This window comes from Lampris incognitus, chromosome 2 (genome assembly GCF_029633865.1).
Source record: "Lampris incognitus isolate fLamInc1 chromosome 2, fLamInc1.hap2, whole genome shotgun sequence".
NCBI lineage: Eukaryota > Metazoa > Chordata > Actinopteri > Lampriformes > Lampridae > Lampris > Lampris incognitus.
Window position 1 is genome coordinate 37,282,333 of NC_079212.1, and position 72,089 is coordinate 37,354,421.

The following is a 72,089-nucleotide window of genomic DNA, read 5'->3' on the forward strand; positions in this document are numbered from 1 at the left end:
GCAAACAGATTCAAGAAATAAGGGAATACATATGCACTTAACATGTTTATTAAACACCTTTAACAGTCTGTGTTAACAAAAAACTTTGTTGACTCTTTTTCAAAACAAACATTTATCCACATTAATGTGGCGCTGTTACTCTTTTTTCAGCCATCTACTAATACAGACTAACTTGTTGACATTGTCCGAGAGGAGACTGACCGGTTCTTATTTACAATGTTGCCTGCAACTGAGAACAGTCTCTCACACGGAACAGGGTGAGACAAGTTCCGTGAGGCTGGTTTGCACAATACTTTATGTTGGTCGACTGTTCCGTCTTGGTTTTTTTTGTATTCAATTTCCCACCGAGAGGGCCAACGTGCTGTTTAGTGTCTTCCATACTTCCTTATCGAGTTGGTTGGTTCTGTCACTACCGGATCAACTGCCCATTTGTGCATGCGCGGCGGCATGTGTGACGGTAACTACTTGGACAAACTGCCCGAAATGCGTTGCCGGAGACGTTTCAGGGATTTTGAGTCATTCTGCGGCGCAAATGGGTAAATTGCGTTATAATTTTTAATCAGATTAATCATGATGATGGATTAATCTGCGTTAACGCATCAATTTTGACAGCCCTAGTTGAAACTGAAGACATCAGCAAAGATCAGACAGTGGGCAGTTAAAAAAATCTATTCTCATGATATGCAGCTGTGCTTCTTAGGATTTGGGGCCATGGAATCACTGTTCTCACATCACTGCAGCAACTGTCTGAAGTTGAAAGTTCACCAAACAACCCACTGTGGGAATATGATGTTGACACATTTTTATGTGGGTATGGTAAAGAACATTTCCATTTCCACCTTTGGGACCAAGCAAGTCATGCTCACATACTTGGCAATTGTGGTTTGGATTTCTTTCAGTTCAAACCAAAACTTATTTGGTCAAAATTGTAGACCTCAGCAAAGATTAAAAAGCGGGCAATTGCAAAATCTATCCTCATGAAATGCAGCTGTGCTTTTTAAGATTTGAGGCCACAGAATCTCTGTACTAATATCACCGCAGCAACTCTTAAGTTGAAAATTTTCCCCAAACCAACCATTGTGGGAATATGTCTTTGACACATTTTTAATGTGGGCATAGTAGAGAGGTCTCCATCGAATTCTGTAACATATTCATGTTAGAGACAATGCACTGTGCTGGAAAGCAAAATCTCAGGCTTAATCCTGAGATTTTGCTTTCCATTGTACAAAACCAGGATTTATACATTACTGTGAGTTAAAGACGCAATAGACCCATCCAGTCTGAAACTAGGATCACTGGACTGAAGTGAATTAAAATTCCTCTTGTGGAAAGCTTTTTTTTACGAGATCACTTAAAATGAGCATGATGGTATCCTATTAAAAAATGTGTGCAGACATTCATACGTTCAGGATAACATCTCAATGGTTTCACACTTCTTTGACCATAGTCATGCCCATATAGAACTTTATTGGAATTCGCCATAGCTGAGATTTGTAGGCACTGTGACATAAAATTGCAAATACTTACCAAAACGTAAACAAGTATCACTTGATCCAAAGTCCTGAAAGTTGATCATTACACCATGTAACCAAAAAAAAGCACGTGTGTTGACTGGAAGCTCTGGCAGTAACGTTTGAGTCGACCTAAACCCCTACTGGGGAGAGCTCAACAATGCAGCAGTGTTAGTGGTCATGCTGTTTACAGTTTTCAAAACAGGCCTTGTCGTCTTGCATTGGTGGTATATTGGTGAGCATAGCTGCCTTCCAAGCAGTTGACCTGGGTTCGATTCCCGGCCAATGCAGTGAGCCTCTGTTTGTTGAAATCAGTCAAGAGGTTTGATTTAGAGTAAATGGAGCTTATTTCAAAAAGCAAAATCTTAGGTTGCAGTGCCCACCGGGACATCTGTCTTGATAGCCCCAAAATTGGACAAAAACGAGGATCACTGTATTGAAGTTACCAACTTTGTCAAGTGGAAAGTGATATTTGTGACATCTCTTAACATAAGCAACATCAACTTCTATTTAACATGTGCAGATACGTACTTAGGTTAAACGATAACATCACATGGACTCCATACCATTTTAACAAGCTCAGTATTTGGAATTTGATTGGCATTGAACACAACTGTACTGTAAATCAAAGCTGTAAAGGTCCCACTGAGCATTGAAATGGGATCACTGAATTCAAAAGCACTGACTATTATATCATGAAACTGAAATGTCAGCGATGAGTGGACGATCTTGGAATAACTTTTGAGTAGATTGGAAAAACTACTTGAAGCAGCAGTCACGAGGATGTCCCATTTAGCGAATAAATTAAATTTGTTTCATCAGCTAAGTACATCAGTTGGAACACTCAAAGACAGCAACTCCTTAGGTCATAGAGAAAACCTATCGCAACAAGGATGGTATCTGAACACTTGTGTACAACAAAATGGATCAGCAGTCCATCACCTTAACCACTCCATAACTATGTCTTCAGAAGCAGGATTTTTGCAACATGCTGTATACTTAACCCTTATGAACCTGACATCAAGTATTATTGCTGGCTTACGTCACAATAAAAAAAATAATTTTCGTACTGCCAAATAGAGACTCATATCATTGTCCTGACTTTGCCAAAGGTGATTTTATCTCCATACTTCATTAACTTCATCCAAGCCACTGCCTCACTAGTCTCTCACTCTACTTAAAACCTGCAAAAGGGGCTCTATTGAGCAGATAGCGACTACAGACATTCCACGTTGATGTCAACATTCAATGGAGACCATTTGCACCAAGCAAGTCATGCTTACATACTTGGCAATTGCGGTATAAATTTCTTTCAGTTCAAACCAAAAATTATTTGGTCGAAATTGAAGACCACAGCAAAGATCAAACGGCGGCAATTGCAAAATCTATCCTCATGATATGCAGCTGTGCTTTTTAAGATTTGGGGCCATGGAATCAATGAGCTAACATCACTGAAGCAACTATCTTACGCTGAAAGTTTTCCCCAAACCAACCATTGTTGGGAATATGTCTTTGAACCTTTTTATTGTGGGCATGGTGAAGGTCTCCATTGATTCTGTAATACATTTATGTTAGGGACAATGCATTGTGTTTTTATGTCATTAAAAAAAAATCTAATTGTTCCCTTTTTCTCCCATTTTAGTGGCGAATCGCTCCCTATTCTAGTTCAAACACCCACCCTCGTACTGTATGTGTTCGCCAACTGCATCGCTTCGGCCGGCAGTCTCAAAGGAGACTCCTTGCCACTTCTGTGACAAGGGGAATCCAGGACGAACCACTGCTTTTCCCGACACACACAGAGAGATGCATTCATGTGACGAACACAAGCCGACTCCGTCCCCCTCCCGAAGACAGTGTTGCCAATTATTGCTGCTTCATCAAATCCAGCCATAGTCGGATCTGATGAGACCGAGGCGCAAACCCCGATCTCCATTGGGCAACTGCATCGACACAAAGCAGATGCTTAGACCACAACACCAACGCGGACCCCATTTTTACGTCATTCTACAGTCTGGCTTAATTCTCATATCTTGCCTTCCATTTTACATAACCAGGATTTAACAATTACTGTCAGTTAAAGATGCAATAGACCCATCCAACCTGAAACTAGGATCACTGGATTGAAGTGACCTGCAATTACTCTTATGGAATGCTTTTTTTATGACATCACTTAAAATGCAAGATGGTTTTCTATTAAAACATGTGTGGAGACATAGATACGGTCAGGATAACGTCTCAATGGTTTCGCACTTTGACCATAGTCATGCCCATATAGAACTTTATTGGAATTCGCCATAGCTGAGATTTGTAGGTACTGTAACTTAAAATTGCAAATACTTACCAAAACTTGAACTCGGATCACTGGATCCCAAGTCCCGAAAGCTGATCATTACACCATGTAACGAAATAAAAACACGAGTGTTCACTGGAAGCACTGGCAGTAACTTCTGAGTTGACCGAAACTGCGACTGGGGAGAGCTCAATAATGCAGCAGTGTTAGTGATCATGTTGTTTGCAGTTTTCAAAAGAAGCCATGTCGTGTTGCATTGGTAGTATAGTGGTGAGCATAGCTGCCTTCCAAGCAGTTGACCCGCGTTCGATTCCCGGCCAATGCAGTTGGCCTCCGTTTCTTGAAATCAGTCATGAAGAGGTTTGATTTAGGGAGTAAATGAAACTTATTTCAAATGGCAAAATCTGGCCGCTCTGGTAGCCGAACGGAATAAACCGCCGTTCTTGCAATCCGCTCGTCACGTGGCTGGGAGGTTCGTATCCCAGACTCGCCATAACCGGTCACGGCCAGAGCGTCCACGGGGTAAGACATTCATTAAGCCACCCTTACCCGAGGGATAGTGGGTGTAGATCGGTGTAGTGTTGGGGGACTCGTCGTTCTCCAGCGACCCCACTGGCCCACCCGGGCGCCTGCAGCCAAGCAACTGAAAGCATTCTCCCTACGCCTCCTTCGCGGCTTGAAGGTGATGCAATCCATGCGAGGCTTCAGTGTGTAAAATAGCGAGAGTAGCCGACACGAGTTTGAAGGAAGCTGGTGTTACGCCTATCTCCTTCCTGTGGAAACGTGAGCCAGGGGAGTTATTCGACAAGAGTTCCGGCCATATGCCATTGGGTTAATCGGGTGGGATAAGGGGAAAAAACTAGAAATAAATAATAAAAAAGGCAAAATCTTAGGTTGCAGTGCCCACCGTAACAGCCCCAAAAGAGAACAAAAACGAGAATCCCTGGATTGAAGTGACCAGCAACTTCATCATGTCGAAAGTGATATTTGTGATATCTCTTAACTTAAACAACATCTACTTCTATTTAACATGAGCAGACCAGTACTTAGTTTAAACGATAACATCACAGGGACTCCATAACATTTTAACACGCTAAGTATTTGGAACTTGATTGGCATCGTCCACAATCGAGACTACTACTGGAAATTAAGTCTATAAAGGTCCCACTGAGTCTTGAAATGTGATCATTGGACTCAAAATCACTGACCACTATATCATGTAACTGAAATGTCAGCGATGAGTGGAAGATCTTGGAGTAACTTTTGGGTAGATTGGAAAAACTACTCGAAACAGCAGTTACGAGGATGTCCCATTTAGGGTATGAATTAAATTTGTGTCATCAACTAAGTACATCGGTTAGAATATCCAAATTAATGTCTTTAAATGCTCGCTGAAAGACAGCAACTCCTTAAGTCATAGAAAAAGCCTATGGCAACAAGGATGGTATCTGAACACAAAGGATCAGCAGTCCATCACCTTAACCACTCCATCACCATGTCTTCAGCAGCGGGAGTTTTGCAACATGCTGTAAACATAACGCTTATGAACCTGACATTAAGTATTATTGATGGGTTATGTCACAATACAAAAATAATTTTCTTACTTCCAAATAGAGACTCATAACATTGTCCTGACTCCTGACTTTTCCCAGAGTGATTTTATCTCCATACTTCATTAACTTCATGCAAGCCACTGCCCCACTAGTCTCCTACTCTACTTAAAATTGGCACAGGGGGTTCTATTGAGACACTAGTGACTAAGGACGTTCCACGTAGATGTCAACATTCAATGGAGACCTTTGGGACGAAGCAAGGCATGCTTACATACTTGGCAATTGTGGTTTGGATTTCTTTAAATTCAAACCAAAACTGATTTGGTCGAAACTGAAGACCTCAGCAAAGATCAAACCGCGGGCAATTGCAAAATCTATCCTCATGATATGCAGCTGTGCTTTTTAAGATTTAGGGCCGCGGAATCACAGTACAAGCATGACTGCAGCAACTATCTTAAGTTGAAAGGTTTCCCCAAACTAATCATTGTGGGAACATGTCTTTGACACATTTTTAATGTGGGCATGGTGAAGAAGGTCTCCATTGAATTCCGTAAAATATTAATGTTAGAGACAAAGCACTGTGTTTTTACGTGATTTAAAAAAAAAATTATTTCCGATTTTTCACTTTCCCCCCAATTTAGTGGCCAATCGCTCCCTATTCTAGTTCAAACACCCACCCTCATACTGTATGCGTTCGCCAACTGCATCTCTTCAGCCAGCAGTCTCAAAGGAGACGTCTCGCCACTTCCGTGACAAGGCGAATCAGGCCGAACTATTGCTTTTTCCGACACACACAGAGATGAATTCATGTGACAAATACAAGCCGACTCCTCCCGAAGAAAGCGGTGCCAATTATAGCTGCTTCATCAAACCTGGTCATAGTCAGATCTGACAAGACAAAGGCGCGAACCCAGTCCCCAAGTGCATCAACACAAACCAGACGCTTAGACCGCAACACCACCGCGGACCGCGTGTTCATATTCCTCTAAAGTCAGTCTGGCTTAATTCTCATATCTTACCTTCCATTTTACACAACCAGGATTTAACAATTACTGTCAGTTAAAGATGCAATAGACCCATCCAGCCTGAAACTAGGATCACTGGATTGAAGTGACTTGCAATTGCTCTTGTGGAAGCTTTTTTTACAACATCACTTAAAATGCAAGATGATTTTCTATTAAAACACGTGTGCAGACATATATACGTTCATAATAAAGTCTCAATGCTTTCACACTTTGAACATAGTCATGCCCATATAGAACTTTATAGGAATTCTCCATAGCTGAGATTTGTAGGTACTTTGAATTAAAATTGCAAATACTTACCAAAACTTGAACTCGGCTCACTGGATCCAAAGTCCCAAAAGCTGATCATTACACCATGTGACCAAATAAAAACACGAGTGTTCACTGGAAGCACTGGCAGTAACTTTTCAGTCGATCGAAACCCCTACTGGGAAGAGCTCAACAATGCAGCAGTGTTAGTGGTCATGTTGTTTGCAGTTTTCAAAAGAGCACATGTTGTCTTGCATCGGTGGTATAGTGGTGAGCATAGCTGCCTTCCAAGCAGTTGACCCGGGTTCGATTCCCGGCCAATGCAGTAGGCGTCTGTTTCTTGAAATCAGTCATGAAAAGGTTTGGTTTAGGGAGTAAATGGAACTTATTTCAAAAAGCAAAATCGAAAGTTGCAGTGCCCGCTGGAACATCTGTCTTGATAGCCCCAACACAAGGATCACTGTATTGAAGTGACCAGCAACTTCGTCATGCGGAAAGTGATATTTGAGACATCTCTTAACATAAGCAACATCAACTTCTATTTAACATGTACAGATACACACTTAGGTTAAACAACAACATCACATGGACTCCATACCATTTTAACAAGCTAAGTATTTGGAACTTGATTGGCATTGTCCACAACTGAGTCTACTACTGTAAATCAAAGCTGTATAGGTCCCACTGAGTCTTGAAATGGGATTAATGGATTCAAAAAAAGCTAACCATTATATTATGAAACTGAAATGTCAGCGATGAGTGGAAGATCTTGGGAGTAATTTTTGGGTAGATTGGAAAAATTACTCGAAGCAGCAGTCATGACGATGTCCCTTTTAGAAAATAAATTAAAAATTGTTTCATCAACTAAGTACATTGGTTTGAATAGCCAACATAATGTTTTGTTAAATGCTCACTCAAAGACAGCAACTCCTTAGGTCATAAAGAAAACCTATAGCAACAAGGATGGTATCTGAACACACTTGTGTAGAGGACAATGGATCAGCAGTCCATCAGCTTAACCACTCCATCACCATGTCTTCAGAAACAGGATTTTTGCAACATGCTGTATACATAACGCTTATCAACCTGACGTAAAGTATTATTGATGGCTTACATCACAATACAAAAAATAATTTTCTTACTGCCAAATAGACTCATAACATTGTCCTGACTTTGCCAAAAGTGACATTAGCTCCAAACTTCATTAACTTCATCCAAAGCCACTGCCCCACTAGTCTCTCACTCTACTTACAACCTGTAAAAGTGGCTCTATTGAGCAGATAGCAACTAAGGACATTCCACGTTCATGTCAACATTCAATGGAGACTCTTTGCACCAAGCAAGTCATGCTTACATACTTGGCAATTGTGGTTTAGATTTCTTTCAGTTTAAACCAAAAATTAGTTGGTCAAAATTGAAGACCTCAGCAAAGACCAAACAACAGGCAATTGCAAAATCTATCCTCATGATATGCAGCTGTGCTTTTTAAGATTTAGGGCCATGGAATCACTGAACTAATATCACTGCAGCAACTGTCTTAAATTGAAAGTTTTCCCCAAACCAATAATTGTGGGAACACGTAGTTGACAAATTTTTAATGTGGGCATGGTGAAGAAGGTCTCCATTGAATTCTGAAACAAATTCATGTTAGAGACAATTCATTGTTTTCACGTCATTTAAAAAAAATCTAATTGTTCCCCTTTTCTCCCAATTTAGTGGCCAATCGCCCTATTTTAGTTCAAACACCCACCCTCGTACTGAATGCGTTTGCCAACTGCATCTCTTCAGCTAGCAGTCTCAAAGGAGACGCCTCGCCACTTCCGTGACGAGGCAAATCAGGCCGAATCACTGCTTTTATCCGACACACAGAGATGAATTCCTGCGACAAACACAAGCCGACTCCTCCCACCTCCCGAAGAAGGCATTGGCAATTATAGCTGCTTCATCAAATCCGGCAACAGTCGAATCTGACGAGACCGAAGCGCTAACCCCGTTCCCCAGTGTGCAACTGTATCGACACAAACCAGATGCTTAGACCACAACACCACCGCGGACCACGTACTCACGTCCTTCTAAAGTCACGTCTGTCTTCATCCTCACATCTTACCTTCCATTTTACACAACCAGGATTTAACAATTACTGTCAGTAAAAGACACAATAGACCCATCCAGCCTGAAACCAGGATCACTGGATTGAAGTGACTTGCAATTCCTCGTGTGGAAAGCTGTTTTTACGACATCACTTAAAATGCAAAATGGTTTTCTATTAAAACACGTGTGCAGACGTACATACTTTCATGATAACGTCTCAATGCTTTCAGACTTTGAACATAGTCACGCCCATATAGAACTTTATTGGAATTCTCCATAGCTGAGATTTGTAGGTACTTTAACTTAAAATTGCAAATACTTACCAAAACTTGAACTCAGATCACTGGATCCCAAGTTCTTAAAGCTGATCATTACAACATGTAACCAAATAAAAACACGAGTGTTCACTAGAAGCACTGGCAGTAATTTTTGAGTCGACCGGAACCCCTACTGGGGAGAGCTCAACAATGCAGCAGTGTTAGTGGTCATGTTGTTTGCAGTTTTCAAAAGAGGTTATGTCGTGTTGCATTGGTGGTATAGTGGTGAGCATAGCTGCCTTCCAAGCAGTTGACCCGGGTTCGATTCCCGGCCAATGCAGTAGGCGTTTCTTTCTTGAAATCAGTCATGAAGAGCTTTGATTTAGGGAGAAAATTGAACTTATTTCAAAAAGCAAAATCTTAGGTTGCAGTGCCCGCCGGAACATCTGTCTTGATAGCCCCAAAACTGGAGAAAAACGAGGACCACTGTATTGAAGTGACCAGTAACTTCGTCATGCGGAAAATGATATTTGAGACATCTCTTAACGTAAGCAACATCAACTTCTATCCAACATGTACAGATACACACTTAGGTTAAACAATAACATCACATGGACTCCATACCATTTTATCAAGCTAATTATTTGGAACTTTATTGGCATTTTCCACAACTGAGTCTACTACTGTAAATCAAAGCTGTATAGGTCACAGAGTCTTGAAATGGGATTACTGGATTCAAAAGCAATAACCATTATATCATGAAACTGAAATGTCAGCGATGGGTGGAAGGTCTTGAGTAATTTTTGGGTAGATTGGAAAAATTACTCGAAGCAGCAGTCATGAGGATGTCCCTTTTAGAAAATAAATTAAAATGTGTTTCATCAACTAAGTACATCGGTTGGAATAGCCAACATAATGTCTTTTTAAATGCTCACTCAAAGACAGCAACTCCTTAGGTCATAGAGAAAACCTGTAGCAACAAGGATGGTATCTGAACACACTTGTGTAGAACACAATGGATCAGCAGTCCATCAGCTTAACCACTCCATCACCATGTCTTGAGAAGCAGGATTTTTGCAACATGCTGTATACATAACGCATATGAACCTGAACTTAAGTATTATTGATAGTTCACATCACAATACAAAAAATAATTTTCTTACTGCCAAATAGAGACTCATAACTCTTGATAGCCCCAAAACTGGACAAAAACGAGGATCACTGTATTGAAGTGACCAGCAACTTCATCAAGTGGAAAGTGATATTTGAGACATCTCTTAACCTAAGCAACATCAACTTCTATTTAACATGTGCAGATATGTACTTAGGTTAAATGATAACATCATATGGACTCCATACCATTTTAACAAGCTCAGTATTTGGAACTTGATTGGCATTGTCCACAATTGAGACTACTGCTGTAAATCAAAGCTCTACAGGTGCCACTGAGTCTTGAAATGGGATCACTGGATTCAAAAGCACTGACCATTATATCATGAAACTGAAATGTCAGCGATAAGTGAAAGATCTTTGAGTAACTTTTGGGTAGATTGGAAAAACGACTCGAAGCAGCAGTCATGAGGATGTCCCATTTAGCAAAAAAAAATAAATTTGTTTCACCAACTAAGTACATCGTTTGGAATATATAACATAATGTCTTTTTAAATGCTCACTCAAAGACAGCAACTCCTTAGGTCATAGAGAAAACCCGTAACAACAAGGATGGTATCTGAGCACACTTGTGTAGAACACAATGGATCAGCAGTCCATCAGCTTAACCACTCCATCACCATGTCTTCAGAAGCGGGATTTTTGCAACATGCTGTATACATAACGCATATGAACCTGAAGTTAAGTATTGATGGCTTACGTCACAATACAAAAAATAATTTTCTTACTGCCAAATAGAGACTCATAACATTGTCCTGACATTGCCAAAAGTGACTTTATCTCCAAACCTCATTAACTTCCTCCAAGCAACTGCCCCACTAGTCTCTCACTCTACTTAAAACCTGTAAAAGTGGCTCTATTGAGCAGATAGCAACTAAGGACATTCCACGTAGATATCAACATTCAATGGAGACTCTTTGCACCAAGCAAGTCATGCTTACATACTTGGCAATTGTGGTTTAGATTTCTTTCAGTTCAAACCAAAAATTATTTGGTCAAAATTGAAGACCTCAGCAAAGACCAAACAGCGGGCAATTGCAAAATCTATCCTCATGATATGCAGCTGTGCTTTTTAAGATTTAGGGTCATGGAATCTCGGAAACTAATATCACTGCAGCAACTGTCTTAAATTGAAAGTTTTCCCCAAACCAACCATTGTGGGAATATATCTTTGACACATTTTTAATGTGGGAATGGTGAAGAAGGTGTCCATTGAATTCTGTAACAAATTCATGTTATAGAAAATTCATTATGTTTTTACGTCATTCTAATGTCAGTTCGGCTTAATCCTGAGATCTTGCTTTCCATTATATACAACCAGGACTTATCCATTACTGTGAGTTAGAGATGCAATAGACCCATCCAGCCTGAAACTAGGATCACTGGATTGAAATGACTTGCAATTCCTCTTGTGGAAAGCTTTTTTTTTTTTACAATATCACTTAACATGATCAAGATGGTTTCCTTTTAAAACATGTGTGCCGACATACATACGTTCACAATAACATCTCAGTGCTTTCACACTTCGACCATAGTCATGCCCATATAGAACTTTATTGGAATTCTCCATAGCTGAGATTTGTAGGTACTGTGACTTAAAATTGCAAATACTTACCAAAACTTGAAGTTGGATCACTGGATCCAAAGTCCCGAAAGCTGATCATTACACCATGTAACGAAATAAAAACACGAGTGTTCAGTGGAAGCACTGGCAGTAACTTTTGAGTTGACCGAAACCCCTACTGGGGAGAGCTCAACAATGCAGCAGTGTTACTGGTCATGTTGTTTGCAGTTTTCAAAAGAGGCCACGTTGTGTTACATTGGTGGTATAGTGGTGAGCATAGCTGCCTTTCAAGCAGTTGACCCGGGTTCGATTCCTGGCCAATGCAGTGGGCCTCTATTTCTTGAAATCAGTACTTAAGAAGTTTGATTTAGGGAGTAAATGGAACTTATTTCAAATGGCAAAATCTTAGGTTGCATTGCCCACCGTAATAGCCCCAAAACAGGACAAAAACGAGAATCACCGGATTGAAGTGACTAGCAACTTCGTCATGTGGAAAGCGATATTTGTGACATCTCTTAACATATGCAACATCTACTTCTGTTTAACATGTGCAGACATGTACTTAGGTTAAATGGTAACATCACAGGACTCCATACCATTTTAACAAGCTCAGTATTTGGAAATTGATTGGCATTATCCACAACTAAGACTACGACTGTAAATTAAGTCTATAAAGGCCCCACTGAGTCTTGAAATGAGATCATTGGAGTCCAAAGCACTTACCAAGTTATCATGTAATTGAAATGTCAGCGATGAGTGGAAGATCTTGGAGTAACTTTTGGGTAGATTGGAAAAAGTACTTGAAACACCAGTTATGAGGAAGACCCATTTAGGGAAAGAATTAAATTGGTTTCATCAACTAAGTACATCAGTTGGAATAGCCAACATAATGTGTTTTTAAATGCTCACTCAAAGACAACAAATCCTTAAGTCCTTGAGAAAGCCTATAGCAAAAAAGATGGTATCTGAACACAATTGTGTAGAACACAATGGATCAGCAGTCCATCACCTTAACCACTCCATCACCATGTCTTCAGCAGCAGGATTTCTGCAACATGCTGTACACATAACACTTATGAACCTGACATCAAGTATTATTGATGGCTTACATCACAATAAAAAATATATTTTTCTTACTGCCAAAAATCGAGACTCATAACATTGTCCTGACTTTGACAAAAGTGATTTTATCTCCCTACTCATTAACTTCCTCCAAGCCACTGCCCCACTAGTCTCTCACTCTACTTAAAACCAGCACAGGGGGTTATATTGAGCAGATAGCGACTAATGACGTTCCATGTAGATGTCAACATTCAATGGAGACCTTTGGGACCAAGTAAGTCATGCTTACATAATTGGCAGTTGTGCTTTGAATTTCTTTCAGTTCGAACCAAAACTTATTTTGTTGAAATTGAAGACCTCAGAGAAGATTAAACAGTGGTCAATTGCAAAATCTATCCTCATGAAATGCAGCTGTGCTTTTTAAGATTTGAGGGCCACAGAATCTCTGTACAAATATCACTGCAGCAACTCTTAAGTTGAAAGTTTTCCCCAAACCAACCATTGTGGGAATATGTCTTGACACATTTTTAATGAGGGCATGGTGGAGAATTCTGTAACATATTCATGTTAGAGACAATGCATTGTGTTTTTATATCATTCCAAAGTCAGTCCAGCTTAATCCTGAGATCTTGCTTTCCATTTTACGCAACCAAGACTTATCCATTACTGTGATTTAAAGATGCAATAGACCCATCCAGCCTGAAACTAGGATCACCGGATTGAAATGACTTGATATTCCTCTTGTGGAAAGCTTTTTTTTAAGATATCACTTAAAATGAGCAAGATGGTTTCCTATTAAAACATGTGTGCAGACATTCATACGTTCAGGATAACATCTCAATGGTTTCACACTTCTTTGACCATAGTCATGCCCATATAAAACTTAATTTGAATTCGCCATAGCTGAGATTTGTAGGCACTGTGACTTATAATTGTAAATACTTACCTAAACCTGAACTCGGATCACTGGATCCCAAGTCCTGAAAGCAGACCATTACACCATGTAACCAAATAAAAACACGAGTGTTAAGTTTTGAGTCGACCTAAACCCCTACTGAGGAGAGCTCAACAATGCAGCAGTGTTAGTGGTCATGTTGTTTACAGTTTTGAAAAGAACACATGTTGTCTTGCATTGGTGGTATAGTGGTGAGCATAGCTACCTTCCAAGCAGTTGACCCGGGTTCGATTCCCGGCTAATGCAGTGGGCCTCTGTTTCTTGAAATCAGTCATGAAGAGGTTTGATTTAGGGAGTAAATGGAACTTATCTCAAAAAGCAAAATCTTACATTGAAGTGCCCACCGTAACATCTGTCTTGATAGCCCCAAAACTGGACAAAAACGAGGATCCCTGTATAGAAGTTACTAGCAACTTTGTCACGTGGAAAGTGATATTTGTGACATCTCTTAACGTAAGCAACATCCACTTCTATTTAACATGTGCAGATACGTACTTAGGTTAAACGATAACATCGCATGGACTCCATACCATTTTAACAAGTTTAGTATTTAGAACTTGATTGGCATTGTCCACAACGGAGACTACTACTTTAAATTAAAGTTGTAAAGATCTCACTGAGTCTTGAAATGGGATCACTGGATTCAAAAGCACTGACCATTAGATTACATTACATTACAGTCATTTAGCCGATGCTTTTATCCAAAGCGACTTAAAATAAGTGCAATCAGGAGAACTACTAGTCATCAGAGGTCATAAGTGCATCTAAACAAGCGCCTAAGAGCAAAACCATTGCTAAAGTAAAAGTGCAAGAAAGAGATTTTTTTTTTTAAATGAGTGAATACAATAAGTGCTAAGAACAAGTAACAGGGTAGTAGTTCTTAAAGAGGTGAGTTTTCAACCTGCACCGAAAGATGGGCAGCAACTCCGCTGTCCTGACATCAGTGGCAAGTTCATTCCACCACTGTGGGGCCAGTACAGAAAAGAGCCCTGACAGGGTCGATCAGCAGCAAGGGCATCTGAGCGATGGGGCAACCAGGCGTCCTGAGGCAGCAGAGTGAAGTGGTCGGGCGGGGGTGTAGGGCTTGACCATGGTCTGGATTTAGGAAGGAGTTGTTCCTTTCACTGCCCTGTAAGCTAGCACCAGAGTCCTAAACTGGATGCGAGCAGCTGCTGGGAGCCAGTGTAGGGACATGAGAAGGGCAGTTGTGTGGGAGAACTTAGGGCGGTTGAACACCAGCCAAGCTGCAGCTTTCTGAACAAGCTCCAGAGGTCTGATGGCCGACGCTGGGGCGCCAGGAAGGAGGGAGTTGCCGTAGTCCAGCCAGGAGATGACCAGAGCCTGGATGAGCACCTGTGTGATCTCGTCGGTGAGGAATGGGCGAATCCTCCTGATGTAAGAGAGGAGAAATCTGCAGGAGCGAGCAACCGATGCAACGTTTTCATCAAGATTCCTCACAGTCCGATTTGGCGTCACCACGGTGTTGTCAATGGTGATGGCCAGGTCTCGGAGCGGGCAACCTTTCCCCGGGAGGAACATCAGCTCTGTCTTGTCCAGATTGAGCTTCAGGTGGTGTGTTGCCATTCCCCCCGAGATGTCAGTCAAGCACACAGCAATGCGTGTCTCTACTTGTGTGTCAGAGGGAGGAAAGGACAAGATCAAGTGGGTGTCATCGGCATGACAATGGTAAGAGAAGTCATGCGAGCGAATAACAGAACCCAGGGATGTTGTGTACAGGGAGTAAAGGAGAGGACCCTGAATCGAACCCTGCGGAACGCCTGTAGTCAGTCTTCGAGGCTCCGACACAGATTCCCTCCATGTCACCTGGTAGGAGCGACCCGTCAAGTAGGTTGCAAACATTGAGAGTGCAGAGCCTGTGACATCCAGCCCCTCGAGGGTAGAGAGGAGGATCTGGTGGTTTACTCTGTCGAACGCAGCTGACAGGTCCACGAGTATAAGGACAGAGGAGAGAGAGTTTGCTCTCGCAGAGTGCAGTAATTCTGTCACTGCAAGGAGGGCTGTCTCTGTCGAGTGACCCACCCTGAACCCAGACCGGTTGGGGTCCAGGAGGTTGTTCTGGTGGAGGCACAAAGAAAGTTGGTTAAAGACAGCATGTTCGAAAATTTTGGATAGAAAGGGTAGAAGGGAAATTGGTCTGTAGTTTTTGACGTCAGAGGGGTTAAGTGATGGTTTCTTGAGAAGGGGGGTGACTCTAGCAGTCTTGAAGGCAGATGGAAAGCATCCTGCCTGGAGGGAGGTGTTGATGAGATGGGTTAGATAGGGAAGGAGTTCAGGTGCTATAGACTGAAGAAGAGGGGAGGGGACCACGTCAAGGGAGCATGTGGTGGGGCGACTGGATGTTATGAGGTTTAGAACCTCGTCGGGGGAGAGGGGAGCGAGGTGGGATAGGGTGGGACATGGAGAGGTGAGGGAGAGTGCAGAGGGGGGAATAGTGCAAGCAGCACTAACCGGGTGGTGAGAAAAGGCGGATCGGATGTCATTTACCTTCTTGTCAAAGAAGTTAGCGAAGTCATCAGGGAGAAGGGAGGAAGTAGGAGGAGGAGGTGGGGGTTGAAGAAGTGTAGAGAAGGTTTCAAAGAGTTTCTTAGGATTAGAGGCAGAGGATAGGATTTTAGAGCGATGGAAGGCAGCCTTAGCAGCAGAAAGGGAGGAGGAGAAAGTGAAAAGAAGAGACTGGAAGTTGAGAAGGTCCTCTGGGAGTTTGCCTTTTCTCCATTTGTGCTCTGCCACTCTCAGGCTCCATCTGTCAGTACGTACTGAGTCGGTCAGCCAAGGGGCAGGTGGAGTTGGGTGTGCAGGCCTGGAGGTGAGGGGACAGAGATTGTCCAGAGAAGAGGAGAGGCTAGAGAGAAGATCAGTAGCAGTGTCAGGGGGTAAGAGAGAGAAAGATTCAGGTGTAGGGAGGATAGAGGTAACAGAGGAAGAAAGATCAGTGGCGGAGAGAGCGCGGAGGTGTCTATGGGTGGAAACTATGTGGGTAGGGGAAGGTGCTGAGGGGGGTGAAGAGAGGGAGAGAGAGTAGGACATGAAATAGTGGTCAGAGAGCTGGAGGAGAGTAACAGAGAGATTGGAAATAGGACAGTGTCTAGTAAAGATAAGGTCCAGCTGGTTGCCGGCCTTGTGGGTAGGAGGAGAGGGTGAGAGGTGAAGGTCAAAGGAGGAGAGGAAAGAGAGAAGAGGATCTAGCTTGTTAGTGTGGATGTTGAAGTCACCGAGAAGGATAAGTGCAGAGTCATCAACAGGGAAGTGCGAGACAAGTGTGTCAAGCTCCTCCAGAAACTCACCAAGGGGGCCTGGTGGGCGGTACACAACCACAATGGTGAGTTTGACTGGATAAGAGATAGTAACAACATGAAATTCAAAAGAGGGTGGAGAAAATTGTGGAATGGAAACAAGAGAGTATTTCCATTTCAGGGAGAGTAGCAGGCCAGTACCACCACCCCGCCTCCCAGCTCTGGGAGTGTGAGAAAAAGAGTACACATCAGACAGAGCTGCAGGTGTGGTAGTGTTTTCTGGCATGATCCAGGTCTCAGTTAGAGCAAGAAAGTTGAGGGAGAGCAAGGATGCGTAGCCTGAGATAAACTCAGCTTTCGGCACCGCAGACTGGCAATTCCAGAGCCCGCCGGTCACCACTTGCTCAACGCGAGTGGACAGAGTGGGACAGATGAGATTGGTAGGGTCACAGCACATAGGAGTGACTCAATGTCTATGCCAGCCCCGGGAAGAGGAAAGGACCGGAATGCAAAGGAAACACAGTCTATACTAGGTACACAAAATACAGATGACTGACCGGATCAAAAAAGAGCAGTCCGTGCTTGACGAAGTCTTGGCTTGAAAAAGTCGCGCTTGCCTTTGTTCACTCTAGCCTTTGGGCTTGTTTGCCTGACGCTTGGAAGCTGACGTTTCCAAGTAACAGCAGTGATCTAAAGAACACCGATTGCTAATTGTCTGCCATGAGTGCAGGCCACACCCTGGCCACTGAACACCCAATTGGCCAAAGAGGTACACTGAAAATAGACTTATTGCCCAGAAATGGGACACTTATGTAAAACTATCAAACCTCACACAATACTATTAAAACTGCAAACAGCAAGTTACCAAGGAATATATTTATAAGCTAAAAAGATAACGAAGTCAAAACAGCTAGTCAACAAGAAATATTTAAGGGCACACTAGGTGAAAAAACAGCTAAAGCTAGATTAAGTAAATAAGACAAGTAAGTAAATAGAATAAGAAGCTGCAGCTAGAATAAGACCCCACTAGGAACCAACAGCAGCAGATGTATAGAGAAAAGGACTAATACTCAAGCAGCTGGAATAAGACTAATTAGGGCTGGGCGATATGGCCTAAAAATAAAATCTCTGATTTTTTCACACCAAACTCGATTTACGATTTTAATCGATTTTTTTCCTTCTTCAAAACACACAACAAATAACAAAGAAATTATTCAAAACAAGTTTTGCTTTTATTTTGTTTTGATTTTCCCCTTTGGGATTTGAACAAAATTTCCCCTTAGGGTTAAAGTGCAACAAAACGCAAGTCTTGAAACAAGCGTGTAAACAAGATGGCAGGCCCTGCCATTGTAAACAACAGCAAAAATGTAACATTTCAGCACCTTTCTACTGGCTTCAAACAATGTCCCAACTTACTGGGACCTAATCTCCCAGTTTTGAAAACATACCTAAGAAAATGTTCACTTCTCTGACAGTGATACAGTGCACCTTCAAACCAATGTAAAAAAAAACATAAAAGTGCTTCCTCTTGAAAATAAAAAGTTTCTGATAAAACACTTTTTGAAAACATAAATTTAACATGTCATATTACATGCCATTACAAAAATAGATAATTTTCCCCATTGGGATTGATACAGTGCAAACAAAACTTTCATTTAAGTTCACATGTTGTGCATTTAAACAAAGGTGCCTCTTGTATACAAAAATTATTTTGTCCCTATTTTGAATCCTTGAATATGTATACAAAATCAAACATCTGCATGCATTGCATAGTCAACATCAAATTTTAGTAAATGTACAGGACATGAGGTGCATGCAATGCTGTCTTTAGTTTTTTGTTTTTTTTTTGTTTGTTTTTTTTGACAAGGAATACAAGCCTGTCTACTACCTCTGGCTTGAGGCATGCCCTGTTGCATGTAACAATGCCACCCCCCACACTAAAAGCCCTCTCTGACGGGGCACTTGTAGCAGGGATAGAAACGTATTTCTTGGCCAGATTACTGAGCAGTTTGGTTCGTGGCGCTTCCACCACTGAAGTGGATCAGTGTCTGGATCTGCCTCAGGGGTCAACAGGTAGGTTGCCAGCTCAGTCTCTATATTCCCTGCTTCTGACTGGTGGGGAGATGGCAGTGGCACATTCTTGAAGAAGGAAGCTAAAGTCATTTTCTTATTCGGTGGAGGCTGTGCTTCTTGACACACCTGCACAGCTAGACCAGGCTGCTGTGGTGTACTTTTTTCAGCAGGCACAGGCAGAGACATCAGCTCAGTGACAGCCCTTTTTTTGACTTGTTCCACCTTGCCTGGGTCAATGTAGGTTGTTCGGAACCTGGGGTCCATCAGTGAAGACATGTCTAAGAGTTCATCCGTCACAGGGTTGCTGTATTTGTCATCAAGGTACCGAAGAATGTTTGTTTTTATAGTTTCAGTGAGCTCGGTGTCTTCCTCCTCTGGCTGTAGGAGACTGGTTTTGAACAAATGGAGCACCGGTTTAATGTAGGAAACGCTAACATAAGCCTCCCCGGACAGGGCGTCAGTAAAGTCTTGGAGTGGTTTGACAGCTTTATTTATGGACTCTAAATCATCAATGTCTTGCCAAGTGGGCACGAGATGCCGACTTTTCTTATCTGAGCCTAGGACACGGGCTATGGCCTTCTCCTGTTCCAGAAATCTCTTATCATTTTTTGTCGTGAACCCCATCTGGTCGGAGACTCAGTTATTAGCTGATGAGGGGGTAGACCAAGCTCAGTCTGTACTTCACCCATCTCTCTTCTTTATTTCCAGCTATAGGAAAAGGCAGCAACAGCCTTTTTACAAACCCCAATGGCATGTTCAATCCGTGGGTCCTTCACACCATTCTCTGTATAATAAATAAATAAAGAAAACACAAACAAAACAATTTTTACTGTGGCATGAACTACATTCACACACTTATTCTTCAATGTGTCACAAGTCTTTTTACACATTTCAAGATTTTATTGATGCAAACGAAAGACACACACAAACACAGGGCATGTGTAACATTATGATGAATCGTGCCTGTACATTTAGAGTAAATGTATTAAATTGATTAAAATGCATTAATCATGAATTATGCATGTGAACATCATGCATTATGGGGGCTTGTAGTACCCAATGATGTAATAATTTCCTGATAATGTAATAAAACTCAATAATGTAATAAATGGTAAATAGTAAATGCAATAACATGTCCTGACTGGTATTGTAATAACATTTTTACTGATAAAGTAATATCTTATTATGTCACTGGGAATTAAATACATTTTCAGGTCGACCATTTTTTTCACATCACTTGAATATGTTACCTATAGCGTTGTGCAGTCTATGACCAAAGCACTGGAGGTTGGGCCACTCGTTGTCTTTGAGAGCTTTGATTATGTTGGTGCCAATGTCTGATGTCATACAGATGAGTCGGTCTTCAGCAAGGTTCCAGGAGTTCAGAGCACCTTTTAGCCCCTGGGCAATTATCTCACTTTTGTGATCCTCAGGGAAATACGCTGTTTGGAGACAGGCTTCGCAGAGTCCAGTTATTGTTGATAAAATGTACAGTCAAACTCATGTAGGGCTGCCTGGTTCGGCTGGACCATAAGTCTGTTGTGGTGGAATAAAACGACACCTCCTGCAGCTCTCTAGCGATCTTTTCCCGTGTGCAGTTGTACAGGTGAGGCAAGGAAACTCCGGCAAAATACTTGCAGCTTGGTAGTACATACTTGGGGTCGAAAGTTTTTAACATGTGGATAAACCCCAGCTTTTCCACAGTGTAAATGGAGACCATGTCTTTAGCCAAATGCACACTGGATTGAAACTGAATGAGGACAGACTTTTAAATCCCTGTGATGTTCTGGCCACACCCTGGCCACTTAACACCCAATTGGCCAAACAGGTACACTGAAAATAGGCCTATTGCCCAGAAACTGGTCAGTTATGTAAAACTCTATCAAACCTCACAGAATACTATTGAAACTGCAAACAGCAAGTTACCATATATTTATAAGCTAAAAGGATAACTAAGTCAAAACAGCTAGGCAACAATAAATATTTAAGGACACACTAGGTGAAAACAGCTACAGCTAGAATAAGTAAATAAAACAAGTAAATAGAATAAGACAGCTACAGCTAAAATAAGATCCCACTAGGAACCAACAGCAACAGATGTATAGACAAAAGGACTAATACTCAAGCAGCTTGAATAAGACTAGTAGCAACTTGTTAAGCAAGAAAGATGATACTTATTCTATACTAGATGAATCAGCAATTCAGAATCACTCCAGAAGTTAAAATGCACATTAGATCATGAAACTGAAATGTAGTAGATGAGTGGAAGGTCTTGGAGTAATTTTTGGGTAGACTGGAAAAACTACTCGAAGTCATGAGGATGTCCCTTTTAGAAAATAAATTAAATTTGTTAAATCAACTAAGTACAACGGTTGGAATAGCCAACATAATGTATTTTTAAATGCTCACTCAAAGACAGCAACTCCTTAGGTCATAGAGAAAACCTATAGCAACAAGGATGGCATCTGAACACACTTGTGTAGAACACAATGGATCAGCAGTCCATCACCTAAACCACTCCATCACCATGTCTTCAGAAGCGGGATTTTTGCAACATGCTGTACACATAACGCTTATGAACCTGAAATCAAGTATCATTGACGGCTTACATCACAACACAAAAAATAATTTTCTTATTGCTAAATAGAGACTCATAACATTGTCCTGACTTTGACAAAAGTGATTTTATCGCCATACTTCATTAACTTCCTCCAAGCCACTGCCCCACTAGTCTCTCACTCTACTTAAAACCTGCACAAGGGGCACTATTGAGCAGATAGCGACTAAGGACGTTCCACGTAGCTGTCAACATTCAATGGAGACCTTTTGCACCAAGCAAGTCATGCTTACATACTTGGCAATTGTAGTTTAGATTTCTTTCAGTTCAAAGCAAAACTTAATTGGTTAAAACTGAAGACCTCAGCAAACACCAAACAGCGGGCAATTGCAAAATTGCTGAAGGGCCCCCCCCCCCACCCGCAACCTAGTACAGAAAAGCTGGGACGGAGAAAAAGAAGCGGAAAACAAAAACAAAAGCATCTTTTGTAATGTGGAAGGACCCGCGGGGGTCTGCGGAGCTGTCACAGTGTGATTGTAAATATCACTTTTATGGGATCAAATTGGGGATTTGAGGTCCAGATAGACTTGTTTCTCATTCAATATTACATGTGGGTCATCAGTTTGTATCTCGAAATATATTGTGCGTGCATACGTGCATGTGTGCGTGTTTGTGTGTGTGCATGTGTATGTGTGTGCGTGTGTGTGTGTGTGTGCGTGTGTGTGTGTGTATGAGTGCAGGCAGGCACATATGAATGTATGGACACGTTAGTATTACTGCATTCACAATGAGTATTTTGGGTGTGCAATGGTGTGTGTGTGTTTGAATGTATGAGTGTGTGTTTGTGTATGTGTATGTGTGTGTGTGCACACGTATGCACCCACGCGCGCACACGTGCACACACACACACACACCCCCGTGCGCGGGCGGGCATGTTTCGGTGTTTGGGATTTTGTCGCGAGTTTGAGGGGCCTCGTGCAGCTGGGTTTCAGAGGAGCGCTTGGCACACTCCATCTCACATTAGATCTGTGCTCACTGGTGTGTGTTCTTTTCCAATAAACTCCAATCTAAAACTGAATACAGAAGATGTGTCCTGCAGACGACTAAATGGAAAGAGCCAGGTGAGAGATGGAGGAGGAGAGTGATAGACGAGGGGAGAGAGAGACAGCGTTGGAGGGAGGGGGGAAAAAAAGAGAAGGCGTGAGATAAAAATGAAAGAAGGCGAGAGTCTCGCAGGTGTACTGCCTCAAAATCCCCCTCTGCCCACACCCCCTTGTTTCTCTCTCTCTCTCCCCCTCTCTCTTCTCTGCTGGTAAATGTCAACTTTTGAGTCGACCAAAACCCCTACTGGGGAGAGCTCAAAAAGGCAGTAGTGTTAGTGGTCATGCTGTTTACGGTTTTCAAAAGCAGCCATGTTGTCTTGCATTGGTGGTATAGTGGTGAGCATAGCTGCCTTCCAAGCAGTTGACCCGGGTTCGATTCCCGGCCAATGCAGTTGACTGGTTTCTTGGAATCAGTCATGAAGAGGTTTAATTTAGGGAGTAAATGGAACTTATTTCAAAAAGTAAAACCTTAGGTTGTAGTGCCCACTGTAACATCTGTTTTGATAGCCCCAAAACTGGACAAAAATGAGGATCACTGGATTGAAGTGACCAGCAACTTTGTCCTTTGGAAAGCGATATTTGTGACATCTTTTAATATAAGCAGGATCAACTTCTATTTAACATGTGCAGATACGTACTTAGGTTAAACGGTAACATCACATGGACTCCATACCATTTTAACAAGCTCATTGGCATTGTCCACAATTGAGACTACTACTACTACTTTTGGCTACTCCCGTTAGGGGTCGCCACAGTGGATCATTCGTTTCCATTTCTTCCTGTCTTCTGCATCTTCATCTGTCACACAAGCCATCTGCATGTCTTCCCTCACCACATCCATAAACCTCCTCTTTGGCCTTCCTCTTTTCCTCTTCCTTGGCAGCTCCATATTCAGCATCCTTCTCCCAATATACCCAGCATCTCTCTTCCACACATGACCAAGCCATCTCAATCTTGCCTCTCTTGCTTCGTCTCGAAAACCGTCCAACTTTAGCAGTCCCCCTCGAATATAATCATTCCTAAACCTGTCCTTCTTCATCACTCCCAGTGAAATTCTTAGCATCTTCAACTCTGCCACCTCCAGCTCTGCCTCCTGTCTTTTCGTCAGTGCCACTTTCTCCAAATCATATCACATAGCTGGTCTCACAACTATCTTGTAAACCTTCCCTTTAACTCTTGCTTGCAACCTTCTGTCGCAAATCACTTCTGACACTCTTCTCCACCCACTCGACACTGCCTACACTCTCTTCCTCACTCTCTGTTACTTTGGACAGTTGACCCCAAGTATTTAAACTTATATGCCTTCGTCACCTCTACTTGCATCCTCACCATTCCGCTGTCCTCCCTCTCATTCACGCATAGGTATTCCGTCTTGCTCCTACTGACTTTCATTCCACTTCTCTCCAGTGCATACCTCCACCTCTTCAGGCTCTCCTTAACCTACATCCTACTCTCGCTACAGATCACAATGTCATCCACAAACATCATTGGAGACTCTTGCCTGATCTCGTCCGTCAACCTGTCCATCGCCACTGCAAACAAGAAAGGGCTCAGAGCAGATCCTTGATGTAATCCCACCTCCAACTTGAACCCATCTGTCATTCCAACCGCACACCTCACCATTGTCACACTTCTCTCATACATATCCTGCACCACTCCTACATACTTCTCTGTAACCCCCGACTTCCTCATACAATACCACACCTCTTCTCTCGGCACCCTGTTGTATCCTTTCTCTAAATCTACAAAGACACAATCTAACTCCTTCCGGCCTTCTCTTTACTTCTAAATCAACATTCTCAAAGCAAACATGACATTTGCGGTGCTTGTTTGTGGCATGAAACCACACTGCTGTTCGGTAATCGTCACCTCTCCTCTTAACCTAGCTCATTGTCCACAATTGAGACTACTACTCTAAATTAAAGCTGTAAAGCTCCCACTGAGTCTTGAAATGGGATATCTGGATTCAAAACCACTGACCATTATATCATGTAACTAGAAGAACCCCGCTACAATGTAGTGGTTTGGTTATCCACCCGTCTAAATCTCCCTCCTCTTCATCCTGCCAGCTACCCGCCTTCCCCCTGCCCCTAAACCCCCCCCCCACTTCAACTCCCTCCCCCCAAATGCTCAGAATCATCTGAAATGCCGAGAAAAGTGGTTTTTAGCCATTTTTAGAAAATGCACATTTTGCATATTTATGCATAGTTATGCATAATTTTAATTTTCTGCTATTTTTTATAGGTGCCCCTGATCATCCCCAATAACCTCCAAAAAGAATCAAGGCCCCAAGTGCTTTAGTTTGGCCGTTTATAGACTCTCACACAGACACACACCACACACCAGACACACATTGTGAAAATACGGGAGTAGATGGAAATGTCAGCGATGAGTGGAAGATCTTGGAGTAACTTTTGAGTAGATTGGAAAAACTACTCGAAGCAGCAGTCATGAGGATGTCCCATTTAGGGACTAAATTAAATATGTTTTAACAACTAAGTACATCGGTTGGAATATTCAACATAATGTCTTTTTAAATGCTCACTCAAAGACAGCAACTCCTTAGGTCATAGAGAAAACCTATAGCAACAAGGATGGTATCTGAACACACTTGTGTAGAACACAATGGCTCAGCAGTCCATCACCTTAACCACTCCATCACCATGTCTTCAAAAGCGGGATTTTTGCAACATGCTGTACATATAACGCTTATAAATTTGACATCAAGTATTATCGATGGCTTACATCAAAACACAAAAAATATTTTTCTTACTGCCAAATAGAGACTCATAACATTGTCCTGACTTTGACAATAGTGATTTTATCTCCTTACTCATTAACTTCCTCCAAGCCACTGCCCCACTAGTCTCTCACTCTACTTAAAACCTGCACAAGGGGCACTATTGAGCAGATAGCGACAAAGGACGTTCCACGTAGATGTCAACATTCAATGGAGACCCTTTGCATCCAGCAAGTCATGCTTACATACTTGTCAATTGTGGTTTGGATTTCTTTCAGTTTAAACTAAAACTTATTTGGTCAAAATTGAAGACCTCAGGAAAGACCAAACAGCAGGCAATTGTAAAATCTATCCTCATGATATGCAGCTGTGCTTTTTAAGATTTGGGGCCATGGAATCATTGAACTAATATCACCGCAGCAACTGTCTTAAGTTGAAAGTTTTCCCCAAACCAACCATTGTGGGAGTATGTCTTTGACACGTTTTTAATGTGGGCACAGTGAAGGTCTCGACTGAATTCTGTAACATATTCATGTTAGAGACAATGCATTCTGATTTTACGTCACTCTAATGTCAGTCCGGCTTAATCCTGAGATTTTACTTTCTATTTTACACAACCAGAATTTAGCCATTACTGTGAGTTAAAGATGCAATAGACCCATCCAGCATGAAACTAGGATCACTGGATTGAAGTGACCTGCAATTTCTCTTGTGGAAAGCGTTTTTCATGACATCACTTAAAATGTGCAAGACAGTTTTCTATTAAAACATGTGTGCAGACATTCATACATTCAGAATAACATCTCAATGGCAATATTTGTGACATCTCTTAACATAAGCAAGATCAACTTCTATTTAACGTGCAGATACGTACTTAGGTTAAATGATAACATCATATGGATGCCATACCATTTTAACAAGCTCAGTATTTGGAACTTGATTGGCATTGTCCACAATTGAGACTTTTACTACTACTACTATTTTCGGCTGCTCCCATTAGGGGTCACCACAGTGGCTCATCCGTTTCCATTTCTGCCTGTCTTCTGCATCTTCTTCTGTCACACCAGCCACCTGCACGTCTTCCCCCACCACATACATAAACCTCCTCTTTGGCCTTCCTCTTTTCCTCTTCCTTGGCAGCTCCATATTCAGCATCCTTCTCCCAATATACCCAGCATCTCTCTTCCACATATGTCCAAGCCATCTCAATCTTGCCTCTCTTGCTTTGTCTCCAAACCATCCAACTTGAGCAGTCCCTCTAATATAATAATTCCTAATCCTGTCCTTCTTCGTCACTCCCAATGAAAATCTTAGCATCTTCAACTCTGCCAGGCAAAATCTTTGGTTGCAGTGCATATACACTACCGTTCAAAAGTTTGGGATCACCCAAACAATTTCGTGTTTTCCATGAAAAGTCACACTTATTCACCACCATATGTTGTGAAATGAATAGAAAATAGAGTCAAGACATTGACAAGGTTAGAAATAATGATTTGTATTTGAAATAAGATTTTTTTTACATCAAACTTTGCTTTCGTCAAAGAATCCTCCATTTGCAGCAATTACAGCATTGCAGACCTTTGGCATTCTAGCTGTTAATTTGTTGAGGTAATCTGGAGAAATTGCAGCCCACGCTTCCAGAAGCAGCTCCCACAAGTTGGATTGGTTGGATGGGCACTTCTTTGAGCAGATTGAGTTTCTGGAGCATCACATTTGTGGGGTCAATTAAACGCTCAAAATGGCCAGAAAAAGAGAACTTTCATCTGAAACTCGACAGTCTATTCTTGTTCTTAGAAATGAAGGCTATTCCATGCGAGAAATTGCTAAGAAATTGAAGATTTCCTACACCGGTGTGTACTACTCCCTTCAGAGGACAGCACAAACAGGCTCTAACCAGAGTAGAAAAAGAAGTGGGAGGCCGCGTTGCACAACTGAGCAAGAAGATAAGTACATTAGAGTCTCTAGTTTGAGAAACAGACGCCTCACAGGTCCCCAACTGGCATCTTCATTAAATAGTACCTGTTAGAGCCTGTTTGTGCTGTCCTCTGAAGGGAGTAGTACACACCGGTGTAGGAAATCTTCAATTTCTTAGCAATTTCTCGCATGGAATAGCCTTCATTTCTAAGAACAAGAATAGACTGTCGAGTTTCAGATGAAAGTTCTCTTTTTCTGGCCATTTTGAGCGTTTAATTGACCCCACAAATGTGATGCTCCAGAAACTCAATCTGCTCAAAGAAGTGCCCATCCAACCAATCCAACTTGTGGGAGCTGCGTCTGGAAGCGTGGGGTGCAATTTCTCCAGATTACCTCAACAAATTAACAGCTAGAATGCCAAAGGTCTGCAATGCTGTAATTGCTGCAAATGGAGGATTCTTTGACGAAAGCAAAGTTTGATGTAAAAAAAATCTTATTTCAAATACAAATCATTATTTCTAACCTTGTCAATGTCTTGACTCTATTTTCTATTCATTTCACAACATATGGTGGTGAATAAGTGTGACTTTTCATGGAAAACACAAAATTGTTTGGGTGATCCCAAACTTTTGAACGGTAGTGTATATATGGTAGGGAAAGTGCTCAACAAATAAGGAGCAAAACAATCCAGTGAGCCAAGTAAATATATATATATATATATATATAATCCAGTGAGTCAAGTAAATTTTTTAAGAGACACTACAAGTCTGTTTCATGCCAGAAGCAATCATCAGCTTTTATGGCATGAAACACTCTTGTACTGTCTCAAAGAATTTACTTGAATCACTGGATTATTTTGTTCCTTATTTGTTGAGCACTTTTCCTGCCTTTGAGTGTTTCTTTTAACAAAGTTATATACATATATGTATGATTTTTTTTTTAACACCAACTTTCTTAAAGGTGAACTGTTCTTATATTATGTTTACTTGTTCTCTATACTCATAAAATTGAGCTGCGGAGTTGTTGGTGCCATGGTAGAGTACTGTAGTTAGGAGGTGTGCACTAGAGCAGTGTTTCCCAACCCAGCCCTCAAGGAACACCTATCCTGCAGATTTGTAGTTAATCAACCAATCAGCGATGAATTATGTCAGATGTTGCACACCTTGCATAATTAAGTGCTGTGAGATGATTGGTTGAGTAAGTACAAGCAGGGCTACCTATGCAGGGTTACAATGAAAATCTGCAGGATAGGTGTTCCTTGAGGACTGGGTTGAGATTGGGATCCCGCAAGTCCAGCGGGACCCAACGCAAATCTCGCGGGAGCGGGAGGTTTTAACTTTGCTGCAGGCGGGAGCAGGCGGTCAAAAAATGAACTACCGTCTTTGGCATTCCCACGGATTTGTTTTCATTAAGTCATTCGCTGACTATATAATTAGGTCCATAAGTATTTGGACAGTGACGCAATATTTGTAATTTTCCCTCTGTACACCACCACAGTGGATTTCAAATGAAGTAACCAATATGTGATTGAAGTGTGGCCTTTCAGCTTTAATTTAAGGGGTTGGATTATTGCATTAACCGTTCAGGAATTACAGCCAGTTTTATATATGGTCACCCCATTTTCAGAGGATCAAAAGTAATTGGACACTTGACAACAAGTGGTTTCATGGGCAAGTAAGACCTTTTCCATCATTACGCCATGACAAATTAAGCAGAGAAAAGGTCTGGAGTTCATTCCAAGTATTTACATTTGCATTTGGTAGCTGTTCATCGGAACTCTCAACATGAAGTCCATAGAGGTGTCAATACAAATGATGGAGACCATCATTAGGCTGAAAAAGCAATCTATCAGAACGATAGTAAACACTTCAGGAGTGGCCAAATCAACATTTTGGTACATGCACTGGCAAGCTCAGAACACCAAAAGGCTAGGAAGACCACAGAACACATCTCCAGTGGATGATCGCATAATTCTTTCCCTAGTGAAGACAAACACATTCACAACATCTAGTGAAGTCAAAAACACTCTTGAGAGGTAGGGGTATCATTGTCCAAGTCTACAATCAAGAGACACCTGCATGAAAATAAATACAGAGCGTTTATGACCAAGTGAAAACCACTGGTGTCACTTAAGAACGGGAAGGGCAAAATCTAAAAACCAACCCAGTTCTGGAACAAGGTTCTTTGGACAGATGAAGCAATGACTAACTTGTACCAGAAGGATGGGAAGAGGAAAAGCGTGGAGAACAAAAGGAACAGCTCATGATTCTCAGCATACCATATCATCTGTCAAATGGTGGAGGTAGTGTTATGAAAATGGGCATGTATGGTTGTCAATGGAACTTGATCATTGGTGTTTATTGATGATGTGACTACTGACAGAAGTAGCAGGATGGATTGTGATGTTTATAAGGATATACCATTTGCTCAGATTTAGCCAAATGTCACAAAACTGAGAGAACGGCGCTTCACACTGCAGATGGATAATGACACAAAACAAGCTGAGAAAGCAACCCAAGAGTCTCTCAAGGCAGAAAAGTGGAATATTCATCAGTGACCAAGTCAGTCACCTGACCTCAATCCAATTGAGCATGCTTTTTTTTCACTTGCTGTAATGGCCAAAAGACCCACAAACAACCAGCAACTGAAGGCAGCTGCCGTTAAGTCTTGGCAGAACATTTCAAAGGAGGAAACTCAGAATTTGAAGATGTCGATAGACTTCAGACAGTCATTGACTGCAAAGGATTTTCCTCCAAACATTAAATATAATTGTTATAATCATAGTTATGTTTGTTTGTCCAATTACTTTTGAGGCTTTGAAAATGGGGTGACCCTGTATACCCATGGCTATAATTCCTGAACAGTTAATGCCATATTTTTATCCAACCTCTTAAATCAAAGTTGAAAGTCTACTCTTCAATCATATCTCAAATACTTCATGTCAAATCCACTGTGGTGGTATAAAGGGGCAAAATTAAAAATATTGTGTAACTTTCCAAATACTTATAGACCTAACTGTATACTGACAACGTGCAGTCCAAGCAATTTGCCAGTTTTATTTTCCATCCATCCAGCCATCCATTATCTGAACCGCTTATCCTGCTCTCAGGGTCCCAATTTATTTGTCTCTCATACTGTCAATGTACTGTTGTTTTTTTGGTGATGCTGTTGTCTTATTGCATTGTAAATTCTATGTTGTTGCTGTTACAGGTTGAGGGAGGGGGGTGCGTGGGGTTATATTGGTAATGACCTGTAACTATCACAAAATCTGAATAAAGATATATTAAAAAAAACATCAATCTTGTTGAATTCAGATCAATGTTGGTCTGATCTGTCAAGTCCTGGTAAGTCAAGAGTACTCTTTATACGTGTTTGAGTTGGTACCAGTTATGTGACTGGCACGATCCTACAACAGAGCAGATAGTTCAACCACCGTGTCAGTGGCAATGTGGATCCGGGTTGCTGGGAATCAAGCTGGGTGGCTCGCCATGTACTGGAATCTCTGGGTTGTCCTCACGGATCTTCTCACTCAATAAAAGACCTGACCTGCATGTAGAAACAGGCTTGTAGTCTCTGCTCTTGTTCTTTATGACTAATCTCCCTCCTATGTTCTCTTTTGTTGTACAACACCATACCAGATCATAAAACCAACTAAGCTCTGCTAAGTGCAAATATTTTACATATTGAAAATTATTCTCTAGTTCAAATTCTCAACCTATTTTAGAATTATTTTGCTCTAACCAAATATATGCTTAGCATGTTTTGACACAATACAAATACCAACATGAAATTAGAATTAAACTGCTTCAGCTTAATCAATATTTCATCCATCCATTATCTGAACCACTTATCTTGCTCTCAGGCATGCTGGAGCCTATTTCCAGCAGTCATTGGGTGGCAGGCAGACAGACACCCTGGACAGGCCGCCATGCCATCACAGGGCACAGAGAGAGAGAGAGAGAGAGACCAAGGTTGGACTACCCCGGGGCTCGAACCCAGGACCTTCTTACTGTGAGGCGACTGCGCTAACCACTGCCGCCAGATTTTGGAGCGTGTCTGTGGGAATTTTTGCCCATCCATCCAGAAGAGCATTTGTGAGGTCAGGCACGGATATAAAGATCTTAAACATTAACATTGAACCAGAAGTCTTTCTCTTTCAGTAAATAGCAAAATTGCAATTGTATTTCTCTGTAGACACACAGTACCTATTTCACCACTTGAGCAAGCACAACTTTTAGTAATGCTTTTAGCAGTAACACTAAAACTAAAATTCGTAGTTCACCATGTCTTATCAAAGATACTGCTTGACAAGTCATTTAATCGTCGTAACAATGTGAGTGATGGTCTCCATATTAGAAGACATTCCCGTTTCTCTCTCTCTTTCTCTTAGTAACATAGTGAATATGACACTTATTCTTTAAACATCAAAACCGTTTCCCATCAGACACTTCAACATTCACAACATCACAGTAAAATGCTACAACGGTTTGGCATGGTAGTAGCTTCTTAGCTAACAAAAAAAAGTTAGTGGGAAGCTAGCTTTAGCTTACCGAGGCACGTGACGTGCAACTAATAATTACGATGAACGATGAAATTCTGTCGATCTCGGGGCTTCTGCAGGGAAACAATTTGAATATTATCTGATATCTGCACGACTTCAATACCCGTTTTGACTTAGTTTATACTGTTTCTCAACTTTTTCTCAAGTTCAAGGTTGTAAACGAATCAACCAGTTGCAGCTCAACATGGCGACTCATCTCGAAGGAATCTGCGTCACGAAAACCCTTGCGCTGGTAAAGTGCACCGCAAACTTCCGGTTATAACGTCGCAGTAAACTTCCGGTTGATTTACTAAGGGGTGTGAATGGGTGAAACGGAAAAGTAACAGAAATAAAAGCATTAACTTAGAATTTAAGTTAATAGTTCAGTTGTTTATAACTTTCTTCATTTCTAATTTATCCCATTTGTTCAGCGGGGTTACAGTTACTTTTCTCAACTTTGAAAAATATTCTTATATCCATTTCGAGGTTTGGTTGATTCGCGCGCAGCAAAAACAACGTACCGATTGAACATACCTTACCCTACTGACATTCGCGAGACAGCCGCTGATGCAACACGTGAAGGAAACGTGCAAAACAGATATGATTGGCTTCAGAGGGATCTTTCCATTTTTGGAAGAGGGTAATTGACAAAGGCTGAAGGAGTATCAAGATTGGTTTATCCTACCTTGTCACTCTATGTTAATGATGTGCTCTGTAAAGAAGTTAATAATGTAACGCGCATGGATAAGAACACACGCTGGCCGCTGGCTCGCGGTTCTGACCCTTTAGTCTAGCGGTTAGCGATGTCTCCTGCGGTGCGGGCGATACAAGATCGCTTCCCGGCCGCGGCAGTTCCTGTGGTTGCGTTGTCCCCCGAATTCGCTACTATAATCTATTTATCAAATTTGTATGGAAAAACAGACACCATTACCTTAAAAAAGAAATACTTAGGTTGGAGAGAGCTGAAGGGGGACTGGAAATCTTAGATTTTGTCCATTTAATTTGCACCTTCAAGATCAAATTACACATACATAAAGCAAGGTTCTCTAAGTCCCTCCCAAACTTTGGTGATTTTCTGGTTGAGTTCAATATGTATTTAGACACATTGGCCCTTATGACGAATAAAAAAAGTGAACGCACACTGTCATATTTATAAGGAACTATTTTCTGTAGCCCCTGATTAAGTTTCATTGAATTTATTTAGGTTGTTGTTTGTTTACCATGTTTAGATACTTTATCTTTACACTTGCTGTTTACTTTGCATATTTCATTTGATTATCTGCCATTTTCCATTTTCACTTGTAGAAATTTAAACTATATAAGAATGTATGTTTCACTTCGCTGAAAAATGTTCGTTGTGACCTTCAGACTTTGAAAATATACAATGCTATGAACATATGTTAATTTGTTTGTTTTTTTTCATGCCCCCTGCTATTGTTTATAATTGGGGTTTATAATTGGGGTTTAAGGATATGATATGTTCTCTTTGTAATGTTTTGAATTGGATTTAAATAGAGTTTTGTGAAAAAAAGAAAAAAGATATGATTTGGATTGGAACATAAAAAAGAAAACTTTCCTAAATCGAATTAAAAATTATAATTTGGTAAATAGCACACCAACATGAAATAATTAAATAACGATTTTGATTTACTTACAGGATTTAAACATCTTGAAATAATTTAGGTGAGGGGGAGCATTGAATGTCCTTTTTTTGGGGGGGGGGCTAAGTCTCACTACAGCGCCAACTGAAGTCAGGCCTGGATTGAAGTGACTTGCAATTCTTCTTGTGGAAAGGTTTTTTTGCAACATCTCTTGAAATGTGCAAGATAGTTTCCTATTAAAACATGTGAGACGTACATACGTTCAGGATAACATCTCAATAGTGTCACACTTCTTTGACCATAATCATGCCCATTTAGAACTTTATTGGAATTCTTCATGGCTGAGATTAGTAGCTACTGTCACTTAAAATTGCAAATTCCCACCAAAACATGAACTCGGATCACTGGATCCAAAGTCCAGAAAGCTGATTAGACCATGTAACGAAATAAATGCAAGCATGTCGATTGGAAGTTCTGGCAGTAACTTTGAGTCAACCTAAACCCCTACCGAGGAGAGTTCAACAATACAGCAGTGTTAGTGATCAAGCTGTTTGCAGTTTTCAAAAAAAGCCATGTTGTCTTGCATTGGTGGTATAGCGGTGAGCATAGCTGCTTTCTAAGCAGTTGACCCGGGTTTGATTCCCTCTGTTTCTTGAAAACGGTCACGAGGAGGTTTTATTTAGGGAGTAAATGGAACTTATTTCAAAAGGCAAACTCCTAGGTTGCAATGCACATAATATTATCTGCCTTGATAGCCCCAAATCCAGACAAAAACTAGGATCCCTGGATTGAAGTGACCAGCAACTTCGCCATGTGGAAAGCAATATTAGTGACATGTCTTAACATAAGAAGGATCAACTTCTATTTAAGATGTGCAGATGCGTACGTAGGCTAAACGATATCACATGGACTCCATACCATTTCATCGACCTCAGTACATGGAACTTGGTTGGCGTTGTCCACAGTTGAGACTACTACTGTAAATTAAAGCTGCAAAGGTCCCCCTGAGTCTTGAACTTGGATCGCTGGATTCAAAATCCAAAGCACTGACCATTACATTATGTAACTATATAGAAATGTCAGCAATGAGTGGAAGTTCTTGGAGTAACTTTTGAGTAGATTGGAATAACTACTCAAAGCAGCAGTCATGAGGATGTCCCATTTAGGGAATAAATGAAATTTGTTTCACCAGGTAAGCAGGTGGTTGGAATATCGAAAATAATGTCTTTTTAAATGCTCGCTCAAAGACAGCAACTCCTTAAGCCATGGAGAAAGCCTATAGCAACAAGGGTGGTATCCGAACACACTCATATAGAACACAATGGATCAGCAGTCCATAACCTTAATGACTTCATCACCATGTCTCCAGCAGCGGGATTTTTGCTACATGCTGTACACATAATGCTTATGAACCTGACATCAAGTATTATTGATGGCTTACATCACATCACATTACACAATATATTTTTCTCACAGGGAAAAAAAATTGCCACCGGGAATTCGTTTGACAGTAAAACAAAATTACATCACAAATCCACTTCCACTTTGAAGTCAAAGGCCTTAAATTAACTATATTTTCCCCATGATGTGATCCACTCTCAAAAGTTATTTTGAGTGGGCGTCAGTTTATGTCTTCATTTTTTAAATGAAATTCCTCACATGGTCAGATGAGGGATACAGGAGGAACAGAGGCACTCCTATGTCCCTCTATGTTGTCTTTTTAATAACTGTGTCTCATTTGATGTTTTATAGTACCTTTGGAGGTTTTGGAGGGTGCATTTGTGTAATATCTATCTATACCGAAAACCTGTGTACATGAAATATTAATAAAGTACTATTAATCATGACGTGGTAAGTGAGGTTGGAAATTGAATTTTAGTGGGGGAAATGGCAAGAGCCAGGACCCAGCTAGTCAACAAGATTAACCTGCTCTTAATAAACACCTCTCTATACTACGCACATATTTTTTTTTGTAAACATTATACATGTTAGAAGTTAAATGGTAAACTGTAAACATGTTTAAGATGAATGAAAAAGGTGTTTATCAAATCAAACCTTTTAAATGTATTAGTTAGTTTGCTTTACCAATTCCAATTGCATTGGTTTTGAAACACTCAACTTTATAGAATTAAGTCATATTGTGAGAGCAAATTTATCACTTCAGTACATTTTCATCAACACTGTTTTTACCATTTAATGTTTTTTTTTTTGAGTCTGACTCCTCATATCAGTGTGCATGGTCAGTTACTGATATACACTGATTTTCCAAAACACCTGCCTAATATTTTGTAGGTCCCCCTCACGCCACTAAAAAAGCTCTGGCCCGCCGAGGCATGGACTCCACACAACCTCTGAAGGTGTCATCTGGTATCCGGGACATAGATTTTAGTAGCAGATCCTTTAAGTCCTGTAAGTTGTGAGGTGGGGCCTCCATGGACTGGACTTGTTTTTCCAACACATCCCACAGCTAAATTGGATTGAGATCTGGGGAATTTGGAGGCCAAGGCAACACCTTGAACTCTTTGTCATGCTCCCCAAACCATTCCTGAACATTTTTTTTTGCAGTGTGGCAGGGCCAGTGGAGTAAGTTTCACTTGAACATTGGGGGGGACACATTTAGTGGGGGGTCAGGGGGTCCTCCCCCTGGAAATTTTGAGCATCACACATTTAATTTCCTGCATTCTGGTGAATTTGTATGCACCAATTTGCTCTTTTTCTACATCAATTTATTTTGGAAATGTCTTATTTACGTAAAAGAAAAACAACTTGGTCGCTGTGGTCTCTAATGTACTTGGCGCTTGATGAATAACAAATGAGGGAATTCTGTTTATTGCTTCACTCACTTCAACTGCACTGTCTCCACTCCCCCTGTCATCAGTAGGCCTAGTATCCTGACAGAAGGAACAAAAATTAACAAATAATAACGATGAGGTGACTGCCATTTCATCACTGTGTATGATGACTGGTCAGGGTGAATTGAATAAATACATTCCATACCTGTTGCAGTCTTTTTTCTTACCTCATTGCTACTAGGGCCGGCCTGCTCACTGTCCTCTGTTTCCTTAATACAACAGCACATAGCCTACATGTTAAACTCACCATCAGTAGGCCTTATACAGAGCATCCATACCATACAGTGTCCTCAGCATATGTCATAGTCTACAATTTAATATCATCATCATCACTACAGCTGATAGTGACCTCAAGGTGATCATTATAGGTCCAGCAGCATGAAATAACTTTTTAATAGTAACTAAATCTAAATAGTTCACCATTTGAACAAATCCAAACATTCAAAATTTGAACAATTAAAGTTATCTTAGCTTGTGTGACAACCACATAAAATAGCGTAACAGGAAAAATAATCTGTAAACTTAAACTAGTAACCATTAGCTGTTAGTAGAACTAGCTAGGTTCTTCTAGGTAATTCTCTCATCTTACGCTCCTTTTTGCACCAAAAAAAGCACCGGCTATCTTCTGTTACTTTCCTCTTGCTCATGTTGACTCTGTGAATGAAAGTAGTAGATGCATTTGAACTAATACAATACCCTTGACACAAATTGGTTTGTAGATGTACCCATTATGTTATCTCATGTGCCCGAAATTATCAGTTCAAGTTCATTTAAGCTAACATAAACGTCTAGGGCTACTGTTAGCAAGCGCTAGCTAGCTAGCTAGCTAGTTCGTGAGGGGGTCTGAACTGATAACCCCAAACACAAGTTATAAACTAGATAAGGCTATAATTCATCCGGAAATACGTAAGAAAATCTAACTCAGAAACCCCAAAGGTAAGAAAGGGTGGTGTACTGGGCTAGACAAGCAAGCTGGCTAGCTACGTTACTTACATTTGCTTACACGATCATTCATGCTCCGGTCTCCTGGTTGTCAGGAGCAACTGCAAGACAGCAACGAGGTCGGCAACAGACCACTGCACTTCCGCGTTCGAACGTTAGAGCGGGGGGCGCTAGAGGGGGATAGAAGCCGGCAAATTTGAACACGGTTTAAATGGCTAACTATGTCGCTACGTTGGCTGCTGCGAACAAGAACCGATATTTGCGAAAAATTCGCAGTATCGGTGGCCAGTGTCCTTTCAATCGAACAGGGGAATGGGTTAATAACCCCACTCAATGGCCAGATGTGTCTTATGGCGACATCTACAATTACCTCATCGAGTCTCCAGGTAGGCAAACATTGATTTCTGTCATGGCGATGGGGGAATATAGAGGGACAGTAGTCCGGGTGCATGGGGTCCTTTGCATTACACCCTGAAATGATAAAAGGCAAAAATTAAATCACACATCATGACCCAGAGCAGCCATGGGGAAAAGACATAGGAACTAGGCTAGATTTTCAACAAATGTTTGCATTTTATTCAATTACTACTTTTTACTGGATTACACATGACTGCATACAATGATGCATGATATACTACTCAATAAGGATGACAATAATAATGTGATAACAATGTTTGCATTTTACCTGGGTAAGGGAAACCGGGGTAGTTACCCCTTGTTTCTAGGAAAGATAAACAAAATTGAGCACGTGACCAAATATTCAGGGGGGAGGGACCATTTTATGATTTTTAATGGATAAAAATACATATGGTTTTGAAGAATGTGATCCCATTCAGACAGGTTTAGCTAACTGTGGAATTCCATATAGCCACCGGCTCAACCTGCGCCAGACCAAACTGTTCCAGGGAGGGAGAGAGAGGGGAAGGGGAGGAGGTGAGGGAGGGGCCAGAGCGGGTCTTAGAAAATATGAGTGGAGGAGGGAAGGCAAGGGGAGGGGAAGAAGGAGATGAATCAACCTACCTCACAACTGAGTTTCACATCTAGCTGCTACAGTGTAGCTGAAGGGAGTCTGGCGAGGGAGACTACAGTGTAGCTAACATTATGCGGGTTGTAGCCTAGCTAACTCGGCTACATCTTGTTCAATGTAGATAGCCTATTACACTGACTAAATTCGTTTTCCCATCTGGGCCCACTGATCTATTGGCATTCTAACTTGACATTTTGGGGATTAGAAAATGTAGAATAGACGTAACCTATTATTAGCTAGTTAAACTAGCTAACATTACCAGTGATGAAGTGCAGACCGCAGACGTAAACATGTTTGCTGTCAGGATCCCAAAGTTGTCCATCCTTGTCTTTCCTTCTGATCGCCTGGAGCCATTTCAATCGTTTTTCTCCCTCCTTCTGCCGTTTAGGCAATACAAAAAAACGAATATTTGGGTTGTTTTTCTTGTTAACAGTACAGTCCACCACACAGCAACTTTTGGGCATCGTAGCTACGGCTAGGCTGTGTATCTAATACAGTGCGGCTTGGCGGCTTGGGTTTTCTATCCCCCTCTCCTGGCGTCCTGTTGTCAAGGTACCCGGAAGTGTTCCGGTGGTCTATCCCAGTGGCAAGGTTAAAATGGTATGGTCCAAGCATAGGGGTGTATGAAATCGTTGGAAAACAAGTATAAATGACATTTTAAGTAGTTCGACTGTCTGTGTTGTTATTTTACCTTTTTTGGCGAGGGAGTTAACATTATCATTCATGATATATTTTTTGGGGGGGACAAATTCAGCTCTTCTAAATATTGAGGGGGACATGTCCCCCCTGATCCCCCCATAAGTTATGCCTGTAGGCAGGGCACATTATCCTGCTGAAAGAGGCCACTGCCATCAGGGAATGCCATTGCCATGAAGTGGTGTTCCTGGTCTGCAAAAATGTTTAGGCAGGTGGTACATGTCAAAGTAACATCTACATGAATACCAGGACCCAAGATGTCCCAGCAGAACATTGCTCAGAGCAACACACTGCCTTCGCTCGCTTGCCTTCTTCCCACAGTACATCCTGGTGCCATCTCTTCCCCAAGTAAATGACAGACATGATGTAAAAGAAAATGTGATATATCAGACCAGGCCACCTTCTTCCATTACTCCATGGTCCAGTTCTGATGCTCAGGCACCCATTGTAGACACTTTTGGCAGTGGACAGGGATCAGCATTGGCACTTTGACCGGTCTGTGGCTACGCAGCAAGGCGCGATGCACTGTGTTCTGACACCTGTCTATCATAGCCAGCAATAACTTTTTCAGCAATTTCAGCTGCACTAGCTGTTCTGTGGGATCGGACCAGACAGGCTAGCCTTCGCTACCCACGCACATCAATGAGCCTTGAACACCCATGACCCTGTCGCCGGTTCACTGGTTGTCCTTCCTTGGACCACTTTTGGTAGGTACTAACCACTGCATACAAGACGTCGCTCAGATCCTTACACTTGCCCATTTTTCCTGCTTCCAACACTTCAACTTCAAGAACTGACTATTCACCTACTGCTTGTGCTCTTCCCACCCCTTGACAAGTGCCAATGTAACGAGATAATCAATGTTATTCACTTCACCTCTCAGTGGGTTTAATGTTTTTACCACTTATAGTGTTAATTTGCCCATTCTTATTAATACAAATGACCAGTTGCACTTCTTTAATCACATGCTTAGTTATCCTGGACATAGTTGCTCCTATCAAAACTAAACTCCAGTTCTCTGTCAGAAAAGCCCCATGGATGAACGAAGAAATGTATTACCTTAAAATAACCTGTTAAAGATTTGAATGCAAATCGAAGTCCAGTAAACTGCAAGTTCATTACTCGCTGCTCAAAGACTCATTAACTTCATACAATTGTAAGGTAAAAGAAGCCAGTATTTCTCACAGCTAAACTCTGCCAACCAGCACAGCCCCAGAATTCTCTTTGATACCATCAATCAGCTAGTCAACTTTCTTTCCCCTACTGCAGTTGCTTCTTCTTCAGCTGACAGCGAAAAAAATCTTATCTTTTTCATAGAAAAGATTGATCGTATTAGAGCAAATATCACTCCTCTCACCTCTACAGTGGACATCTCTTGCCCCTTTTTGGATGTGTTGGAATGTTTTAGGCCAATATCACTGCAGGATATTAAGAAAACTGTGTCACTTATGAGACCCTCATCGAGTCAGCTTGATATTATGCCAACAAAACAGCTTAAAGAAGTAATGGAGTTTATCGGCCCTTCTGCTGACCATCATCAATGGCGCCCTGACCTCTGGAGTTGTACCAGATCTTTTTAAAACAGCTTGTGTTCAACTGCTGCTGAAGAGACCCAGTATAGATCCCACAAATTTAAAAAAAACTGCCAGTCAATTTCTAAACTGCCTTTCATTTCAAAAATCCTAGAAATGAGAGTGCAGGACCAACTACAACAGGCAAATAATAACAATATTTTTGAGAATTTTCAAGCTGGGTTCCACAAGCTACACAGCACAGGAACTGCCCTTCTCAGAGCCACTGACGGCTGTAGACTCTGGTGCCTGTTCCATGTTGCTTGATCACAGTGCAGCTTTTAATATGCTTGACCATTCCATCCTTATTTACATACCAAAACAGTGGGTGGGTATCACTGGAACTGCTCTGGACTGGTTTTTCTCATATTTAGCCAACAGGGTTTTTTTTTTTCTGATGGTGAATTTACCCAAATAATAATTTGTCCAATTATAATATGAAGTCCGGAACATTTTGAGAATAATTAACATGTGAGAGAATTCTATGGCACTGCAAGCAAATGCAATATAAAACACACTCAAATACTATCGGTCAGCAAAATATTTATGGCAAAATGGAAGTTGAAGATGCAAATGTGTCCATCTTTTCCTAACGTTAGTGTATGGTTTTGTGTCAGAGTACCAGTGTTCATTAATACTGGATTGTGACTCCCTGATGATTTGAGAGCAAACAGTTAAAAGAAGGAACAAGAAAATAAAATGCACTGTTGTTTTTTTTGTTTGCGGTGATTTTATTTCAAATTCTTTAATGTTGTCTTTTAATGTTGTCAATAAAAAAAATCCTCTCCTTTCTGAAGTTTTTAATTTATTCAACAAGTTTCCCCCTGGTTATTTTTGTTTTGGTTTGAGTAATATGAACTCAGGGGATGTTGACAATTGTGTTTACAGCAAGTATTTTGTACGTTTTACCCCATGAACATCTTTTCAAAATGTGTGTGTGTGTGCACATTTTGCACAGTGTGATGTAGTGCGTCTAGTGCAGTAGTTAGAGGAAAGCTGCATGCTTTCTTACCGCCTGCTTTTCTAACCTCTCACTTACAGCTTGCTGCTGCTGGCTAGCCCTTGTGGGGGAAAAGGAAGCAGCCCACCAGTGGGTGAGCCTTCCACCGCCATTACATAGCCTCTCCTTCGCTAAGACCTCTACCAGGCCTCCTTGTGGCCACACATGGTATCTGGGCACCTTGCGGCCTCAGGCAAACTTGATAGGGGATCTTGGAGCTGCAGTGGTCCTCAGAGGCCACTTCCCTGCTGCCTTGTGGGAAGTCTATTGAGACAAAGGCTAGGGGAGCACACTCCGAGAGAAAAGCAACGTGTTCGGCGGCACACATTAGGCGGTTCTTCGACAGTGTGGGGTTTCCGGCAGCCTCCTGCAGTCATGATGGGTGACTGGTCGTCCTGGTCATAAGGAGTTGCTGTCTTTGAGCGAGCATTTAAAAAGAAATTATTGTGAATAGTCCAACCCCTGTGCTTACCTGATGAAACAAATTTCATTTATTCCCTAAATGGAATGTCCTCATGACTGTTGCTTCAAGTTTTTTTTTTATCTACTCAAAAGTTGGTCCTAGAATTTTCACTTGTCACTGACTCTGCTATATAATTGATGTAATGATATGATGTAATGGTCAGCGATCTTGACGTTGAATCCAGTGAGCTGAGTGCAAGACTCAGTGGGGCCTTTGCAGCTTTAATTTACTATAGTAGTCTCAATTATGGACAACACCAACCAAGTTCCAAGTACTGAGCTTCTTAAAATTGTATGGAGTCCATGTGATGCTCTCATTTAACCCTAAGTATCTGCACATGTTAAATAGAAAATTATCTTGCTTATGTTAAGAGATGTTGTCACTTTCCACCTGACGAAATTGCTGGTCACTTCAATCCAGTGATCCTAGTTTAGTTTGGATTTGGAGCAAACAGATGTTACAGTGGGCACTGTGACCTAATATTTTGCCTTTTGAAATAAGTTCCATTTACTCCCCAAATCAAAATTCTTTAAGACCGATTTCAAGAAACAGAGCCCACCTGCATTGGCCGGGAATCGAACCCGGGTCAACTGCTTGGAAGGCAGCTATGCTCACCACTATACCACCAATGCAAGACAACAGGGCTCTTTTGAAAACTGCAAATGGCATGACCACTAACACTGCTGTGTTGTTGAGCTCTCCTCAGTAGGGGTTCCGGTCCACTCAAAAGTTACTGCTAGAGCTTCCAGTCGACACTTGCACTTTTATTTGGTTATATGTTGTAATGATCAGCTCTCTGGACTGTGGATCCAGTAATCTCAGTTAAAGTTTTGGTGGGACCTTTGCAGCTTTAAGTCACATTAGCTGCTAATCTCAGTTATGAAGAATTCCAATAAATTTCCAAATTGGCATGACTATTGTAGTGAGCAGGTTTTGATATGTAATGAGCGCGCATGCTCGAGTGTTGAGACTTGAAGATATGCCTAGTAAAAGGTCAACGTTATGCCTTGGCCTCCGGTCCATTCTTTACTAATATAAGTATTATAAAGTATAAGCCAACTATGGTCAAGGAAGTGTGAATACATTGTGTTGTTATCCTGAATGTATGTATGTCTCTAAATCAAATGTCTTTATTTCAAACATGCAGAATAAAAGAAAAAATGACCAAGCATAAAAAAAACCAAATGATAAAACTAAAACTAATAGAATTCAACAAGAATTCTCAATAGAGAATCCAACAAATATTACATGTTCAAAAAAGAGTAGGAGGAAGTTACTTCTTATCATTCCCTGCCCCCTCTCTAATGCTCAATTAATAAACTTAAATATAAACTTAGTTTTTCCACATATCAGATTATCATTCTCAATATCTAGCTCAGAATGACTCAATTAAAAAACAAACAAACAATAAAAACTAAAAACATTAACACAACGAAAAGGGGGGGGGGACAAAGAAAACATCCATCCATTTTCCAAACCGCTTATCCTGCTCTCAGGGTCGTGGAGATGCTGGAGCCTATCCCAGCAGTCATTGGGCAGCAGGCGGAGATACACCCTGGACAGGCCGCCAGACTATCAAACGGGGCCGACACACACACACACACACCTCGGGACAATTTAGTATGGCCGATTCACCTGACCTACATGTCTTTGGACTGTGGGAGGAAACCGCAGCCAATAACTGTAATTCCAAAAAAACAATGACAGCATCCACTATGGGTGTCACAATCATGTGAGGAGCAAAACCTCCTCCTCATTCTTGTACCTCTTTAAAACAAGATTTTTTTGCAGCTCTTTTTGAATTGATGTAAACGTGTGCTTTCCTTGAGTTCTTCATCTAAATCACCCCAGAAACTTACCCCACAATTTGAAATACACATACTTTTGTGAGTGGTACGAACACAGTGTTTCTTAAAATTCAACTTTCCTCTTAAACTGACCCCCCTCCCCCGTGCTCTCTATCTGAGAACAGTTGTCGTATGTTACCAGGAAGTAAATTATATCTTGCTTTGTACAACATTTGTGTAGTCTTAAATTCAACTAGGTCCCTGAACTTCATAGCCCGTGAATATTAATAACAGTTTGTTAGTGTGTTCCCTATATCCAAAATGGGGCAAAAGGGACTGCTAGGGGGGGAAGAAAAAAGAAAGGAAAGGGGGGGAAAGAGGGGAAAAGAAAAGGAGGAAAAAGAAAGAAAAAACATACAATATATCCATTGTAGAGATTTGCCACATGCTGTACTTAACTCTTAACAACCTGACACCATGTATAATTGATGGCTTACATCACAGTTAAAGTATTTTGCTCATTCCCAAAAACGGAGGCCCACCTTCCTCACTATGACAAAAGGGATTTTATCTCCTTACCTCCTGAACTTCTTCTGACCTTCAATTTTGCATTGGTGGTAAAGTGATGAGCACAGCTGCCTTTCAAGCAGTTGACCTGGGTTTGTTCCCTGACCAATGCAGTGAACCGCTCTCGAAAAAGGAGTCATGGAGATGTTTCGATAAGACTACCCATGATAACAACTGCTTTGATGGCCCCAAATCTAGGCTGAAACTAGGACCACTGGGATTGAACTGACTAGCAATTCCTCTTGTAGAAAGCAGTCTTTGAAGCATCTTTTAATATGTGCAGGTTTGAGATGGTTGCCTAGTCAATGTGTGCAGAGAACTACCTAGGTGGTGGACAAGATTGCAAGGGTCAAAAAGGTGTGAAATCCTAGATCGGAACCCTTGTTGAGGAAAGCTCTATAATACAGCACTCCTCAAGATCACGCTGTGTGTAATTTTCTAAAGCAAGTCTGTTGTCTTGCTTTGATGGCTTAGAGGTTAATATCGCTGCCTTCCAAGCAGTTGACTTGGGTTTAACAAAGGTGGTTTTATAGCCTTACTCCGCAAACTTCCTGCAACCCAACCTTGAATTTATAGTCTGGGTTGCTGCCCAGTACATCGGAAAACCACAGAAAAGTGTTGAATGAAAGGTCTGTGAGTAATTTTCAAGTAAATTGGAAGCCTTTCTTGAAATAATGAAATGAATGAAATTAATTTCAACAGGACAAAACACGTGCTGAAGTATCCACGATCACATCTGCTTTGACGCTTGCATACAGAAAACACTTCCTTCAGTCACACACTGGCAGGTAGCGATTAGGATGGGATTCCAACCCACATGTGTAGAACACAGTGGAGTCCATCGCTTTTTATTTTTCTCTTGTATTATGAAAATTTGACATAACACACGTTTTTCATATTTACACACACACACACACACACACACACACACACACACACACACACACACACACACACACATATAATTAGAAAAGAAGACAAAGCAAGATACAAGACATTCAACTAAAGTTTAAAACACAGATAGACAAAAAAAAAGAAAAGAAAAAAAGAGTGAGGTAACCTGTAGGCTGTAGCATGGCTTATAGCCTACAGGCCATCCACCAAATCAAGGAAATCAAACAAAAAAATACACACATACCATCCCCAATACATCTTACCCTACACACTACACTATTTAACCAAAATCTAACATCACCCTGCTTTCTTCCCCAATCACAATAAAAGTGCTCCCCTCCACAAATCCACTAATAAACTCTTCTTCCCTTACATAAATATACAACATATCGACATCTCTTTCCATTACACTATTAAAAATATTCCAAACCTCCGCTTTCCTCTTGTTAATGGACTAAATTCCTCCTTAACTTGACAGCAAACCTTGCATGGTTTCGAACATAATTTGATAAATTAATATTACATCCTTATCAGTCGCCCCAAACAATCATGATTCTCTCCATTCCGTTCTCTCAACAAACCCACCTCTCCCACATCTTCTTATTAAATATTTCCTTTTCAACATGTACTATCTCTCTAGCTCACAAAATTCAACAAACTCATGCATAAATGTTTCCACACACATCACATTCTTTTTTCACATTCACATCAAACCTACTGATTATTAAATTACTGAACACCCTATTGTGCATTAATAATAATTAAAAAAAAAATCAAAATTCTCATTCAACACTGTTCCACATCACTCTGATTCATCCATATCCCCCCTACATCCGTGTCATTCATAGCCCTCTCCCACACTTTCTCTGCAGCCGGTCTTCTCTCTTCTCACTCACTTTCCCTCTTAAACATCTATGCACCACTCTCGTTTTCACACTCATCAGACTCACTCTCCTCTTTCCTTCTCCCACACACACTTCTATCTTCCCTTCCTCATCCAACACAGCCTCTCTCTCAATCATACTGACCCATTCTCTTGGCATCCCCCTCTTGATCTTTCCAAATATCCTCTCCGCCGTTCCAAACCACATTCCACCACCCCTTCCCCTCACTTCATCTACCAGTACCTGTGCCCTCATAAAACCTGGTACATATTCATACACTAAATCCCTTATCTTTCTAAACCCTGCTCTCCAAGTACCCTGTTATAAATTGTGTTCGCCTCAAATGTGATTTTCGGATTTTAAAAACACTGGTTGTTCCCACACCTGCTTCACATTCTTACATTCAGACTGCACACATCACACCAACTCTCTCTGTGCTCCCAGCACCTCCTTGTAAAACTCACACTCCACTCATCATACCTTTCTTCAGAACAGTGCAGCGATGGGTAGAGTACTGAAAATCTGTACTCAAGTATAAGTATAATTACTCCCATAAAAATGACTCAAGTGAAAGTGAAAATTACCATTTGAGAAACATACTCAAGAAAAGTAAAAAAGTACCAGATTAATAAATTACTCATAGTACAAGTTACTTTTCATCTTAATATTTTTTTCGGGTGTGCGGGCCGTTGCAAAATAATGAAAAAACTGTGATTGTTGATAAAACTTTTTTTAATGAAGTAGCACAGGTAGGCTAATCAATCAATTAAGGATATTCTATACAACTGAGATATGAACAATCTCCCACTCTTTCTCTATCGCTTCCTCTCTACCCCACTCTTCCTCATCTACACTTCTCTTTCTCTCGACCCCTCTCTTCCTCTCTACCCCACTCTTCCTCATCTACCCTTCTCTTCCTCTTGACCCCTCTCTTCCTTTCTACCCTTCTCTTCCTCTCTACCCTTCTCTTCCTCACCTACACTGCTCTTTCTAAATTTCTCTGTCTTTCCCAGAGTGGACAAATTAAATGACCTTGCTTAAAAAAAGAAGAAGAAAAAAACAAAACAGAATTGACATTCCAATTTCTTTGTCTTTCCACTGTGAACAGAATAAATGAAGTACACTCTAATAAAATAAACAAGATAACCATTCAACATAAACAGCATAAACAGTAATGGATTGAATTTGGTTATGTTAAGTGCAAAACAAGATCTCACTCAGGATTAAGCGGAACTGACTTTAGCATAGAGTAAAAATAAATATGTTGCCTGGAATGTGAAAATCTAATATGTATATATCTGTAATATGAGTATGCTAGACAATTCACTGGAAAACCTTTTTCACCATGCCCACATTAGAAAATGTGTCAGTCATATTCCCATGGGGGTTGTTTTGGGGAAAACTTTCAACTTCAGACAGTTACTGCAGTGATATTAGAACAGTGATTCCGTGGCTCCAAATCTTAAACAGGAAAGCTTTATATCAGGAGGATAGATTTTATAACTGCCCACACTCTGATTTTTGCTGAGGTCTTCAGTTTTGACCAAACAAAGACTGGTTTCAATTAAAATAACACCTTCCATAATTGCAAGTGTATTAGCATTTATTGGTCCCAAAACAGTCCATTGAATGTTGACCTCTATGTGGGTTGCCCTCTACACTTTGTACCTGTATGTTTTTAAAAGTTCTAGATAAATAACATTTTACTTGCTTGCTTGCTTGTTGCTGTATGCTAAATAAAACCCCTTGTGTAAGTTTTAAGTAGCGTGAGAGACTAGTGGGGCAGTGGATTGGACCAGAGACATTTAATCGATGCCAACACATCTGTCTGGTCAACTCAAGCATCCTGACTAGGCTAGCTTTTGTGATCTCTGATTGCTTCATCCTAGCATTATTGGTGCCAACATGAATAACAATGTTGCTGAAAGTAGTGGTGCTGTGTGCCTGGGTTCCCTGATTCTCCCTCTGTGGTGCCAGCATTTTAAGATTATCATCTATGTCGGAGACTCTGGCCCCGGGTAAACAGTGAACCCAGGCTTGCGAAGCTAATCTGATATTGTGGTTACCGGAGTCTCCTATCACTAGCATGCATTGCTTTACTCTGTTGACAGGAGTGGGAGAGCCTGGCTGGTAGGACTATCTACAGGGCTGGTGAGGGGCGAAAACCTGTTTACAGTTGGGAAAGGTGACTGCAGGCAGACCAGGCCTTGCATCCAGTGGCTTGCTCTTGCGAGCCTTCCCACGCAGGTAAACAGAGACAAACACCGCCGTATCTGCCGACGAGGCCAAGCTAGTGCTATCAATAGCAGGTCTGCTGTCAGGCTGGGACTATCTGCAGTGCCTGTTACTTCAGTAACAGTCACCACATACCATTGTTTTAATGAGGCTGCTTTGGCATTAAATGCAATAAAGCCAACTGCTAAGGTAGGCTAAGCTTGAAGCTAGTAAACAGACTGGGAACGAAAGGCTGCCAACTAATACAAGAGTCATTTGAGAAAGAAAATTAGCGAATTTAGTGGTAAGTGAACTAAGCACAGAAAATAGCGAAGTAGGACAAATGAAGAGGTTAGAGCAGAATATACAGGAGAAGAGAAAATAAACTAATAAACAGCAGTTATCGATCTCATGAAGCCAAAACTCATGAAGGTGGAAGCCAGAAGCTGGAAGCTTCTACAATTACAGCTACAGTTACATTAAAATCAAAAAGAATATACACAGAAGAAGAGACTTTCGGACTTGTTGGAGCTGGCAAAACAAAACACACAAAAAGGGCACAGAAACTATGCGTATGTATTGCCAGAAACACAGAAAGGTCATGCGAACTCTACATGGAAGGGCTGGGATCAAACCTAGGACCTGCTAGCTGTGAGGCAATAGTGCCAACTACTGAAGCAATATGCCACACACCAGTGCTAATATTTTTTTTAACTTATTATTCATATGCTATAATATATCATTTTGCTTTGATGCAAAGCTACCATTTTCCTATATGCTAAACATACATTTTGAACACTAGCACGAAGCTCAATAAATGAGGCTATCCTGTAGATAAGTGTGCACATGTCTCTGTGAGCAAGTGATGACATGTACTGCTGTCTTTGCATGCATATCTTCATGTTGCAGGCCTCAGCTGATATTGAAATGGAAAAAACTAGGCAAAGGTAAAAGGACCTCAGCTTGTAAATATGGCAACGGGATCAGATCATATTTGGAGGAGAAGGATGGACCATGATGTCATTTTTGTATGATGTTTATTTGCTCTGGAATGTGAATACCTTTTACTTGTTATGAGATTCAAAGAATAAATTAATAATTTGATGACTTGTTAAAACCGGATATGTTTTTATGATGTGAAAGCGTCAAATGCATAGCGTCCAGAAAGCTCCGTGAAATATGATGGACATGTATCAAATTATGGCTATGATGAGACAACAAGATAAACGTAAATATTTAACTACTATATATAGATATGGATGTCTATAAAAGGTATATTATAAATAAAAAAATGACATAACAGGAAGACAATAGTAAAATGGTGCAGAGTGCAAAGATGCTGGGATAAATATGTTAACAGGTTACTTTATATACATGAAGTAGGTGGACATGACAACATACTTGCATACAGCATACTTGGAGTTTTGCCATGGATGTTATATGTTAAAACCGTTTAAACAACAGGATATATATATATATATATATATATATATATATATATATATATATATATATATATACACACACACACACACACACACACAAAAACAGAGTAACACCCCCACAGAGATAAACACAGACACTCAGCCTCTAGTGGTTGTGACAGAATTCCTGCTGAGGCAAAGGTTAAAAACTTTCCTGGGTATTCTCTCTCTCTCTCTCTCTCTCTCTCTTTTTTCTTCTTTCTTTCTTTCTTTCTTTCTTTCTTTCTTTCTTTCTTTCTTTCTTTCTCTCTCTCTCTCTCTCTCTCTCTCTCTCTCTCTCTCTCTCTCTCTCTCTCTCTCTCTCTCTCTCTCTCTCTCTCTCTCTCACTCTCTCTCTCTCTCTCTCTCTCTCTCTCTCTCTCTCTCTCTCTCTCTCTCTCTCTCTCTCTCTCTCTCTCTCTCTCACTCACTCACTCACTCACTTACACACACACATGCACAGAGGAGATTCAACACATCTCTCTATAGTTGCATCTTGTGGTGATACGGTGGTCCTTCCAAATTAATTTCTTTTATCAATGAAAGTAAGCTCGTTGACAAATTTAAGGCGGGCCTCATATCGCTCCATAACACAGAATCAACCCTCTGAAGGTCATTAATGTCCACTTACTAGTGCAGGTGGCACGGGGGGGCCAGTGGTTAGCACTGTTGCCTTACAGCAAGAAGGTCTTGGGTTCGAACCCCAGGCTGTCCCAGGTCCTTTCTGTGTGGCATTTGCATGTTCTCCCCGTGTCTGCACAGGTTTCCTCTGGGTGCTCCGGTTTCCTCCCATCATCAAAAAGACATGCATGTTAGGGTTAATACTCCTGCCTGTGCCCCTGACCAAGGCAATGGAAAGAAGAACTGGAGTTGGTCCCCTGGCACTGCAGCTGCCCACTGCTCCTATACTATAGGATGGGTTAAATGCAGAGAACACATTCATTGTAAGGATACAATTCCATGTTGTTGTATTTCCTCCGTTGCAGCGACGAGGACCATCTAGTCATCCTGTGATGGATGACTGATGACTTGCATGATAATTAAGGTGAGGAAGAGTTGCACATCATCAACCCCACTCTCTCATCCAAGACTACCTCCTACCAGGGGCAAGACTAAGTGAGACGACTGGCAATGGAGACAGATGCAGATTTTTCCTCAGGGTTTCTTGCTGAAGCCTTTCCCGCAGACCAGTATACCCGCAAGGCAGCGGAGGTTTTAAATCAGAGTTTTCCTTCTCCTAGATGAACTGCCTGACAGGCTAACGAGCTTCATCTACCCGGGTTTGAAATTGGAGTTGTCCTTCTCCTAGATTGGCTGCCAACCAAGGCGAACGAATTCAATCGACTCCTAAAAAAATAAATAAAAAAAATACTTGGTTAGAGATGCCACAAAGTAGGTGGCAATGCCTTAACCATATATGTGTTGAAGAACACAGGGGCCTCTTCCATCCTTGTCAAGGGGACTGCTAGCCTTCTCTTCTTTCATACAACACAATCCATTCCATGTAACAATACAATGACAAAATAAAGTGGCTTTTTTTTATTAATAGTAAATGCAGGTGCCATCCTATTTCTTCCAGATGTCAGTGCTTTCTGACATTGTAGATCAGGAGTCTGCAACCTTTTTTTTAACCACGGCTGGTTTTATATTTAGAATATCAATAAATAAATTGGCATTGCCAGATTTCGTCCCGTGGTACATAAAAAAAAATGGCACCATGTTTTACACGAATAGAGTTCTACCATTACTTCTGGCTGCTCTCGTTCGGGGTCGCCACAGCGGATCATCCGTTTCCATCTCTTCCTGTCCTCTGCATCTTCCTTTGTCACACCAGCCACCTGCATGACCTCCCTCACCACATCCATAAACCTCCTTGGCCTCCTCTTTTCCTCTCCCCTGGCAGCTCCATATTCAGCATTCTTCTCCCAATATACCCAGCATCTCTCCTCCGCACATGTCAAAGCCATCTCAATCGTGTCTCTCTTGCTTTGTCTCCAAACCATCAATTTTAAGGGCTCGCCAGAGGAGGCCATTTGAGGTTATTTATTTGAGATAGAGAGAGCGAGAGAGAGAGAGAAGAAAGGCAGAAGTGACAAAAAGAAACAGAAAGAAAGAAGAAAGAAAGAAAGAAAAGGTCAATATTGAAAAGAGAGATATCTATTTTGTTTTCACCTGGAATGAGTTGAAACTGCCAGGTGAATCTGTTGCTCCAAAAGCACAAACAAACCCAGGCTCTTCCTGCTACTGATAACACCTTTCTGTTTTCCATTTAGCTTCATATCTGCTTGTCATATTTAGACATCTTCGCAATAACCGAGGTTAACGGCTCCCAACAAGGCTCTCATCCAAAGTGCATGTATGTAACACACTTGATTTTTTATATTTACACACACACACACAAACAGAGTAACACCCCCACAGAGATAAACACAGACACTCATAACTCAGCTTCTACTGGTTGTGACAGAAGTCATGCTGAGGCAAAGGTTAAAACTTTCCCTGCATATCTCTCTCTCTCTCTCTCTCTCCCTCTCTCTCTCTCTCTCTCTCTCTCTCTCTCTCTCTCTCTCTCTCTCTCTCTCTCTCTCTCTCTCACACACACACACACACATACACTTCCTATTTCATCTAGTGGTAGCTCTAAAGTTCTGCCTACTACTGATCACCAAGATGCTTAAATTTGGTTTCATAAATGTCAGATCACTGTCTACCAAAGCCTTACTAATAAATGATCTGAATCTTTGAACATAGTTTTGATATGATTGGGTTCTTTGAAACATTCCTGAAACCAATTTTTTTCCTTCCCTTAAATGAAGATTCCCCACTTGGCTATACTTATGCCCATGTAGCTCAGGCAAATAAACAAGGTAGGGATGTCACCTTAATATTTAAGTCTAGTTTCAATTTAACTTGAAACTAAATTCAAACATTTTGAGGCTCTTATTCTAAGCCCATCTCCCTCAGCCGTGAATAGACTCTGCTCAGTCCACATTGTGATATTCTATCAACCTCCTGGCCCTAACTCACCATTTCTTTTAGAATTTGGAGAATTTGTCACAGGTCTTGTTACTCATTCTGATGAGATTTTAATTCTTGGTGATTTCAATATTCATCTGAATAAGGCTGATGATCCTCTAAGTTAAGCCTTTCTGGTGCTTGTTGGTACTTTTAGGTTCACTCAGTTTGTTTGAGTCGACTCATTGCAGTGGTAACACTCGTGATTTGGTTTTATCTAAAGGGATAGCTGTTTCTGATCTAACCATCTTGCCAAACACATCTGCTGTTTCAGATAATTTTCACATAAATTTGAAGCGTAACTGGCCTGTCCTTTTAATGCGAGTGTCCACTGTAGCTGCATTTGGCCAGCAGCTGCCCGAAGCCTTGGCTCCTTTCACAGTAGAGACAAACTCTGTTCAAAATCTCACTAATGACTTAAATGTGGCCTATTCTAGTCTCTTCAATTCAGTTGCACCTCTCACTACCAGAGCTAGGCGACTAATAAGGCCTACACCCTGGTTTAACAAGACACATGCTCTTAAGCGGGCCTGCAGGGGACTGGAACGTAAATGGTGAAAATTAAAATTGGAGGGTCATGGCCCATGAGTTTCTAGAGTTTTTCTGCAATAAGGTTGATGCGATCATAAACAAAATTTGTTTTTAAACTTCAGCTACTCCTGCAGATCATGTCTTACCAAATTTATATTTATATGAGTCACCGATTATTACAGCTTTTTAAACTATCTCTCGTTACTTTCACTAAGCTTCTAAACCAACTACTGGCCTACTTGACCCTTTACCAAACTTTTTAAAGACCTCTGGCCTTTCCTAGGACATACAATTCTAGACATTATAAATGTATCACTTACTACTGGCATTGTTCCTAGCAGTTTTAAGACAGCTGTGGTAAAACTTCTACCTAAGAATCTGTACCTTGATCCAGGGTCTCTTAATAACTATCAACCAGTCTTGAATCCTCCATTCTTTTCTAAAGTAATAGAGTTGTGTATCAACAACTTTCGACCCAAATAGAAGAAAACTATGTATATGAATGAACCTTTTCAATTGGCTTTCAGGGCCTGTCACTCCACTGAAACTGCTCTGACCAGAGTGGTGAAGAATCTTTACTTGTTATGGACTCTGATTCCAGTGCAGCTTTTGACACCGTAATGTTCTGTTTACAGGTCTTCCACATGCTAGTACTAAAAGTCTTCAGATGGTTCAAAATGCTGCAGCCAGACTCCTAGCTAAAAGTAGAAAATTTGACCATATTACACCAATTTTTGCCTCCCATTATTGGCTTCCTATTCATGTTAGATCAAACTTCAAGGTGCTTCTGCAGACTTATAAATGGGCTTGCCCCATCATACCTGTCTGATCTCCTTAAACTGTACATTCCATCTCGAGCTCTCCACTCTCCAAATACAGGGCTTGTCTGTACCCAAAGTTAAAAAGAAGTCAACTGGTGGCAGGGTCTTTTCCTATCGGGCCCGTTCTTGTGGAATAATCTGCCAGCTGCTGTCAGGCAATCAGAGTCTGTTGAGTCCTTTGACTCCAAACTTAAAACTCATCTTTTTTGCCTTAACCTACAATTAGTTGCCTTTAAATTTAATACTTCACCACATGTATTGCATGGCGGGTCAGTTTATGTCTCATTGAATTTACTAAGCACTGTTCTGCCGACGAGATTATAGAGTATAGATTATTGACTATTGCAAACTGTTCTGGTGTGATGTGAGTCTCCCCCATGTGCACATGTAGTCTGTCCTCCTCCCAGGTCTCCATGGTGATAGTAGTCTCCACCTGGACATTGCTTGACATCCTCCTCATCACACTTTTTTCATATATCCCATAAATCCATACTGTGTTTCAATGTTATAACCTTCTCTCACTCTGATGTGTAACATATTTTTTCTTATCTCTTCTCCCACATATGTGAATGGTGTGATGTGAGTCTCCCCTGCATGCATGTGTAGTCTGTCCCCCTGTCAGGTCTACATGGTGATGGTATTCACGTGGCTCAGTTCCTAGGCTGCTCCAGTGGCATCTGGACACTACTTGGCATCCTCCTCATCATATTTTTCATATATCTTATAATTCCTTTATCATTCTGTTATCCTCTTTCAGTGTTGTATTCTGTAAATTGTGTAAACACAACATCCATTGCACGTCTGTGCATCTTGGGAGAGAGAGCACTCCTCTGTTGCTCTCCCTAAGGTTTCTTCCTACTTTTTCCTCCCTGTTAAAGGGTGTATTTAGGGAGTTGTTCCTTATTCAATGCGAGGTTCTAAGGACAGGATGTTGTATTGCTGTAAAGCCCACTGAGGCAAATTTGTAATTTGTGATGAGATAAAATTGGGAAGCTGGAATGTTGTGAAGATGTTGTGAAGGTTGGAAAGGGTGTGAAGAAATGGTTGGGGATGTGGTTTGGGCCTTTCTGGTAACTCGCTCCTTTCTGAGTCTGTGCTTGTTTTCAGCAGCATAGTTAGGGTCATGGTTGTAGCACCCAGCACCCTCACAGACAGCCAGTCTCCAGGCCTCCCTGTTTTTGCTGCTTGTTCCCAGTTGTTAAGGTCGATGCCAAACCTTTTGATGTGGGTCTTTATATCTCTATATCGCTTCTTTTGTCCTCCTGAGGCATGGCCTCCTGTCACAAGCTGAGAGTAAAGGACTTCTTTCGGGAGATGAGAGTCAGACATGCAGAGGACATGACCAGTCCATCTAAGTTGATGTTGTGCAATGGTGGCAGTTTTAGTTGGCATGTTGACCTCCGCGAGGATGCTGAAGTTGGTGTGCTTATCCTTCCAGCTGATCTTAAGGATCTTCCCGAGGCATCACTGTTGGTATGTCTTGAGCGCCTTCAGGTGCCTGCTATATGTGGTCCGGGGTGGGCAGCACTACCGCTTTGTACACCAGAATTTTTGTTCTGGCCTGAAGGTCATGGTTTTCAAAAACCCTTTTACTCAATCTTGAGAAGGCCTGGCTGCACAGCTGAGACGATGGTGTATTTCAATATCAATGTTGGCTTTGGAGAAGAGAAGGCTGCCAAAATATGGGAACTGTTCCATGTTTTCTTGTCTGGTGTGGTCTACAGAGATGGATGGGGGCAGAGCAGGCATATTTCTGTTGGGTGGGGTCTGGAAGAGCCTTTTTTATGTTAATGGCAGGCCAAGCTGCTTGTATGCCTTTGCAAATGCATCCAGTCTGTTCTGTAGTTCCTCTCCTATGAGGGACACAAAGGCATTGTCATCGGCGTACTGCAGCTCTATGGTGGATGTCGTGGTGGTTTTACCTTTAGCCCTGAATCTGTTAATATTCAGAAGGTTCCCGTCAGTCCTGTACATGATTTTGACTCCCTGAGGCAGATCAGGACCCGTGAGGTGGAGGATGGTGGCAATGAAGGCAGAGAACAGAGTTGGGGCAATGTTTACATAGGCTCATAACATTAGAGACATTTGTCATGGTTTATAGATCGTGCATTGGGATACAAAAAAAGTTTTCCATCTACTCCATTTCCCACCGGGCTGGCTTACCTTTGACTACAAAGACAGAAAAAAAACAAAACAAAACTTGCTTTATCTTTCCTGCCTGTCCTTCAACTCCAACATTGGGTGGACAAAGATTTTTTTCCCCCCTGTTGCTGCTGGTTTCTACCATTGCAAAGCCCATACGAGATTATTCATGTTGGGTTACAACTATGGGGAGGATGGATGGAGAAGAGAGGGGAGGAGAATTTGGAGAGTGCAGAGGAAAGAAAACGAGAGAGCAAAGCAGGCGCGTGGGAGGATGTTTTAAGCGGGGGGGGGGGGGGGTGCCAACCAAAACGAAAAGTATTGTGGCAAGCCGGCAAGGAAGAATGAGTCGAGAGGCAGAGATCTCGTTTTAACTACAACTCCCGTGCCCCATACACCGCATGACTCCGGGAGTGCTCCTCTATCCACACCGGCCAGAACGGACCAGAACTGAGAACAACGTAACGGGCTCCCCCCGCCCCCATGTTCCAAGTGGCGACATCAGTCCCAGTCACGGCCCTACAGTCAGTTAGTCAGTGAATGGGCTCCTACTTTGTCTGAGTCAAACCCCCCAAAACAACAACACAAGAATAACCACAACATGAACACCACATCATTAAAACGCAATTTTAGCTCTAACATTAGCAGTCCCATCATTGCGCTCCCCCAGAGCAGAACTGCCGGCAGTCAGAGCGACCGCCTCCCCCAGTCGCTGCAGTATGACGTCCTTGTTTTGTTTGTAGGGTGTGCGTGTAGCCGATTTGGAATGGAGCGTTTACTCATGTAACCAGGTTAAAATTAATGTTTTTATTTTATTTTGTTTGAGTATGAAATATCACCAAATCCTGTCTGTGTGCTGTTATTTGTGTTTACTACATTTTATTTTATGTCATTATTTACTTTTATGTATGTTTTCCAACGACCGTCATATACATGTACTGTCGCTTTAAGAGAGAGGTCTTGTGGGTACACGGAAGAGGGAACGCGGGAGAGGCCATTTTTGTTTTGTGGGAGGAGTCTCAAGCAGCAATCGAGCCGAGCCACACGTATTTCTTACCGTAGGACAGTTTTGCTGGTTGAGGAGAACGTAACCTTGAGTATCCCTGTAAGAAGATACTGCAAGCTGTGGGATAAAATACTTGTTTATCCTTTCTTACATCGGAGTCCCGTGGACGGTTTCTCCTTCTAACGCACACGAGTGAAGTCCGGGCAGTGGTTGAACTTCGACCCCCACGTCCGTAAGAAACACCGCTCCCGCTGGAGGACTGGACGTTTGTCGAAGGGTTTGAACCAAAATAAATGGCAAGGTGGGCCAAATAGAGTCCTGTGTGTCCCCCCTCCTTCCTTGATCATGATGATGATGATGATGATGATGATGAGAGACTGAGGGCCCCCCACAACACCTGGGGCCCCACCCAACTAGAACACAACGCAGAGCTAATGATGAGAGTGACGGGCATGCAGCAGGCTGACCAGCATAGAACAGCATAGGACTGCCCCCGTTACACTCACTTTATTATTAAAAATGTACATTCCACGCAGCCCTAGCCCACTGTTTAAAATACAGATATAATTTTTTTTTTGTATTTGTGCGTTAGGAAAAGTTAGGCATACTGTTGGGTCTAAGATGTTACACAGCCACCTGTACTACTTGGGGGGGGGGTTGCACTCACCACTGGGGGTGCAGCCCCCCCCACCCACCCACCCACTCACTACACTTTGCTAATGGAGCAAAGTGTAGTGAGAAGGAGAGTGGATGGGAGAGGATGAAATGAAAGGGAATGAGAGGTCGGGGTGAAGAGGTCAGAAGAATGGTTAAAAGATGTCTGAAGAGTCCAGTTGCACTTGATTCCAGTTGCACTTGATTCCAGTTGCACGTGATTCAACTCCTTTGGATAACCATGACCTGGGTGAATGAGAACATTCACAGACATGTATGAGGAGGTGAATTTAGGAGAGAAAAAAAGGAACTAGGAGAAAAATACTTTAGATGGAAAAAAGGGGAGAAGGAAAGAGGTAATGAGAATTAGGAAAGGAGGCACAAGGGTAGATTAAAGGAGAGAGGAGAGAAGTGAAGGACAGAAACAGAGAGGATGGTAGGGTAGGTGTAATGAGAGAAAGACGAGGACAGATTGATGTCTTAGAAAAGACATTTAGAGCTTTTCACTTAGCAGTTGACTTGAATGTGATTTCAGCTCCCTGGTTTACCCATCTATCATTCATTCTCTACCCTCCATTTACCGATACCTGTTGGGCAATTTACAGTCTATAGTTCACCTAACATGCTGGTCTTTGGACTGTGGGGGGAACTCTTTTCACACATGGGAAGAAAATACAGATTACATATACAGAAAGTCTGGAATCAAACCAAAAACCCAAACTATATTACTATAAGGCAACAATGCGAACTATAACAGCCATGCTGCCCTGGGAGAGCCCCCCCCCCCCAGCATTTTATACACTAGACATACAAGTACTGCCCATACAAAGATGTGGTTTATACTGAAATGCAAGAGTACACATTGCAGTAAGATGATGAATGCATTTTCCTCAACTCAGTACAATTACCATATATCACCGTATCAGAGCAGTAAATTCAAAGCAATTTCAGCAATTAGGTCTCGTGATTTGCTGTCATTTCAATCTTATCTGAACCCGACATAAGGATTATGGGAGTTGTGTAGAAGATCTGTGGCAGCGGTGTGAAAATATTTCACAGTGGTACTCATTATTGCTCATAACACACATCACTGATCATTAGATTCTGTTTTGTAAGGAGCCGATGGTAAAAAAAAAAAAGTACAAAAAAGGTTTGCTCAAGTGCTGTATGCTGTGTCAAAATTCGATTGCAACGAGCTTTTGGGAAGTAAAGACTTTCATCCGTCTGAATTTGTCTCTTGATGACCACGGCATCATGGTGGGAGCTGACATGGCAGAAGGATGGGTAAGGGGGATTTTACAGAAGACACGAGGTAGTAAAACGTCGGTGTGGAGTGGGATTACAAAAGACATTAGCAGATTTAAACAAAAGATAACAGAAAATAAAGGAGAGGGCCAGTGCAAGAACGGAAAAAGGCAGATAAGGTTAAATGAGTAAAGAGGGGAGAAATCCAGATAAATGAGAGACAGAGATGAGTGCATGGGAGGTAACATGGGAGATGAGTCAAAGAGGAGAACAGAGAAAGGACGGGAGAGGAGAGACGAGGAGAGATGGTGCGAGATGGAAGGCGAGGAGCTGGGAGGGTTGAGCCGATGTAAAGAGTTGGGAACAGGGGAGTGTAGATGAGAGGAGTAGGGAAAACATGAGAAGGGGAGGGGAAAAAGACGGTTCGATAACAGGAAAGAGAGAGAACAAAATAAGGGAAGGTGAAGGAGTTGGCAGGGCAAAGCGGTGAGGTGAAGAGCAAAAACCCAGAAGGAGGAGGAGGAGGAAAAGGAGAGGAGGGAATGCAGAAGTAGGAGGATGAACGGAGAAACGACTAGAGGAGACTTCTGGGGAGGATGAGAAGAGAGGTGAGGTGAGAAGAGGAGAGGAGACGAGAGGAGGGGAGGGGAAAGGTGAAGAGAGTAGGAGGGGAGGGAAGGGAAGGGAAGGGACACTGGCAATAGTAGTGATCAGATGTGGTGAAACGCTGAAACAGTGAGAATGGTGTGTCCACCCTGGGGTGAATAACCAAACCAGACATACCCATACAGGCTAGATGCTCTCATTTCTAATCAGGGCTTTAATGGTATTTTTCCAAAGTATACATAAACTTTATAAACACAAATAAATTACAAATTGACAGACAGCACTAAAAAGCATGAAAATAACAGACAGACAGACAGACAGACAGACAGATAAATCAGTCTATATTATCTTTAGAATATGGAAATATGACCTGTATTATATTTCACATCAGTTAGTATTTGACATCAGGTACTGGAGTCACTTTAATGAAACACTCAGATTTGTAGCCATTTTGCTCCTTCAGGTTTGTAAGATGTAACAGGTGAATAATGTATTTTTGAGTAAATATTATTTTATTTACTTTTAGTGTCTTGACTTTTAACTTTAGGTTTGCTCCTGCCGCAGGTCCAGCATTGTGAGGATAGTGAGTCAGAAATCTGCAGGTAGCTGTTGCCAGTCAGAAGTAAGCCCCCTTATCTGACAGATGAGAGTCAAAGTGACCTTAGCTAGTTTGGGCTATGACGGCAGAGCATATTACATGTTATATTTGATATGTTTGAGGCGATTATGTTAAGAGATTAAGTTGGTGTTTTCGGAGAGAGGATAAAATAGGCGATGACAAAGAAAGCAGCCCAGTTTTAAGGGTACTTTTTCCTAAAGCACTGTATTAAGAAAATATCACCTTTTTAAAAAAAATCACCTTTCCCAAATGGTAGAAGTCTCCCAGTGATATAAAACTGCATACATACATTGTTTTCACAGTACATTCACACTGCTTCCGGCTAAGCAGATCAATGTGCCAGCACCTACAGTATCTTTAGTGTTATGCAGTAGAGAGAATGAAATGGGGAGGGGGTGGGGCCCTTGGGGGTTGTCATATTTAAAAGATCCATCAAGAAAGGTATGGAATCAGAGATGATAAAAAGAGACCAACAGACGTAAAAAAAGACAGATTGGATCTTAAAGGGTCCTGATGAATTATGCATGGTGCAGCTATTTATTTTACAAAACATGGCTTATTTATTTATGGTTTTCAATTATTATCGACGACCATTTGTGTCTTGTGAAATTGAAGAAAAAACAGGAAAAATGATATGAAGTACTGCTTATATATATATGGGGCAGCACGGTGGCGCAGTGGTTAGCGCGGTTGCCTCACAGCAAAAAGGTCGAGGGTTCTAACCCCGGGGTAGTCCAACTTCGAGGGTTGTCCTCTGTGTGGAGCTTGCATGTTCTCCCCCGTGTCTGTGTGAGTTTTCTCCCAAAGACAAGTAGGTCAGGTGAATTGGTCATACTAAATTATCTCTAGGTGTGAATGTGTCAGCCCTGTGATGGGTTGGCGGCCTGTCCAGGTTGTGTCCCCGCCTGCTGCCCAGTGACCGCTGGGATAGGCTCCAGCATCCCACAACCCCGATTGGGATAAGTCGCTTGGATAATGGAAATCTCGCTCTATATATATATATACATATATTCCTCCTCATTTGTTGAGCACTTTTATCAACACCATTATATATACATATTTCCTGCAAGGATAGTGTGTTAACTCTGAGACAGAGCAGATAGGAATCATAGAAGGCTTCTCAAGGCAAACTTAAAATATTTGTAATCTCTAAATACATGCTGCTACTGTTGTTTGTTCCTAAACTGCTGCCTGAAGCCAACTTTCATCACCAGCTTCTTGTTTCCATGGGACATCATACAGTAGCTTGATTTTGTCACATGGCTAACATTTTGGTACGCGGCTCCACCAGTCCTATGTAATGCAACACTAGCCTGTACTTGGCACCTCAGAGGCAGCGTACCAACGCAAGGGTCCCTTGTGGCTCTGCTGGCTTGGCCCAAAATGAGGCCGCACCATATGCATTTACAGTTACTCATTTGACGAACGTTTTTATCTACAGCAATTTACAAGAGAGTCTACAATTTGCAGATAAATAAGAGTCTTGCTGTGGCGGGGGGGGGGGGGGTTGTAGTTGCAGCTGTCTCCCGTCAGCCTGTTTGGCTCGAGACAGCTTGTTATTGCAGCTGCACTTCCACGAGGATGCACCAGAGACTGGGAAAAGGCGAGGCAAGATCTTTCTTTGTAGTTTTAATAAACGGTTTGTTTTGCCCCCATTTACAATCGTTGTCTGTGTGCTTGTGCCGAAGAAACCCAGCTATGGTACAGACTCTCCACAGTTACCAACTGGCATCATGCGACTCTACATATCGCAGCCACAAATGCGTATCAGGTTGGGTGCATTTACTGTACCTGGGCCTTAGATCATCCAACGTATAGGAATAGGAGAGTGAAAGCACAAAGCAGATGTTGATACAAAACAGTACAAAAGGCAAATTGTGCCCAGAGCTCAATAGACGACAGCAAAATAATGGTGCTTAAGTAACTAAGGGCATAATAGTGGCACCAGAGACCATTTAAGAACTGAGGTAGGCCTTCATGATGGACCACTGTCCAGTTTCAATCCATTCCATATTACAATGGACAAACAAACATAAAACTTCAAACATGATCCAATCTGAATATCAAATATGGTGATAAACTCACTGATCTGTTGATCTGACGACTGGTGTAGCATTACCCGACATCATTGAAATTCAGCTTCAAAGTCACACCGTTCACATCCTTAATCCCAGGGGGGGGGCATCCACACACCAAACCACAAAGGGAAAAAGAAGAATCTCTACAGAGTAAATGTTTGTTTTTTAATCTCCTCTTCAATCAAGCCTCTTTCTCGTGTTATTCTTTGATGTGTTGTCAAAGAGCTGAAACGAGGAACACTTGACTAGGACAAGGGGACAACGTCTTTCAAAGTTATCTTCATTTACAGTTGCCACTGAGACAACAGACAGACAGGGTGAGAGAGAGAGAGGATGAGAGCAGAGATAGATGACAAAGAGAGGCAGAGACAGAGAGCAAGAAGAGAGAGACAGATAGATAGAGAGAATATAGACTAGAGAGGAAAAGAATAGTTAGAGTGAGAGAGATGACAGGCTTGCATCACACACTGCAGCGTTAAATGATGGAAGAAAAGCCCTGAGCAGAGGTCGACAGAAGATGTGTGACGATGTTTGTCTTTTTTTGTTTCAATGACAGCATTTTCAGATCATACTCTTTGGAGTGGTCTTTGTATTTTTTTGTGTTTAGGCTCCTTACAATCACAGGGAAAGTGAAATGAATGAAAATTGATAGAACTAAACTGAAATGAAGTGAATTGAAATTGATTGAAATTAATGTTTCCTTGTTCTACACAAAACCAGTTGTGGTCTTGCGCTGATCAGTACTTCTGCCCTTCCAGACACAACCCGCTAGTCCACTGTCATTCATATAGGTCCTAATCCATTTCAACCACTGTGAAGGGAGGACAAAAGAGTTAATTTGCTGCCATTGTTAGAGGTGCTGTCTGTGGGCAACACATCCCATCAGCACGGCGGGCGAGCACTTCCTGCAAATCCCAACAGTATGTTCATGCCTCTGACAAGGCGAAGGCAGGATTTGCAGCACATTACTCTCTGGCAAAAGGACATAATCTCCGTTGATGAAAATGTCGATACATTTGACTTGATCTGACATGCACTGTCAAATTGTGATTTAACAGCATGCAACGAAACCCATCCATGCTTAGTCATTGTAAGGTACAGTAAGTCAAAGTGAAAAACATATCGGCTCAACTGAGTGAATTTTAAATTAATTTTGAATTGTAACGACATGGGAGATTAGGAGGAAAGGGCTGTCTGCAACAGAATCGATTTCACACAAAGCTTTTTAGCAGCTGAGTTCAAACCCACAAGCTCAAGCTCACATGCACCACAAACACATGTATGCACACGCACACACACACAAACCACTTTAAACAAAAAAGGTGAGAGTAAACCCGGGAGAAGTTGTGCAAGAGAGAGAGAGAGATAGAGAGAGCGAGAGAGAGAGAGAGAGAGAGAGAGAGAGAGAGAGAGAGAGAGAGAGAGAGAGAGAGAGAGAGAGAGAGAGAGAGAGTAGAGTGGGAGGGAGGGAGGGGGAAGGGTAGAAGTGAGACAAAGAAACAGAGAGGAAGAAAGAAGAGAAAGAAAGAAAGAAAGAAAGAAAGAAAGAAAGAAAGAAAGAAAGAAAGAAAGGGCCAGTGATGAAAGGAGAGCTCTCTACCCCTGAAATGAATGGAAACTGCCAGGTGAATTTGTTGCTCCAAAAATACACCCAGGCTCTTCCTGCTACTGATAACACCTTTCTATTACATTTACCTTCATATCTGCTTGTCATATTTGGACATCTTTGCAATAACCGAGGTTAACGGCTCCCAACAAGGCTCTTATCCACACACACACACACACACACACACACACACGCACACGGTCACTCAAAGCGAGTATGACTGTCCTATAAGGAGGACGCCTATGTGTGACTTTGTTTAACATGGGGAGACTGGTGCACAGACAGCCACCACATGCTCCTTGACAGATCTGGGTCAGGATCCAGTGGCATGGAGTCCAAGACAACCGGGGCCCATTTCTGCTGCAGTCTTCATCTGCCTTGCCAGCCATTGTGATGCTTCCCTAAAGTCAGCCATCATCCTCTGCCTGTTCCACCTGCACTGTCTTTTCCTCTTCTCACTACTGAGCAAGGGCACTGGCATTAAGTGTCAACACCTTCCTTACATTACGACTCTTGAGGACGGTTAGTGTTAGCCACAGTTTAATAATGTTGGAAGCTGTGAAACTACAAATAAAAACATAAATCTCAAATTATTGGAATGTACTCATTCATAGTCCTTTACATGAATAAGTTGTTGACTGCAGCAATAAACAACATGAAAGCTAGCCTAACAGGAGCAGTGCACAGTAACAGTTAACTTGCCAGTAGACAGCACAAGTGTGGTTCCTCCTTATGTTCTAATTAACTGAACAATATGGTGACTAAATGGCATAAACTTAGCAAATATCTAAATATAAGTAAAGATAAGTATCAAACTAAGAATACACATACAGACGACGCCATGAAAGATGAAAGCAGATGCAAATGGTTTGTGGAAAAGTCCATCAACATGTCATCTCAATATAAATAAACATAGATCCTGGTAATAAATTAATAAATAAACAAATAAACATACTGCTTGGTTTTTTAACTTCCTGTGTCATGACACCTGAAACTGTATTCAAACCGTAATACTAGAATCCACCATTAGGTGGCAGAAAAGTACGAGATGTTAAAAATGTAACAGCACACACCCTGCCTGGCGTAAATGAATGCCACTACAACTACTTAACGATGAACTAGAAAGTTACAAACTTCTATTTAGGAGGCAGAAGAAGAACAATTTCTGCCAATGGTCTCAGAAACAGCTTAGTTCCATCATTCTGGAAGACCTTAATCTCTGCCTTGTGCACATTATTGTCTTTGTTGGGGAAGACCTGGGTGATTATTCCCAGGGGCCATTCATTTCTTCTCAGCTGCTGATCTTTGATGACCATGATGCTTCTAGGCTCCAGGTTAGGCTGTGTGGTCTGCCACTTCCTCATTGGCTGCAGTGATGAGAGATAATGCTTACCTCCGTCTGCTCCCGAATGTTTGGGCCAGGTGCTGCTCTTGGCGCTATTGTTTTTTGAAGATGTCTTTGATTCCAGAGTTGTCAGGAGGAGCTGAAGGGACACTTACTTTCTGAGTCAGGAGAGTGGCAGGGGTAAGTATGACAGGGTCACTCGGGTCCGATGATGATGGCTGCCACTTCTGCCATCAGTGTGGTGAGTACCTCATGTGATAGCTTTGAGGGTCCAATCTGGAGAAATATTGAGTCGAGGATTCTTCTAGTTATTCCCATCATCCTCTCCCATGAACCACCCATGTGAGAAGCATGGGGAGGGTTAACGAGCCAGGAGCAGCTGTTTTCTGCAAGGTACCTCTTGACAGAAGCTGAATCAATGTTAGACGGGATCTTGAGTTCAGCAGACACGCTGACATTGTTCTTCTGTCTGAACGGATTTGCTTCACAGGACCTCTTACAGCAAGAAAACGCCAGAGAACATTAATGAAGCTTGATCTATCCAGAGATCGATGACCTCAATGTGAACTGTTCTCACAGCAATACAGGTAAATATCATGGCTCATCTGTTGCTGTGGGCCAGACCACCTCTTGTCCGATGTGCCACAACACCCCAGGGGCAAAAAACATCTAACATCACGTTAGTGAATGGCGGTTCCATGGAGAGATGATCAGCTGGCAGGTCGGCCATATTCTGTGTTTCAGGGCTACTACGGAGTTTGTGACAGGTGATGCAATGGTGGACAATGCTGCTCACATGTCTCTTCACACCTACGATCCAATAGCCAGCTGTATTAATGGCACCTTCTGTGAAGAGGCATCCCTGGTGTAGAGTCTGTTTGTGGTAGTGTCTAACCAACAGGGTTGAGATGTGGCATTTACCAGGAATGATCAGAGGGTTATTTTCTTTGGCCTCAAGCTCTCCTTCCGTTATACGACCCCCAACTTTGAGAAGATTTTTTTTGACTCCCCCCCCTTTTTTTCCCTCCCCAATTGTATCCAGCTAATTACCCCACTCTTCCAAACCGTCCTGGTCGCTGCTCCACCCCCTCTGCTGATCTGGGGAGGGGAGAGGGCTGCAGACTACCACATACCTCCTCTGATACATGTGGAGTCACCAGATGCTTCTTTTCACCTGACAGTGAGGAGTTTCGCCAGGGGGACATAGCACGTAGGAGGATCACACTATTCTCCCCACTCCCCCCCCCCCGAACAGGCACCCCGACCGACCAAAGGAGGCGCTAGTGCAGTAACCAGGACACATACCCACCTCCGGCTTCCCACCTGCAGACATGGCCAATTGTGTCTGTAGGGATGCCAGACCAACCCGGAGGTAACACAGGGATTTGAATTGGAACATGACGGGAGCATTGGGCTCCAGTTCTGGAATGAGGTGAGCTATTGGTTTCAGGTGAGGATGGAAGAAGGCAGAACTGGGTGTTGGAATCTCTGTTCTGTTGTCCAGTATTACATTGCATTCTAGCAGTCTTGGTAGAGGTTGAACTGTTTTACCACCCAGTGACTCTATGTGGAAGCCGGAGGCTGTCCTGCCCATGTTCTCAGTCACACCCGAGCAGGTCTTCAGAGAGTATGATGCAGTGGGGCCTTGGATGTTGAAGGTGTCAAAGAACTCGGAAGTGAGCCAAAGATCTATTGCTTTGTTCATCCAGTATAAGGTATACTTTCATCGCTCTGCCATGGCATCCTCCAGGATAAACTTTGGCTAAGAGAATCTTTGAGCAGGACCTATCGGTGAGATGTCCTCCACAGACCTGTGTGCACTGACTTGTTACCACTGGGGTTGGTGTGGGGTCTGGCTCCCCACCATGCTCTGCAGAGGGGCTTGTCTCATTGACCCATGGTGCTGGTCCTGGATGGAGGGTAGAGGAGCGTCTGTCACTGTCACATTCAATGCATTTCACAGTGCATTGGCACTCTGGCGGTGTGCGATGTGGAGATAGAACACTTACACCAGATGCCGTTCTCTTTGAGGGAGTTCTTTCGTTCCTCTACCAGTTTCGCATGAAATGCACAGCATTTTTGCAGAGAATGTGGCTTTTTGTGGGTAGGACATCTCTTATCAGGATCGTCTGCTTTCTTTCTGTGTCTGTCTTGGTTTGAGTGAGCTGTTGCAGACAGAGACCTCTTTCGACCAGCTGGCTTACCATGGAGGCTTTTCTGGTTTGCTGGAATCTGCTTTGCCTGTGAGTATGAAGCTGGGGTCATTTCTGATCCATGCTTGCTGGTGGAGGAAGGTGACAAAGACAGAAAAGGGGAGAAATGCAATCTGATGTTGCTATTTGTAGCTGGATCCGTGAGATAACCACTTTTCCTGTAGGCCATATGGTAGCTTTTGAAATATTGGGTGGACACCTCTGGCTATGTTAAGATAGGAGAGGCCAGGAAGATCTCCCTCTGCTTTAGTGGCATCCAGCTCCATCAGTAGATCACTGAGATCCCTCAGTTTAGAGTAATCTTTGTTGCTGGTTTTGGGGAAGCTATCTAGTTTCTGGAACAAAGCTTTCTTAATTGCCTCAGCGGAGCTGTAACACTCATCCAGTCTGCTCCATATCATCTTCAGCCCCTTTGTTGGCTGGTTTATGTGGACAGATCTAATGCGCTTAGTATGCTCAGCTGACTCTTTTCCCAACCATTTAACAAACACATCAATTTCTTCATTGTATGTTAGATCCAGGCCTCTTACTGCATTCAGGAAGGAACACCACCAAGCTCTGTAGCTTTGACTTGTCACTAAATTGGAGCAGGCCAGTTGTGACGAGCTCATGTCATGCTAGAAATCTTACAAAGTCTGTCATGTGGGAATCGGTAGCATGAGTGGGTTGCAGAGCATAACCATGAGGGCGAAAGGCATAACATTGATGTCGCTATAGGGAGAATGATGTGCTGGGTGACTGTGTGGAGAGGGCAGCCGACGTTCTTCATCCTCATCATTGAAAGTTACACCGTGAGGAGGCTGGCTGCATTGAGCTGGAGTGTGATTCACATCTGGAGTGAGAAAAGGGTTCTGAGACTTACGTTTACATGGAGCGTGAGAGGGAGTATCATGAATGTATTAGCAGCAGGGGGGATAACACTGTCAGTATTGCGACATGGGTCGTGTACAGATTGGACTGTAGGTGGCTCTATGTGTGGCCACTCTCTCTCATCTTGAAACGGTGGATCTTCCTCTTGCACTTATCTCTTTTCCTCACATACTTTAGCTTGCTCCTTCACATAATCTCGTGTGCGTTGAGCAGAGTCAAATGGCTTTGATGTGAATGTGATTTTACAGCTGTGTCTTTCCTCATTGGTAGCTACTACTGCCTCCAATGCCTCAGCCACAGCTACAGCAATTTCCTTTTCTAGGGCCAGTCTCTCCATTGCAGTCTCCAGTTGAGCATTCTCCATTCTCATTCTGATCTCCTTCTCAGTATGCATCAAGCATGCATTGGCAGCTTCAGCTTTAGCCCTAGCTGCAACAGCAGCAGCGCTAGTGGATGATGCACCAGAGCACACTGACACAGAGGCATGAGACCTAGTCTTCAGAGCACTTAAGTTTCTCTCCATTATGCAGGTAACTTAATTTCCCAATATATGTGTATATTTTCAGCCACTGTATTTGGTGATGTGTCATGCCGGTTACCACAATCTCATGAATTGTGTTGCTTTGTCTGTAGAGTGCCATCTTTTCACTGCACTGTCTTTAACTCTTCTCGCTACTGAGCAAGGGCACTGGCAAGTGTCAACACCTTCCTTACATTACGACCCTGAGGATGATTAGTGTTGGCCACAGGTTTAACATTGGAAGCAGTGAAACTACAAATAAAAACAAATCTCAAATTACTGGAATGCACTCATTCATAGTCCTTTACATGAATAAGTTGTTCACTGCAGTACTAAATAACATGAAAGCTAGCCTAACCCAACAGTGCATAGTAACAATTAACTTGCCATTACAGAGCACACGTTATGTTCTAATTAACTGAACAATATGGTGACTAAATTGCATAAACTTAACAAATATCTAAATATAAGTAAAGATAAGTATCAAACTAAGAACAGACACACAGACGATGCCACAGAAGACGAAAGATGAAAGCAGATGTAAATGGATTATGGAGAAGTCCATAAACATGCCATCTCAATGTAAATAAACATACTTCCTGGTTGTTTAACTTCCTGTTCCATGCCGCCTGAAACTGTATGCAAACTGTATTACTAGAGTCCACCAATAGGTGGCAGAAAAGTACTAAATGTTACGACTAACAGCACACCGCCCGTTTGGTTGGACTGCTCTTTGTCAAGGACCCCCCCCCCTTGACCTTACCACCATGGGTGACCCTGCCAGGAGCATAGCTCCAGAAGGCATTGCTCTCCAGATCTCAGGGCCATGCAAGCTTCTCCACCACGACAAGGTGACAACCCACGGAGAACACACACACACACACACACACGCACACACACACACACACACACACACACACACGCTTAGGCACGCAACAAGAAGCATTTGGTTCAAATATGCTACAGAGCAGTGAGTAAAGTGGTTAACGTTAAATATGACCGTGACAACATTAAGTATGAACATTCAGTGGTCTTATGACATGATTGAGAGGCAACTCAGATGGTGGTATTTTTCTCTCTATGTATGTTGTACGTGTGTGTTGTAAGAGCCGGATACATGTACACATGTACACATGTATCTGAGCTATATGTGTGCACGTTTGCGTGTGTATATTAATATCTGCTGGAAACAGTGTGTGTGTTTGTTTCTCGGTCTGCGTGTTTGTAGTTACAGATTAGATGGAGGCTAGCCTTCAGGAGGGACTGGCCTTGTTTACAAATGCAGAATTAACTATGCAATAGGAGGAGGCAGTAGAAGGGAGAGCCATTTTATGTATGATTAATTTCAATGTCTGTGACGCAGAACAAAATACTATGTTTTAAAATATGTTTATGTGTCTGTTCACACCTACCTAGAAGCTGCAGACAAATGGGATTTCTTTGTAATCCTATCACTTTTACAGCACGCGAGCACACAGTGTCATTCTATACATGTTGAAAAGACAACTCCATTTTTAAAATTTTGAATTTAGGATACTTTATTAATCCCCGTAGGGAAATTCTGCTCTGCATCTAACCCATACTAGCTGTGTAGCTAGGAGCAGTGGGCAGCCGCTGTGCAGCACCTCCAGTTCTTCTTGCCATGCCTCGGTCAGGGGCACAGACAGGAGTATTAACCCTAACATGCATGTCTTTTTGATGGTGGGGGAAACCGGAGCACTTGGAGAAAACCCACCGCAGACACGGGGAGAACATGCAAACTCCACACAGAGCACGACCCGGGATGACCCCCCCATGGTTGGATAACCCCGAGGTTCGAACCCAGGACCTTCTTGCTGTGAGGCGACAGCGCTAACCACTGCGCTACCATGCTGCCAAAATGTCTATTTCCATCTTAGACACGGTAGCTAAATTACTCCCAAAGCACCAGGTGGAAAGGACTCAAATGTACCATTTTGCTTTGGCTGAATCAAAATGTTACATACGGTAATCTAAACAAATGACCCTGTCTGATCCTTGGATTGCATTTCAGGTTTCATTCCTTTCACATCTCAGAAGTTGTGAGCGAGCAGGTCTTTTATTAACTTAGTAAGCTAACCCTCCCTCCGCTTTCATCACGTCAATAAAAAAACAAAATAGAAAAGGGGGAGGGCTGGAGGGGGAGAAAGAGAAGGATTGTTCTAATGAAGAACAAGATAAAGAGGCTGCTGTCGCCTATGATTACACTTGTTTAATTATAAAATAACACACACACACACACACACACATTGAAATTTAAAAAAGGGCAGCCTCATGCAATAAACACTTCCAACAGGCATCTAAATCATAACTTTGTATATTACTCCACAGACTGGCTGTGATAGAAAATGAAAAGCCCTCATCAATTTTCCTCTCCTGGCTGAAGCCAGATTAAACTCTTTATAAAGTGTGAGAATAATTGCAAATGAAAATACGCTACCCATTTCAGTACTTTAATGCAGCTTTAGCATTAACAGTAGTAAATAAACAATATTGTTTGACGACTACTATATCACAAGGTTCAAGTCACAATCCTGAAGTTGTTTTTTCTTTTTTTCCAAGTTTGCTGAAACAACAAGAAAACCAGGCCGAGCCCGGGTTTTCGTTATCGGTGTTGCAGTATCTGCAAGTAGTAGTCTTGTTCTGCCATATCTGTTTGCCACAAAAACCCCTCTTCTCACGAGCCACTACCTGCTTTATTCGTCTGTTCTGGCTGCTACACCGAGGAGAGATTGGATTACAATAGATTGGATACAATAAAATTGTCATGGTTGTGTAACGTTTTGAGTCATCGGGTCTCGCCTATTCCCCTTCCCCTGATTGGTGTTTCGGTACACCTGCGCCCCATTTGCCTGAGTGATCCCGATTGCTCTTGATTGCCCCTGCGTCTCTCTCCTATTCCCCCTTCTTCGAATGGCTGTTGTGTCCCGG

General features: G+C 42.0%; 9 non-coding genes across 9 annotated transcripts; 7 read left to right on the forward strand and 2 right to left on the reverse strand.

Annotated features, from left to right (window-relative positions):
- The first annotated feature begins 1,729 nt into the window (after positions 1-1,729).
- Positions 1,730-1,801, forward strand: trnag-ucc (transfer RNA glycine (anticodon UCC)). Its single transcript has one exon. It is a non-coding gene; the product is annotated as a tRNA-Gly (tRNA).
- Positions 1,802-4,054: 2,253 nt separating this feature from the next.
- trnag-ucc (transfer RNA glycine (anticodon UCC)) lies at positions 4,055-4,126 on the forward strand. Its single transcript has one exon. It is a non-coding gene; the product is annotated as a tRNA-Gly (tRNA).
- Positions 4,127-6,881: 2,755 nt separating this feature from the next.
- Positions 6,882-6,953, forward strand: trnag-ucc (transfer RNA glycine (anticodon UCC)). The gene has a single exon. It is a non-coding gene; the product is annotated as a tRNA-Gly (tRNA).
- Positions 6,954-9,244: 2,291 nt separating this feature from the next.
- Positions 9,245-9,316, forward strand: trnag-ucc (transfer RNA glycine (anticodon UCC)). The gene has a single exon. It is a non-coding gene; the product is annotated as a tRNA-Gly (tRNA).
- A 2,647-nt stretch (positions 9,317-11,963) lies between these two features.
- trnae-uuc (transfer RNA glutamic acid (anticodon UUC)) lies at positions 11,964-12,035 on the forward strand. The gene has a single exon. It is a non-coding gene; the product is annotated as a tRNA-Glu (tRNA).
- A 1,866-nt stretch (positions 12,036-13,901) lies between these two features.
- trnag-ucc (transfer RNA glycine (anticodon UCC)) lies at positions 13,902-13,973 on the forward strand. The gene has a single exon. It is a non-coding gene; the product is annotated as a tRNA-Gly (tRNA).
- A 9,060-nt stretch (positions 13,974-23,033) lies between these two features.
- On the forward strand, positions 23,034-23,105 carry trnag-ucc (transfer RNA glycine (anticodon UCC)). The gene has a single exon. It is a non-coding gene; the product is annotated as a tRNA-Gly (tRNA).
- A 19,515-nt stretch (positions 23,106-42,620) lies between these two features.
- Positions 42,621-42,692, reverse strand: trnag-ucc (transfer RNA glycine (anticodon UCC)). Its single transcript has one exon. It is a non-coding gene; the product is annotated as a tRNA-Gly (tRNA).
- An 8,541-nt stretch (positions 42,693-51,233) lies between these two features.
- Positions 51,234-51,361, reverse strand: LOC130108636 (U6atac minor spliceosomal RNA). The gene has a single exon (XR_008809946.1). It is a non-coding gene; the product is annotated as a U6atac minor spliceosomal RNA (small nuclear RNA).
- Positions 51,362-72,089: the final 20,728 nt, after the last annotated feature.